The 72,089-nt window shown below is 39.0% G+C and overlaps 1 protein-coding gene across 1 annotated transcript; it reads right to left on the reverse strand.

Moving 5' to 3' along the window:
• Positions 1–34,119: 34,119 nt before the first annotated feature.
• Positions 34,120–37,063, reverse strand: LOC149251570 (pentatricopeptide repeat-containing protein At2g13600-like). The gene has a single exon (XM_089459508.1). The coding sequence runs from the start codon at positions 36,830–36,832 to the stop codon at positions 34,679–34,681; it is 2,154 nt and encodes a 717-aa protein (XP_089315634.1). The 5' UTR covers positions 36,833–37,063; the 3' UTR covers positions 34,120–34,678.
• Between the last annotated feature and the right edge of the window lie 35,026 nt (positions 37,064–72,089).

Below are 72,089 nucleotides of genomic sequence, written 5' to 3' on the forward strand. Positions count from 1 at the left end.
TCGCTTCCTAATATATGAGAACGAGCGAATGGCTAAGGAGATACAGATGGCCAAGCAAGGAGGAGAATTGGTTACAGCATTTGCGCGAGCATAATTGAAGAAGGCAATACTGGATGAAGTATTGTCCCTTGACACAGTCATGTGGGCGTTCTATTCCAAGTTTGGTACTTTGCATAAGGCAGTTGCCCATCTCAATGTGTGGCAGCAGCGATGTGCTAGAAGATCACATATCCTATTGAACGTGCATGTTGATGTTGATTACATACAAACATGGATGATGAGATACAAGGGATCCCCGCTTCACTTTCCTAATATGATGAAGCCCAGAGAGGTCGAGTTGAAGGCACGCATCTGGATTCAGATCCAGAACTATGAAGAGCTCTTGCGTCTCATCACTAGTCTACAGGGTTCCCATGCACGTGTATTCAATAGTATGGGTGTTTTTGTGCATGCACATGCGATCCCATCTATCGAGACACTCACCCAGGCGAAGACAAAGGCATAGGTATGACTAGAGCTTGACTCGTACTTTGATGATTTGATGCCCATAGCCACCATCCCAGACTTGTCGATCGGTGCAGACACCATGCACAAGTATGTTGTTGGTCCAGCCGCACTCAAGACAATGATGTGCACGCTATCAGACGAGTTGGACAGAGGAGCCTGATAAGTGTACCTAGATTCTATGGAGGAAAGAGTCAGGTTCCAAAAAGATGTCACCTTAGAGTACATGGACACCATCGTGGACTACTGATCTTGGCATCAGTTCACTATTGTCGACCACCATAAGGATGTTGAAGAGTTGGTCTTCCAACAATTGTCTAAGTCATAGTGATGTCTTGCATGGCTTACCCAAGCCATTTTGTCTCATATGGGTACATGTTCATTGTAATGTAACATCTTGTCAAGCGTAAGTTCAAGTGTCAACAGTTGGATGTAACAATCATAAAGTAGATGAAGATTCATGAGGGTAGATGAACTGTCACAAAGGGGAATGTCAAGGGCCACCCCACCCTTTCCTATAAATAGTCCCTCATAATTCATTATATAGGCTTTTGGTTAGCGAAGATTTTGATAGGAGTATCTTAGAGAAAGAATGGACAATATTGTAACGCACCTTGGCTTCCCCACTGCACAAAGCTAGTATATCTCTTTGGAGGAGTAGGAAGTTGTGGTTGTAACGTTCCACTTTCAGAACTAGTGGTTAGACATGGATGTATTGTATGATTAGAACTTACACTTCTTAATATAACAAGAGCCAGCACGTCTCATGCATATATTGTACTATATTTCAACGATCTTTAGTACTCTAAATGATATATGTATTTGTTTGCTTACATATGCATGTATAGCTTTCTGTATATGTACGTATGTTTCTTTCTTAAATGTGATGTTGGTTTAACCATCACTTTGGATTGCTAGCTAACTTGCCTTCCATGTTGTGATCCATATTTTCTCGTGTGTTCCCTTCTTAACTTCGTGCTATCACATGTTTCCAAGGGGTACACTCACCTCACCCTCCATGTGTTAGAACCTCTCATGCACCTTCTTTGGCTTGCTACAACTCTCACACCCTTGCTAGCAATAGGGACATCTTACTTGCCTCTATGCGAATCCTTGGTCAAGGCATTACCATACGACCCACTTCTGTGACTCCTACACCAAATGGTATGAGGTATAATTGGGACTTTTTATTGGGGAGATCCCTTAACATGTTGGTGGTTCTAGCACCGTCAACAGAAACATAAGCTTATAAACAAAGATTAAGAACATAATCATGCATGAGATCAAGACATAGAGATTTGACTATGGAGTTCGTTTAATTTGGACTACATCTCCAGGCTTGGATCAACAGTGGGGAGGCCTTCATTTATTAAGTGGCATGAAAAGAGAAGAAGTACAAATAGATTTTACATAAACACCCTTATACCTCCATTCTATAATATATTTGACAAATGGAGAGCCCAGCTCTAGAAATAGACAGCATCACTAAAATCCTGATGAAAAATTGTGCAGAAATGCCTGTTTGAACACCCAATTCTAATAATTGAGCCTCCTACACCTCTCAGAACTTTTAGATACTTGAGGCAAGGTTCTGGCCACCTACTAGGAGCAGGTGGTGCTGCTCTGCAATGGTATTCTAAGAAATACCGCAGTTTCTCTCTCCCTTTCTCCGACACCGATAGTCCTTTATATATGCTGGCAGTAAATCTCTCAATTCCCAGGTAGTTCTAAGCCAACGACAAGTTTAGCAAGCGGGTTTGTTTTCTTTAATATAGAAGGTCTCAGGTTCCACATAATATGTAGCAGAAAACCTCATAAATATGGCAAAACTATTAACCGCACATTTAACCTGGTTGAATTTTACTATCGATGTTTTTCCCATCAGCGTTTCCAATCGGCGAACAGACTAAAAGCCCATACATCAGGCACCCTATGATAACCGCAGACCCGATGAACTATTAACCACGATATATAATATATCGGGTCCGGGAGTCCATATCGCAAATCACAATCGGCAGAAACCAAAATTAGTACAACATGCAACTACTTCCCGTTTGCGAAACGTGATTGTGATATCACAAATCACAACATAATTCTGTGATTGCAATATATCACATCACAACCAAGACTTGCTTTCGGGGCCAATTCTTTCACCTTATCCTTTTGCGATGGGCGATTACAATTTGATCGCATCGCAACCATGGCTTGCTTGGGGCTGATTTTCTTTAAGTCACGGCCTCTTCCTTCTACGATCTGTGATATGTGGGACCAATGGTAGCCTGCCACTTGGTGCCTCCCCATTCACTAAGAGTGTCTGCCACGTCATCTCCTCATCCCACTTGTCCAAGACAAACATAAAATTTGATTTGCTCTAACTTCTTCATATGAACTTGGATTTGAGTGTCGTTCACACCATTAGAATCAGGATGACGAGCACTTTGATCTGATGCTAAGTTTATCAAAATTCTACCACTTTGAATTTTTTAGCCTTTTACCATGCCCCTTGTACTTTTTGAAGATCCAACTGGATCACCATAGGAGGAAATTTTTCTCCTCCTTGGAGATCTAGCTAGCCAACAACCCTATTTGATCAGGACATGACATGATGCCAAGATCCTCCACTTCTTTCTCTATTTAGATTTCTCTCTCCCATCAGACATTCCTTCTTTAAGAAGGTGGGTCATCAATCAGCAAGTACTTTAACCATTTTATAATTATGTGCTTTCACTTAATGTTTTGGGAATACTAATATGGATCAAGGGGCTAACTAGATGATTGATTAATCTTGATTGTATTATTGTTCCCTCACTTGACCTAGGAGGTTAGTATTTGACTCTAGTTCAAGGCTCTCCATTTTTTAGGCTCGTGGTCAATGGTCATGGGAATTGAAATACTTTCATTCTCATCTTCAAGTTGATGCCAAGAAACGTTCCCTGTGAGGTTGATGCAACTAAAATAAAGTTTAAAACATAAGAAATCCACACTAAAAGAAAAATATAAATGCAAAAGATGGTTGGGACATTGATTATCATGTGGGAAAGAACCTATCATGAGCTCTACCCCCTCATTATCCATCACCTATTTCCTTGAGAAATTGAGTGCTCCATTTATAAAAGGAGCTCTTATATTCTCCCAACCCTGATGAGCGATAAACTAACTCATCACTAAGTGGTATTAAATGTAATCTTAAAAAGAAAGTTTGGGATCTTGACCTATGCAACCAAATCAAAGAAAATAATAAAGAAGTAAAAAGGGCACCAGAGGGCTGGAAAAAGCAAGCTAGGGAAAGGGGTAACTCATGCCTCTATGATTTCTCCCTCCTTACATCTATAGACTTGGGATGTTGGACCTCCATCAAGTAGTCACTTGGGCATGGCACCTTGCCCTGAATTCATTCTCACTTTGCTACCACCATTTTCACACCCACATGGATTAATGAGCTAACCTAGGACCTGTCACTTCCCCGTGGAGGATAGAAACACCTAATAGGGTTAGCCATCTAACCATCCCTAGTATTAGGAGGTAAATTGTTTACAAGACTTGATCTAGATAGACATTTGAAGGTGAGCTTTGTGTGAAGTATTATTGTGCCACTGTCATTACGCATGGTCCACTATGACACATTTATGGGTATTGTACCCAATGATTTTTTATTTTCACTTGATCTTGAGAGGGTTTTGTTAGATGGCTTCATCATAGTAGTAGAGACCTCTTGAGATTATTTTCCTCATTTCTCAACAAAATTGCAAATTTTATTTGATCATTCTAAAGAAAGAACATGACCTTGTTGATGTAGCATTTCCTATCCAAAGTAGAGTGTTGGGCTACTTCATGACCCTACATGATGCTTGACACTCAAAGGAAACCCTAGATGTTGAAACACTAAGACCATGAAGCTTGGTATTGGAGATATTGTTGATATGCCCAATGTTCCCAAGGTGCCCCCAAGTTGGCCTTGACACTATTTGATAGGCATCATTGTTCCAAATCTTGGATAATGATGGTCATCCTTGTGATGATAGGGGAGGGATTTTGCATCACTTTCAAGCCCCAATGCTTGAATGAGATTGAATTGTAACAACCCTGGTGAAAGTTCCATGTAATAAAAGTTAATAAAGGAAAAAATAATAACCATGGTTGATGGCACACTTATTCCAAGTTGAATGTTGGTCAAAACATCCTAGTGGATGTTCATTTGGTTTATTATGGCTAAGGAAATTGGCAAAGGCAATGGATAAGGCTTTGGAAAGGAAAAATAACATTTTTGGCACATTTATTTATGAAAATAATGGAAATTAGGATAAAATGAAGGTGAAAGGTCACAATTTGAAAGTGATGAGGAAAATGAAGGAAAATAATGGAAAGTGAAGAAAATAGAGACCTAATTGATAAAAAGGCTTATAAGGATCAATTTGTAACCTTTTGTCAGTTTAGTTTTGGAGCTCTCTCTCTCTCTCACTCTTGGAAACCTAGAGTTTTCTTGGATCATTTTGGCATTGGATCAAGAAAGGCAAAGAATGCAAGAGGAAGGAAGGAGAAAGCAAGAAAGAGCAGGATCAAATAGCTACAATAGTATTCTTTGTAGGTATCGATTTGCATGTGTATTTTCCTTGCTAGATTTGTCATGCATGGTATTGCATGTGGTTATTTTGTTGTTATGGCATGGGTTTTGCCAGGTGTGACAGTGTTTGCAACCTAGCCTTTCCATTTTCGGATAGCCATGGTATGATGGGATTCTCATGTTTTGCTTGAGTTGGATTGTCAGATGGATTTGATGCTCAGTGAGGTGGATCTCTGAATGATTGAACACGTGGCCTAGTATCCCCTAAACCAGACTGTGGGTTGTGGTAAAGCCAAATTTTTTGTTGCCTTGGTGGGCCTAGGAATCCTTGTCGGTGAATGGCGGGATATACGATAAAGCCAATAGGCTTTTGCCTTTGATTAGGCCTAGGAATCCTTGCGGTGAATGGTGAGATATACAGTAAATCCTAGAGGGTGGTGTCTCAGTTTAAGGCCTAGTGAACCCTGGATCGGACTGTGGATTGCGGTAAAGCCTGAGATTGGGAGACGGGAAAATTCCTCGCAGTGTAGGTGGAGAAATCTGGTGGCATCCATGCTTTTTTTGGCCTAATGATCTAGTGGAGATCATGGTAAAGCCTATTCACATGTTTATTGTGTTGGCCTAGTGGTCCGGGATGGATTACAATAGAATCTAGTTTCTATTGATGAGGGTGAGGTGGTTTAGCCTCGAGATTCCCTTGTTGGTTCTTTTGGTTTGAGTCCCACATTCATGCTTGGAATATGGCACAGGCGTGAATGCCTGAAAAGATATTTGTCTTAACCATTCTATGGTCAAGTGGAACATGGTAGTCCCATCACGGGTTGGATTTTGCATCATCAATATGAGGTTATTTCTCCTTGCATTTCTATGAGTAATACACTGGTTTATATGTGGATCATATGTTTGTGATTTCCTTGGTATTTTTGCTGCTATTATGTTGGTTATGTATATGTTTTATGACAGTGGCTATGTATGGCTCATGGTTTTACTTGTAAATGAATGAACAATGTATTTGAGTCCTAATAGTTGATAATGCAGCGAATGATATAAGGGAACAATGCTTCATAGCGATTCTCAAATAAGCATGAGACCCATATGCTTAAATATGTTGTTTACACCTATAGATTACATATTTGTAATATGTTTGACAAAATCCCTGTCATGGCTAGTAGGGGTCCGGTTAAGGGCTTGTTCAAGTATTTTCATTTGCATCATTGTTTCCTTGTTATCATTATGTTCTGAAGGTGTCATTCAATTCTGGGCAGTGACCTGGGCTCTGGGCCTGAAAAATGGCTCAAATCTTGGGGACGTTGGCACAACACTGAGAAAAATAGTCCCTAGATGCTATCAGGGCCATATGGGAGCTTCCAGATATAAAGTGGTCTAAAACCTTAGTGGGACCTAAGGGATAGCTACCTTAGTGGTTGGGATGGTTCCTGGGAATCCTGTAGTTGATGTGGAAGGTTTGTATGTTGTGTTTCCATCGATTCCACTTCCATAAGGTCACATAGGAGTTGAATCTGATCATAGTAGCCCCTCGTCACATGTTTACCCCAGTTGGCTAGTTACTTGGGTAGATGTGGGAGGAGGGTGTTATAGAGTGGTATGAGAGCATGGTTCACCCCTCGTACTGGATGGGCGGTGTGTTGATCATGCATTCATGTCATTTTCATGTGTGTTAGTCATTCTTGTGATCTATGTGCTTGTTACATATGCATTGTGTCAATCATGTTCGTAGTGATGTCAACTTGTGAAAGAGAATGTTTTTGTTGTCAAGTGTGTCATCATGAGTGTATACTTTGCTACATATTGTTTATGATTCCGTATTGTGAGTGTACATTGGTATGTTTGTGTTGTCACGCATAAGTTCATGGTATGTGTAGTTGATATGGCCATGAATTGATGACTAGACTCTAGCTAGATAGATGGTTACATGGTTATGTGTTTATGTATTATATGTATATATGTTGTCATGATTATGTTATACATGTAGTACACTGATTGGTTGATCCTGCAGATGAGATATCCTCCCCAAAATATGCGAAGATATGTTGGTTTATTGTGATTTGGATTAGCTGACATTGTATGCCTTGCGGGAAAGATATCAAAATGGCTAGCAAGATGGTAGACTACAGAGATTCTCCCTATGAATCAGATGAGAAGCGTGGTGTTGGACACTCTTTTGATTTGGCAAACACATTGAGACACTGGAAGGAAGAAATGAGGATTTATAAGGCAAACAATGACAAAATCATGCAGGCACAAGAGAAACAAGAAGAGATTAATTATATACTGCTTCAAAGTTTGTCAGAATTATAGCAACAAGGGCCACTTCGGATCAGCCATGGACATGATGACATAACTAATGACGCATATGGAAGTAGGTCTCATGGTGGTCACATTTAAGATAGAGATGACAACGTTAGAGATGTCAGGTTGTTGGATACTTTGGATAGGAGAGGTGATGGATACAGTTACTATTCTAGTTTTGGTTCTGGCAGACATCATGATTGTCATCATTATCATCCTTACAGGAGGAGTGATAGGGGATACTTGCTAGATGAGTTTAAGAAAGCAAAGCCACCTACTTTTGATGGAGATGTGAAGAAACTAGAAGATGCAAAGGCTTGGATACTTGGGATGAACAAATTATTTGAGTTGCATGAGTACACAGAAAACATGAAGGCCATAATTTCTATATTCATCTTGAGAGGTAAAGCAAATATCTGGTGGGAAGACGTGAAGCGAGTCAGACACATCAAGACAAAGACTTGAGTTGGCATGAGTTCAAGAGGATTTTCAAGAAGAAGTATTTGTGAGAAAGGTACTACGACAGTAAGGCCAAATAATTCTATGAGCTAAACATGGGGTCAATGACAGATCAAGAGTACATGACTAAGTTCTTGGAGCTATTGAGGTATATACTATATCTTAAAGATGAGAAGGCTAAATTTTAGTGATTTTTCAGTGGATTTCCATTAGAATTTAGAAATTAGATTGAGTATGATGAGCCTCGGTCACTTGGGGAAGTTATTGGGAAATTGAAGCATTGTTATGAATAGTCAAAGCGTAAGAATGAATCTCAGCAAGGATGGAAAGGAAAAGAGAAAGGTAAAGGTAAATGGCAGGCGAAAAGAGCAAGGCTTCAGAATGCAGACGAGAGAGAGAATGTGGTCCCACAAAAGAGGTTCATGAAGTTATACAGGGACATGGGTCACAACAACAACATAGAGGTGAGGGTACTGGTCAGTTATAGTGTTGAACATGCAGTAAGGAACACCTTAAGATAGATTTTCCACAAAATCAAAGTGGTATGCCTCAAATATATAGTGCACATGAGGCCTAGACTATTGGGGATGTTGGTTAGATTGTTCCTCGTATTTATGTAGCATTGGATAAAAAATAGGCAGACCATCATGCATTTATCATTAAGATGGACGGTAAGATTTGTGATCAAGTTATTTCTATTTTGATTGACCCTGGATCTAATTACAGTGATGTTAGTCCTGACTTGGTGGATAAGTGTGGTTTGAGTAAGGAATTGCATGTAGAATCTTGGTTAGTGCAGTTGGCTACAGGTACAGAGAAGTGAGTTCATCATTGGGTAAGATCTTGTGCATTTTATTTGAATGGTATGCCTACCACAACACATTTGATGTATTACAGTTGGGTTCATATAGTATGTTGTTGGGCATGGATTGGATGTACCTTCATAGAACCAAGCTCGATTGTTATGACAAAGATATTTAGTGTGTGGATGACAATGGGGAACCAAGAGTCTTATAGGGAAAGAAGAAAGCTACATCAGTTAGGATGGTAACATCTATGCAAGCCAAGTGTAGTTGCAGAAAAGGGTGTGTGTTATTTGCAATGCATATTTCTAGCGGCAAAGGTAAGGAAGTAGAGGATGCATATGTTTTGAGCAGGTACCTAGTTTTACAGCAGTTTCAAGATGTATTTCCTGAGGAGATTTAAGAGTTTCCACCTCACAGCGAAGTAGATTGTTTTATTGAGTTAGTGTCAGGGGAAACTCCAACATCAAAGTCACCTTACAATATGAGCACACCTGAATTGGTAGAGTTGAAGTTGCAATTGAAGGAAATGTTGGATCGAGGATACATTAGGCCAATTGTATCACCATGGGGCACACCGATATTGTTTGTGAAGATCAAGAAGGATTGTACTCTCATATTATGCATTGATTATAGGCAGTTGAACAAAGTGACTATCAAGAACAGGTATCTTTTGGAAAGGATTGATGACTTGTCCGATCAGTTGAAGGGAGCAGTAGTGTTCTCGAAGATTGATTTGAGATCAAGATACCACCAGGTACGCATCAAAGAGGAAATTACAAGACAGATTTCTGGACCAGGTATGGACATTATGAGTTTATTGTAGTTCCATTCAGTTTGAATAATTCTCTAGCTACATTTATGTGTTTGATTAATAGTGTGTTGCATTTGTATTTGGATAAGTTTTTTATTGTGTTCATTGATGACATATTGGTCTATTCTAAAAATGAGGAAGAGAATGCCGAGCATTTTGTAGAAGTGTTGGCATTGTTGAGAGAGCATCAGTTGTATGCTAAGCTCAATGAGTGCAGTGTCTTTTAGACTGAGGTACACTGGGACATGTTGTTTCCAAGGAGGGCATAGCAGTGGATCTAGAAAAGATAAAGGCCATCATGGAGTGGGTATCTCCCATGAATGTGGATGAGGTGATATATTTCATGGGATTGGCAGGTTATTATAGGAGGTTCATCAAGAACTTCTCACAGATTTCTTATCCTATTACATCAAAGCAGAGGAAAGTTAAGAAGTTTGAATGGATGGAGAGTGTGAGGCCAGTTTTGAGTAGCTTAAGCAGTTGTTAACACATGCATCAGTGTTACAGATTGCAGAATCAAACAAAGAGTTTGTAATATGTACAAATTCTTGTAAGAGCGGACTTGGTGGAGTCCTTATGCAAGATGGATAGGTGGTATGTTATGAGTCACAAAAATTAAACAAGTAAGAGCAGAACTACCCGACACATGATCTTGAGTTAGCAGCAATCATACATGCATTGAAGATGTGGAGGCACTATCTTCTTGGCAGGAGGTTTGTGTTAATGAGTGATCACATTGGGTTGAGCTATTTGTTTAATCAACCCAATCTGAATGTCCGACAGACTAGATGGTTGGCCACGATCAGTGAGTTTGACTTCAAGATTAGGTATATCAAGGGAAAGGAAAACAAGGTGGCATATGCTCTTAGCATGTGGGTACAGGTAAATAACTCAATAGCTATGAGCTCCTATGGGACAGACTTACAAGATAGGATCTTGTAGGCAGGTCAGCAGGATGTCAGGTATATGGAGATTGTGCACAGGGTGCAGCAAATTATAGGTGCAAGTAATAGTATATTTACAAGTGCAGGTAGTAGTACAGGTACATGTATAGGTAGTGGTACAGGTGCAGGTGCACAAGATGTGGACTATTGTCTTACAATAGATGGATTGGTTATATTTAGAGACAGGATATATGTGCTAGACAATAGTGAGCTCAAGAAGATGATCTTGAGGTAGTTTCACATGAAACCATATTCAGGTCACCCAGGTTATCAGGACATATTGACAGCAGTGAAGAAATTTTATTATTGGTTGAATCTAAAGAAGTATGTAGCATAGTTTGTGGCTAGGTGTTTTTATTTTTAGCAAGTGAAGGTAGAGTGTAAGCATCTAGGTGGACTACTACAGCCGATTGTGATTCTAGAATGGAAATGGGAGGTCATTTCAATGGATTTTATCACAGGGTTTCCTAGGATAGTAAGACAACATGATTCCATCATGGTAGTGGCGGACAGGTTGAAAAAGGTAGCGCACTTCATTCCAATGAAGTCTACATTCTCAGCTATGTAGCATGGGTATGCATTAGAGATGTGATCAGATTGCATGGAGTTCCAAAGAATATTGTGTCAGACAAGGATTCAAGGCTCACTTCCAAGTTTTGGAAGGAGTTGTTTACAGGTTTGGGCATAGAGTTGGCCTTCAGTATAGCTTATCATCCGCAAACAGATGGACAGACTGGTAGGGTTAGTAGGATATTGGAGGACATGTTGAGAATCTACATGATGCATCAGCAATGAAAATGGGAAGAGTATCTTCCACTAATAGAGTTTGCTAACAACAATGGGTATCAGGAATATTTGAAAATGGGCCTGTTTGAGGCATTGTATGGTCAGAATTGCAATACTACCATCAGTTAAAGTGATCCGGTGAATAGGGTGTTGATTGGACTGAACATGTTGGCAGAAATGGAACAGGAAATGTAGGTAATAAAGAAGAATTTGAAAGTAGCACAGGATAGGCAGAAGAGATATGCATATCAAAATAGGATGTTCCAGGAGTTCCAGGTTGGGGAACATGTGTACTTGCACATCAAACCAAAGAAGAGCTCCTTACGGATTGGATCATGTGTCAAGATGACACCACGGTTTTGTGGACCCTTCAGTATTATTGAGAGGATTGGGCCACTAGTCTATCGACTTGCACTACCTCCAATAGTGAAATTCCGTGATGTTTTCCATTTGTCGTTGCTTAAGAAGTATGTTAAATATGTTGATCATGTGGTTGATTGGTCTATATTACAGGGGGAACCAGATGGAGAATTCCAGCTAGAGCCTCAGTGTATATTGTCAAAAAAGGTGTTAATGCTTCGGAATCGAACAATCAAACAAGTTAAAGTGACATAGAAGCACTTTGGTCCCAATGAAGCTACATGGGAGATGACAGATCATATGTGGGCTAGTATCCTTCATTGTTTGCCGGTTGAGGCAAAGAAGTTTTGGTATGGTATTTTGGTATATGTCTTTGGTATATGTTTTGGTACATGTTTGGTGATGTGTTAGTATATGTACATATGTATATGGATGTAAACATTGTGAGCTATGTTACAAAACTCCAATAAGCAGTATGGGTGTCATGTCATTATAGTTGTCATGTTGTTATGTTGTCATGTTAGTTTACCTTTTAGTAGAGTGATCATTGTAAATACTGCATCGAGCTATGTTATAAAGCTCCATGGGCAGTATGTTTTCTTTTCAATGGTTTTGCTGAGGTATATGTGTGGTTGAACACCAAGGGTGATGTCCCCCAAGGAAGAGGGTTCTGTAACATCCTTGGTGAAAATTCCATGTAATAAAAGTTAATAAAGGAAAAAATAATAGCCATGATTGATGGGACACTTATTCCAAGCTAAATGTTGGGAAAAACATCCTAGTGGGTGTTCATTTGGTTTATTATTGCTAAAAAATTTGGCAAAGGAAATGGCTAGGCTTTAGAAAGGCAAAATGGCATTTTTGGTACATTTATTTATGAAATAATGGAAATATGGAGAAAAGGAAGATGAAAGGTCGCATGTTGCATGTGAGGAGGAAAATGAAGGAAAATAATGGAAAATGAAGAAAATAGAGGCCTAATTGATCAAAAGGTTTCTGAGGATCAGTTTTTAACCTTTTGCCAATTCAGTTTTGGAGCTCTCTCATTATTCTCTCTCTCTCTCTCACACTCTTGGACACTTAGAGTTTTCTTGGAGCATTTTGGCATTGGATCAAGAAATGCAAAGAAGGCAAGAGGAAGGAAGGAGCGAGAAAGGAAGAGCAGGATCAAGTAGCTACATTAGTATTCTTTGCAGGTATCAATTTACATGTGTATTTTCCTCGCTATATTTGGCATGCATGGTATTACATGTGGTTAATTTGTAATTATGGCATGGGTTTTGCCAGGTGTGACAATGTTTTCAGCCTAGCCTTTCCATTTCTAGATAGCCATGGTGTGATGAGATTCTCATGTTTTGGTTGAGCTGGATTGCCAGATGGATTCAAAGCTAAGTGAGGTAGATCTCCAAATGATAGAACACATGGCCTAGTAACCCTTGAATCGAACTCTGGGTTGCAGTAAAACCAGATTTTTTGATGCCTCTGTGGGCCTAGGAATCCTTGTCGGTGAATTGCAGGATATACGCTAAAGACAAGAGGTGTTTACCCTTAATTAGGCCTAGGAATCTTTGTCGATGAATAGTAGGATATATGGTAAATCCTAGAGGGTGGTGTCTCGGTTTAGAGCCTAGTGATCCCTGGATCGAACTGTGGATTTCGGTAAAGCCTAAGAGACTAGGAGATATAAAAATTCCTCGCAGTGTAGGTGGAGAAATTCGATGGCATCCATGCTTGTTTTGGCCTAGTGATCTGGTGGAGATCATGGTAAATCATGTTATCACATGTTTATTATGTTGGCCTAGTGATCTGGCAGAGATCATGGTAAATCATGTTATCACATGTTTATTGTGTTGGCCTAGTGATCCGAGATGGATTATGGTAAATCCTAGTTTTTATTAATGAAGGTAAGGTGGTTTAGCCATGGGATGTCGTGGTTGGTTCTTTTGGTTTGAGTCCCACATTCATGCTTTGAATATGGCACAGGAGTGAATGGATGAAGAGATATTTGGCTCAGCCATTCTATGGTCAGGTGGAACGTAGTAGTCTCATCCCAGGTTGGATTTTGCATCATCAATATGAGGTTATTTCTCTTTGCATTTCTATGAGTAATAAACTGGTTTATATGTGGATCATATGGTTATGATTTCCTTGGTATTTTTGTTGCTATTATGTTGGTTATGTATATGTTTTATGAAAATGGCTATGTATGGATCTCATCATGTTTTTACTTGTAAATAAATGAACAATGTATCTATGACCTAATAGATGATAATGCAACAAATGATATAAGGGAACAATGCTTCATAGTGATTCTCAGATAAGTATGAGACCACTATCCTTAAATCTATTGTTTACCCCTGTAGATTACATATTTGCGATACGTTTGACGAAATGTGTCTGTCATGGCTAGTAGGGGTCTAGCTAAGGGTTTGTTCAAGTATTTGCATTTGCATCATTGTTTCCTTGTTATCTTTTTGTTCTGAAGGTGTCATTCAATTCTTGACAGTGACCTAGGATCTAGACCTGAAAAAAGTGGCTCAAATCCTGGCGACGCTGGCACAGGATTGAGAAAAATAGCCTCTGGACGCTAGCATGCCTTTTCATGAGAGCGTCTAAAACCTCAGTGGGACCCAAGGGATAGCAACCTAAGTAGTTGGGATGGTCCCTGGGAGTCCTGTAGTTGATGTGGAAGGTCTTTATGTTGTGTTTCCATAGATTCCACTTCCTTAAGTTCACATAGGAGGTTGAATCCAATCATAGTAGCCTCTCATCACATGTTTACCCCAGTTGGCCGGTTACTTGGGTAGATGTGGGAGGAGGGTGTTACAAGCACCATGTCACCCCTCTTATCCTTTAGAAGGTGGTGTAGCGAACCATGGAGATGATGTATTGGTATGGAGGAACTTTGGAGGCATGCCCATGATCTAGGAGCTACATCTTTGAGTATGGAGCCCACATGACAATTACTTGTGGCACTTATTACTCATTTGGAGGATGGTGTCATGCTTGAGGAGGTATTTTTCCCACACGTGTGGGAACCTATCGAATCTTTTGTTATGTTTTTGAACTATGAGGTTGCCTTATAAGCTATATCTTGTGGAACACTTAAATTAAACTTGTAATTAGTGCTTATTTAGTCGTATTATATAGAAATGAGTGGGATGAGTCTCATATAAATACATACTCCTCTCATTTCATTTAGTCGACATCGCACATTCTATATGTTTCTTCTATAAGAGAGTGTGAGCTAGTATTTTTGGCTAATATTGGAAATATGTGATCTTTTATTAGTGGTAATTTATTGTGGATGTGATTTTTTCATGGAGACATCATTTTGGCATTGAAAAAAGTGCCTTTTGAAGATAATTTTGTATGTTTATTGTTTTTCATTGATATTTTGCATGTTAAATGTTTAAAGTAAGGTTTCTATTGAACGATGACTAAATTATTCACTATTGATGAAATCTTGCTTCATTATTGTTGAAAATGTAGCGACCAAGGTCTTTAGGCTTGTGCCTTAACCAGTGAAGACCTTAATTTGTCCTTCTCCCAATTTGAGTGCGAGCTCATAGGATAGACTTCAATTGTGGGGAGTTAATTTCCAATTTATGGGAATAATCATCATGAGTTCATGCGTAGTATTGGAGCTTTAGTTAAGTGGAAGCCTTCATCAGTTTGACTATAGGATAGGTTGGCAGATCGAGCTCAGTTAGAACAAGTGGGGTGTTCATTCTTGATTGAAGGACGAGTTATAACTTCATGGATGATTGGAGAGACAACCAGTTCGACTAAATTAACTTGTCAATCACAACTCAAGTTCTAAATGTGTACTTGGCTAAATTAAAATGGATCAAATCTATAAAAGAGAGGACAAGGGCACAAGTAAATAACAATTGTTATGTGCATGAAGGATTATGACAAGATAGAGCTCATGAGTTAGTGTGAGAGAGCATTGATTGTGGAGCACGGGAGTTATGTCCTAAGGAATAGGAGCACAAGTGCATTAGGGTTTAGGGGTTGATTGGTTGTGCATTGAAAGCAGTTGGGTTCATAAGAAATAGAAGTTCAATTGCACTAAGAAATAGGGCCCAAAAGTGCGCTAGGAAATAGGAGATTAGCGCAGGGATAAGGAGGCCAAGGAGGAGCAGAATTGAGGCAAGATAGCAGGGTTTGCAGAGCAAGTCAAGGAGGCAATAGAAGGATTAATTATGTGCTGAAACCAAGATGAAGTTGTGATCAAGGAATTGTGTTAGCTGATTTTTGTGTGAGAATCATAACACTTTCTCAAGAGAGACATAGTGTTTTGTAATAGATTCAATTACTCCAAGGACAATCAATAAAATAACCACATCAAGCAAGTAGTTTTTCCCTGTTGAGTTTCTTGAGAAAAAGTGTGGAAATTTGTGCTTGTGGTTTTATCTTTATGTTTTTATTCCGCTGCATATGAATTGTTAAGAGACTTTGTAACTTAGTGAAAGTAAACTAGTTCCATTTTTTAGTTATTCACCTAAGTAGTTGTTGATTTTCATGGAAACTTAACAGTTGTTACATGTAAAATTATTCATTCAAAAGGCCTATAGGGAAATTCTTAATTTGTAACCTTATATTCAATTTATCCCCTCACAAAAATAATAGTTAGGGTTTTAAAAGTGGATGCCCTAGCCATCCCTCCTTAATCCATCAAGGTTCTTCCCTTGAATTTTGGCTCGAAAAGACTCCATTAAACCATAGTAGGATAAGGCAGTAATTGTCAGTGTGTTGATCATCCATATCTCATTTTTCTCTCTCCTAAATGGCTAAGGCAATGTTAGGGTTTCCAGGGTAGATTTATGCATTAAAGTGAAGTGGATGTTTATGACTCATAATTTAGGAATTGCATCTATAATTTGTTTCAAGGGCAAATATAGCATATTGCATGGTCTATGCCTGCTAAATAGCACTAACAACAATAGAATTAATTTCCATAGTCTAAAGCTTAGTTTCTATTGGGAGATCTTGGTCCTTTTTTGTTGAGTATATTTTAAAGATATTTTCTTGAGTTGTTATATGACATTGACGTAGGTTTTAACCCTGTACAGAAATTACCTACAAACGAATCCTAAAAATAGAAAATAAACAATGGCGAGAAAATAAAACATAAAACGGATATACACTGAGATTTTTCCCTAGATCCCAAAACCAGGACTACTAGATTGATTTTTCATTATATTCCTTTCAATGTTACAATACATATATATACATGTCGAAACATTCATAAACCCCAATCCATTAACCCTAGATTAGAACATAATCGTAGTTCCCTTAACTAGATCTACAAAATACCATGGGCAGAAAACCATCATGCCCAAAATCATGTGCAAAATCCATGCACAAAACCATAGGTAGGTCCACCCACCTAATGAAGGGTCCCATGCACATGTGACTAGTTGTGGAAAGAATATAACACACACCCAACATTCTCCCACTTATTGTTTAATTTTCCACACAAGGGGTTACAGAAGAGCTTAGTCATTGGTCCACCCTGCAACACCCATTGTTTCTCTACACCAAGAAAACTTCTCAGTGCACATAAAACAGATATACACAGATATTTTCCTCTGGATCCTAAAACTGGGACTACCAGATTGATTTTTCATTATATTTCTTTCAATGTTACAATATATATATATATATATATATAGATATATATAGATATATGCCGAAGCATTCATAAACCCAAATCCATTAACCCTAGATTAGAACATAATCGTAGTTCCCTTAACCGGATCTACATAATACCATAGGTAGAAAACCATCATCCCAAAACCATGTGCAAAACGCATGCACAAAACCATAGGTAGGTCTACCCACCTAATATAGGGTCCCATGTGTGTGCGACTAGTCGTGGAAAGAATATAACACACACCCAACAATTGAATGTGTCATCATTGCATATCTTACAACCCCTAAATTATAGTAACCTACTTCTTCGTTTAAGCAGAGTATTTGTACCCTAGTTTAAAAAGCCTAGGCCATTTTAGGCTTTTCCGATACTCTATCCAACAATATACATATTACTCATCACCTTGAGCCATGGTATTAGCATATTTTTTTAGGTTATTTACGGAAGCAAAGCTTTGTGGTCTAATACCACTAAAGTGCAGGAGAAAGGTTGTTGAGGTGACAGTGACAACCCTTTCTCTTGTTGACATAAGGTCAAGCCCCACCCAGTGAGGCTTTGCATCTGCCTGCTAGACTTTTGGAAACAAATATAATTGACATTTTGTTCTTTTGAGGTATCACAATAGGAAAGATATAGTTCGTCCTAAGTTGGGTTTTACAAAGATGAATTTCCACTAGCACATTTCTCATCAGTGTCAAAATGAGATGACCATCAAATCAGAGGTTGTAGATTTTACAAATCCAATATTTCAATTGGACATGGAATTCTGAGCTAATGGCTTTGTAACACCTATTTTCATCCCAGGGACTTAACATAGATTCTATTACATTAGAAATTCCATTAGTCTGGAAAAAGGTTGCATTAGCCTAGGGCATCGCAATTTGCGAGCTAAAAATTGTTATCATGCAAACTTGCATTACAATCTTTATTCCCATTTGTATCCTGTTTAATTTTCATGATATTTGGAGAAAATACCTAATCATTGGCAGTAATGAATTTTATTATAGAGCATGAATTACTCAATGACTACTCATAGAAATGATTCTATGGAACAATGTTGGGATCTGAAAACAATGGATGTTTCATATTAAAATTTATGTTGTCATCGTCATCAAATTCAAAGTAAAAATCAAACCTTAATTCCTCATCTTCAAACATGTGTTCACGTTGCAATTTAGTCAGATTTCCATTAGGATGACCATCATCTTTATCACAACTATCCTACAGATTTCTTCTAATGTAGCATTGTCCTCCAATAGCTCCCCTTTCGAAGCGGTGAGGTCCACCATAAGGCTGGAAACTTCCTTAGGTTATCCACATAATACCTTGCCCATATCATTGCCTAGATTTGGAGTGTCTTCATTATGTAGTTCTTCATGAGGTGGCTAGAAGTATTTCTTTTCTACAACATCCACCAATAAATTACATGCTTCGTATCTCTCATCTGACCTACTAAACATCAATTTGTGTAATGGTTTTGGTGAGCCGACAGAGTGTCATCAAGCCTTTTCCTTGTTTAAACACCAAGTTCTAGTAGGAAATCTCTACCACAATATTCCTCAAGCACCTACTCGCAAGCATAAGCTCTACATAAAATTTTGATGAAATCTGGAATTGAACATACACCTCTTGGAAAATCTTCCTAAAACAATTGTGTTGCAGTTCCCTTTAATGTGTAGAAAAATAATCTCATTGTAATATCTTCATAAACAATACTTGAGTCCACTATAAAATTCATGAAATCTTGAACATGTTGGGTAACCTTGTCGGGTTTTTCTATGAAAATCAGCTTTTTCCCAAGGGATTTCAATAGACGAATCCAATTTGGGTGTCTAGGGATTTTGGATCAGTTCAAACATAACTGTGTAGCATCCATATTTCATAAATATTCAATATTAGTAATCAAAATCTGAAAATGCCATGCATATATTGTAGCAATATCGAAGGTGGGAAGCCTCTTCCTTACCATAGCAAACGCTCATCTCAAAGGGCATAATTTCCCATCATGTTGAAATCCCTCTAGTAAAAGTGATAGACTAACCATCAAGCAAGAAGATGATGTTGCATCATGGACATCAAGAGTGCTCAAAGAGAGGAACATAACCGAACTTGTCTCATATGGATTTGAGAGAAGATTCACCCCATAAAATCACAGGGATGTGTAACAACATTATCCATATAGGATAAACTAAAATTTCCATATATGGATATGTTGTAGCGGCTGCAACACCCTCAAAAATTTTGGATTGCACTCAAATTTCGGATCCTTTCTTAGTCTTTCCTTTGATTGTTGCAAACACTTAAGCTCATTTCATGAGCCTTCCTAGAGTCCTTTGACCCCTTTTGCTTGTTGGGTCAACTGTCATCTTTTGGCATGTTTGACTTTTTTGCCATGCTTGCACACCTTTTCTAGCGGTTTCAAAGGTTGGTCTTTATGTATACGATTTTTCCTAGCTATGTAAACATCTATTGTACCCATACACAAAGTTTTGAGCATTGTCGCGCAAGTATCACCACGGTCGTCCTAAAGCCTATCTCAAACGTCGCACTTGTCGCTTCTTGCAATGAGACAATCACATAGAGGGTTATGCTTTCTCTTGTTGTTTTGGTGGCCTATGTTGTTTTGTCGTCGAAGTATGCTAAGTGTGTGATCACAAGTTCAAGTTCTTCACGATTTCATCTTCCTCCCGCACTTAGCCATTTTTCCAAGTATCTTCCCAATCGGGCAACTCAACTTCACTAGACCCCGACTGAATTGTGCACTATGTAGTCTCAGCCCTCAGTGATGTGACCTTGCTGCCTAGAACTACACATTGCACAGGCACTGTCCCCCGAGGTAGTTGCACTACGCAATTCCAGAGCTCAACAACTTCCCTTCACCCCCAGAATTGTGCAAAAATTCCTCCGATTCTGACTAGAACTGCGCACTTCACACTTTCAGTCCTCAAGCTTCTTCCCTTGCCTACTGGAACCCCGCAATGCACAAAGAAACTAGCCTCCCTTGGCCTCTAGAACTGTGCAAAAGTGTCCCCAGTGTCCTCCCTCAATTGGAGCCCACTGACCTCAAGAACTGCGCAGATTTGTCATCGAGGTCTCTATGTTTTTTTAGTCCCCCTTGCCTCCTGAAACAGTGCAATTTGTCCTCCCAAAGCCCCATCCCGCAGCCTCCACTACCTGCTTCACTGCAAAATTTTCTCCCTCAATGATCACTGTGTAAATTTCTCCCTCAGTGGTCACTGCACAAATTTCTCCCTCAGTCTAGCCTGACTTGTGCATTGTGCAGTCTTAATGATCAAGCTTGAACCCTGACTACCTGAACTGTGGAATCTTGACTCCCAGTGGCCACTGCACAATTTCTTTCCCTAGTGGGGACTATGCTGAAAAGTTCCTTAGTCAAGCCTGAGCTGCGCTTTGCACAGTCTCAATGATCAATCCCCTCTCCCTCTCACTTGGAATTGTGCAATGCGCAGTTACTGGGCCCTCTTTCCCATCTTGTCACTTGTCCCAAGCTCAGTGCATAGATAACAATGCATCATCTTAGACTAAGGAGTTTTTGGATTGATGTCGCTCGTCATGAGTGAATTGCAAGAACATGTACACTGTCAAATCATGGCGAGACAATACAGAAGGAAAAGAAGGAGGAAACATGCTTGAAGACTCACTTGCAGCTGGACAGAAAAAGGAACACATGTATTCAACCACCTCTCAAGACCAAAGATCAGTGAAGACCCCACATCATTAATCTATGCGGAGGAGATGAGAAAGCATATACAAAAACACATCCATCACTCAGCAGCAATAGCAGCTTGACATTGCCACATCATCAAACCAGTGAGTGTCAGCAGTGCTATGTCAACTCGTGTCATGAGTTGTCATATGCCACATCACTATTGTGGGCCATGTACATTGTAAATCAAATGTATTGTAAAGTGAAAGTCCAATGGAAACACATGAATATGAAGAGTCATGTAAGTTGAAAATTCGTAGGAATTTGAACAGACATGAAGGTAGTCAAAGAGTCACATGGGGTAAGCATCACCCCTTTGGTTATATATACCCCCTCATTGTATGAGCAAATGACTTTCAACCTTGGCTCCTCCCACAAAGCATTAGAGAGATCAGTTAGTTCTTTGAGGATCAAGGAGTGGCTCCAACATCCCACTACTGGGGCTAGTGATGCGCAATGTAAATATGTGTCTTGGAACTTTTGCTTAATAATAGAAGCCTTTTCAGGCCATCAAATTTTCATGCATTACTTATGAATGTTTGTAAGACTATTCGGTGAACATTTGTATTTCATGTTTGCTTTCACATGCACTAAGATAGTTAAACTATTTCGGTTATTTTAGTGCTCATCGTGTTGGGAATGTGTTGTAACGGTTATCACTGATGTCTCATCCTTATGGACTATTCCACAGGATAAAGACAGATATTTCCTTAACTATCAGTTATAATGACCGTCACATCTATTGTGGACTATTTTGATAGATAGTAGACAGATCTTCTCTTATTCGTTGGTTTTAATGACTGTCACATCTGCTATGGACTATTCTGTTGGATGTTGGACAAACATTTCTAGTTCATGTGTGTCTCTTCCTAGGTGGTACTATTACCTCTCACTTAGAGGCTCAATTGCAGTAAGAGAACCTAGACACAATTGTGTTGCACACTAACCAAGCACACTCACATTGTTGTTCGAAGATACCATTGCATCACTCTCATGTGCTGACAACTAGAGCCAAGGCAAATCTTTGAGGGTTTGACAACCGAGTCTTTATACCAGATGGGACTCTTACACCAAAAGGTGTGAGGTCTAATTGGGACTTCATATCGGGGAGATCCCCTTGGTTGACAGATTTCCAGCACTGTCAACAAGATGGCACTAGAAGGAGGGCCAGATGACGGGTTGTGCCCATTGATTCTGGTTTGAATCTCTTATTTAAAATGGCTCTTCCCGAAATCATAATCCCGAGATGTTTTTCCAAAGATCTTAATTATACCATCCCTGCGGAAGTTATTCATGGCATGTCTGAATGTAAGTTCAATGGTGAGGGTGAATCAACTTTTCGTGAACATCTGTTTCAAGTTATCCGTCTTTGTGTTTTTCACAACATATGTTCCAAAGATGTCATGGCTAGATTACTCACCCTCACATTCGAAGGTCGTGTTAGTCAATGGTGTCATACATTACCCATTGCTTCTATCCATTCATTTAGTCAGCTTTCCAAGATTCTTCATAAATCTTTCGATAAGTATAACCACCAAGATGTTTGTGAAAGAATCAGTTATTTAAGAATGAAGCCTGATGAATCAGTTGAGGATTTTTCTGATCGATTTCTTCATCTTTGTTGTGAAATTCCTGGAAAGCATTTTACTGGTATTTCTTGAAACAAGCGTTTGGACGTTTGGTTCATGTCTCCTTATACGGTGACTCTGAACCTCATGTTTTCCCTTCTTCCCCAACTCTTGCGAATCATGAGGCACCTCAAATTTCAAAGGAGGAGCTTACTACCCCTTTTGTTCCTTGTCCTCCTTTTTCAGTCTTGATGAGGGTGCCTCCTTGCGGTGATTGTAAACTTGGGAAATCTGTGAATCAAATCTCCAGTCCATCTTCTCATTCTTCTTCTGCTTCAATGGAGGAAATTCCATAATGGCTCATGAAGCCTACGATGAAGACTCACTCCTCCATTCTGCAAGAGGATGTCACCATTCATAACTCTAATCTCAAGGCTGATCCAGATTTATGTCATCCTCTATCATCTTCACATCCTGACTCTTTGTACCATGACTCGCTTGATCAATCTACTCCATCAACTGGTTCTTCACATTCTCTTTATTCTCAAGTTGTTGGCCCAAATTGCAATCAGGTACAAAGCAGTCACATTATGCAGGTAGAGAAGCAAAAAGGTGAGGACACTTTCAAAATTTCCTCTCTTTTTCAGAATGTTCCATGTCAAGATATTGCGTTTCCATTCTTAAATGATTCTCAATCTGCTAATCACAGTGGAAAATCCAATATAATCCATTCTTCCAATCAACCCCCAACCTTGGGCAGTGATCATTCCAATATTTCCGTATGTCATGACGAATGCCCAAACACATCATATCATCTTTCGGTTTCTCATGAAGATTTTAATTTAGACCTTGAATATGGTTCGGTCAAAGAAAATGTTCATATCGAAACTTCCTTTTCACCTCATTATCCCTTGTGTCCTACCATTTGCAACACATTTGCTTGCGATGGAGATACTCCATGCTCTTCAGTTTCTTCATATGATGAGTTATACCCTCGATTGACACAAGGTAGTGAGGTTGTCCATGATGAAATTGAAAACATTCAAAATCATAGAGTATCCTTCCCACTCCCCGTCATCTCTTCTCCTGCATGAAGACAACTCTTCAAATCAGCTTGCTCATGAGATATCCCCGATTCATTTGTCTTTGAATACGCTAATAGAAGAGTCTCTCCAATTGAGTAATCTGATTGTTGAAGTTGAAAAATCTGGTGAAACAGGTGAAGTAATCCGGTGAGCTGTTTTGAAATCAGCAGCAGCAGTTATCCTCAAACCATGCATGATCTGCTTCAAGCTTCAAAATGTGATTCTATCATTAGGGGAATTTTGAGGTCTAAAATGGGCCTCCTAAGGAAAATGTACAACCAAAATAAACTTCATAAGAACCAATAAGATTCAAGATGATGATGTCAACCATGGGGGATGATTCACCATTTTTGAAGTAAAAAAGTAAAAAAAATTAAAAATAATAAAATAATGAAATTACTTTTTCAACTTGTATTTTCAACTTATTTCCCTATGGTTTTACTCAAATTTAGAGTGAGAATACTCATTGGATGCAAAATTTAATTCCTCATCCAAAGAGTACCCACTTTGCATACTTTCGATGGACCCTACTACACGAATACTGAGAAATACATGAAAAATGTGATTGCAATCACATTTTTCATATATTTCTCATTTTTCGTGTAGTAGGGTCCATCGAAAGTATGCAAGATATCACATTTTTCATGTATTTCTCATTTTTCGTGTGGTAGGGTCCATCGAATGTATGCAATATGGGTACTCCTTTGATGAGGAATCAAATTTTGCATCCAATGAATGTTGCCACTTGAAATTGAGTAAATCCATAGGGAGATAAGTTGAAAATACAAGTTGAAAAAACAACTTTTTCTTTTTCCCCTCTAAACTTTGATGATGTAGTCTAATCTTATTTTGTTATTTCCACTATTATTTTATAATTTCCTTAGGAAGCCCATTTTAGACCTCAAAATTCCCCTAATGAATCCTGGAAAGTTTCGGGACCTGCCAGAGAGTCGAGGCACTTCAACTTTTGCTGATGGTTATGTCAAGATCTCACAACTCTGGTAAGCCCCCTGAACTAAGTCACATCTGGTTTCCCTCGCACAATCTGTCTCTTTGCATGGTTTCACTCTATGTAAATCCTCGTGTGAAAAATGTTTGGTATTCTGGGTGTGACCTTTCAAATTTTCAATATTTTGCTTCTGATCAAATTCAAGAATCTGTTATAGTTCATTCGTCTTCATGCAAATCTCTTACATCAAACTCCAATTAGGAATGTGCATCTCTCATAAATTCATGGAATTTTGAAGTTGATCATCTCAAGGACTATCTTTGCCCAGAAAAATCACGCTTATCGAATTTATCCCTTAATGGTCAGTTCCTCACCTTCTTGCGAATTTTGTATTGCAAATTTGTTCTCTCATCACACCAAAAGTATTCTTGAATGATAATGAATGCACAGGTTTTCACAGGAATCAAGTTCTTATTCATCCACCATGTCCTAGCTAGTCTCATGTATTCGTGGTTCTAACATCCTTTTTAAAATATTTTGATGACTACGATGCTTGTACAATTTATCACTAGTTGTGGAAAAATGGTCTGTCATATCTGGCTTGTGAGGAACTTGGTTCGATTGTTTAGAGAATTTGCAAGATTGTTCAAATTGTTTTTTCTTTGTTTATTGCAAACTGGGAATTTGATGCTTCAATCAGCTCACCTGACCATTTCTCTATCATTGATGATTGTCATTCGACTTATCATTTTACCATCAGCACATCCAATGACAGTTGTTTCACACCTTTTGATCTTCATTGTTCAACATCTCTCTATTCAGATTTGTGTCAAGCAGGTAAGGCACTTCAGCCTTCGCTGATGGTTATGGTAGGTCCCCACTATCTTGGCATGAATGTTGAGAATGGTTAGATCTATTTTCCCTTACAAGATTCCCATTGTGATCCCACTTCTTGAATCGAAAATTCATATTTTCCAAGATCACGAGGTTTTGAAGAGGGCCATCATGAATTATACGATCCAAATGTTGAATCACTAGAACAATCTTACCTAGCAAGCTCTATAGCAAACGAGAAGTTTCGATCTTTCCTCATGCTTGCCAAGGAGCTCGGTGTAGATGAAGACCTATCCGCAAGAAGCTTTCGAGGTTTCTTGAAAAATAGTATTCATCGGAAAGATAAGCATGTGGATTGGATGAAAGTAGTGGTTGTGACCCACCTTTCTGCCTACAGGCAAGACTTTCCCTTTCTTGTGCAAGTTTTTCAAGTTTTTGTATCTTCTGTTGCACATCACTTTATATTTGTTTTAATCATTCATATCTTTGTGGATGCAGGTTGGGAAAGGCTATGATGGCTTCACTGAAAAATTCATTACACGTAACCCCAACCTTCTATCTATTAGGTTAGGAGTAGGATTAACTGCATCATTAACTTTCCCTTTCTTACACTCATTCTGCACTCATTTTCCATAGTCTGTCCTCATTTCTTTATTTTGATTTTGCATCATGTTTGCTTTAGTCATTTTGTTTTCTTGTCTTCTAGTTTGTTTTCCTTGTTGTGTGTTCTTTCTTCTTGTCTTGTTTTCCTTTCTTGTTGAGTTTTCTTTTTTCTCTCTACATGCGAATAAGTGTTGTGCCTGGACCTATTTGTCTTCTTAGTATCTGTGTGGCCAAACTATAAAGAGCCTTGTGACACTTCAGCATTTGGCTAGCCATCTGTCTGTCTTCCTTGTGTTGGTTACACCTTTTGGCCGATGAAGTTTCGACGGAAAATATGATATGTTCGTAAGGAGAGTTTTGGTCCAACCATGAACCCATGTCTAGTCCAGAAACTGCATGTCTATACTCAGTTTTCTGCTTCGGTGTTTTCAAGCCTATCCAACTAGTAGAAATGGAGAAGGGGGAAAATATAAATGAGCAAACCTAAATCAGAGGTCTTTATATGCTTCTCTGAAGGAACAACCTCTCGTGCTCTCAATAAATCGGGATCCCTCTTCCACCCCAAAATAAATAAGTGTTGATTCACAGTTATCTTTAAATAAATAAATAAAGGCGAAAGAAGAGAAAGACTTCCTGCACAGAGAGGTGAAGCAAGAAACTCCACCGGGGTATTGTCTAGGCTCGTTGGCAATGGAGCAATGTTTTTGTTCATGCATGACTCCATTGGGGTACTGTCCAAGCCTATTGGCAACGGAGCAACACCATACATGAAAAACTATACTTTGAAAATCTTAAGCTCGTGCACTAAACTACCCTTCCCAATCTGAAACATTGTGATTATGTTGAATCTTATGTTGTGTTCAATTGAGAAGGTACAAAAGGGACCCTATCTGCCCATGGGGTAAGTGGGGAAGCCAAAGTAATCTGAACAATGAATCAATACTCCTTGAAGGACCAAGGCCCTACACAAACGAAACTAACCAAGACAGAGAAGTTGGAATTCAACTAGTGTGTCACCAAGTGTTGTAGCAGCTGCAACACCCTCCAAATTTTTTGCTTGCACTCAAATTTCGGAGCCTTCCTTGGTCTTTCATTTGATTGTTGCAAACAGTTAAGCTCATTGCATGAGCTTTCCTAGAGTCCTTTAACCCCTTTTGCTTGTTGGATCAATTGTCGTCTTTTGGCATGTTTAATTGTTTTTCCATGCTTGCAGACCTTTTCCTGGTGGTTTCAAAGGTTGGTCTTTGTGTATATGAGATGTCTTAGCTATGTAAATACCTATCGCACTCATACACAAAGTTTTGAGCACTGTCACACAAGTGTTGCCATGGTCATCCTAAAGTCTATCTCAAATGTCGCACTTGTCGCTTCTTGCTATGAGACAGTCACATAGAAGGTTATGTTTTGTCTTGTTGTTATGGTGGCCTATGTTGTTGTGTCATCGAAGTATGCTAAGTGTGTGATCACAAGTTCAAGTTCTTCACGAGTTCATCTTCGTCCCACACTTAACCATTTTTCTGAATATCTTCTCAACTGAGCAACTCAACTTCATCGGACCCTGATTGAACTGTGCACTTTGTAGTCTTAGCACTCAATGATGTGACCTTACTGCCTGGAGCTACACAATGTGCAGTCACTGTCCCCCAAGGCTATTGTACTACACAATTCTAGAGCTTTGTAGCTTCCCTTCACCCCTAGAATTGTGCAACAGTTCCTCCTCGTCTAACTAGAACTGCGCACTTCGCATTTTCAGTCTTCAAGCTTCTCCCCTTGCATGTTTGAACCTCGCAACGTGTAAAGAAACTAGCCTCCCTTGGCCTCCAGAACTACGCAGAAGTGCCCCCAGTGTCCTCCCTCAGCTGAAGCTCACTGACCTCAAGAACTGTGCAGATCTATCCTCCAGGTCTCTCTACTTCCTAGCCCCCCTTGCCTCCTAAAATTGCATAGTTTGTCCTCCCAGGGCCCCATCCCATAGCCTCCACTGCATGCTTCATTGCACAAATTTTTCCCTCAATGGTCACTACGTAAATTTCTCCCTCAGTGGTCACTGCTCAAATTTCTCCCTAAGTCTGGCCTAACCTGCGCACTGCACAGTCTCAATGATCAAGCTTGAACCCTAACTGCCTAAACTGCACAATCTTGACTCCCAGTGGCCATTGCGCAATTTCTTTCCCCAGTGGGGACTGTGCTGAAAAGTTCCTCACTCAAGCTTGCGCTGCGCTCTGTGCAATCTCAGTGATCAATCCCCTCTCCCTCTCACCTGGAATTGCGCAATGCGCAGTTACTGGGCCCTCTTTCCCATCTTGTCACTTGTCCTAGGCTCAGTGCATAGATAACAATGCATCATCTTAGACTAAGGAGTTTTTGGATTAATGTTGTCCCATCATGAGTGAATTGCAGGAACAGGTACACTGTCAGATCATGGCGAGATAATAAAGAAGAAGGAGGAGGAAACATGTTGGAAGACTCACTTGCAACTAGATGGACAAAGGAACCTACCAAGAACAAGAAAAAAGAACACATGTATGCAACCACCTCTCAAGACCAAAGAACATTGAAGACCCTGAATCATCAAGCTATGCAAAGGAGAAGAGAAAGCATATCCAAGAACACTTCCATCAATCAGCAACAATAATTGCTTGATATTTCCACATCATCAAATTATTTCGTGTCAACAGTGTCATGTCAAGTCATGTCATGAGTTGTCATATGCCACATCACTATTGTGGGCCATGTACATTGTAAATCAAATGTATTGTAAAGTGAAAGCCCAATGGACACACATGAATATGAAAAGTCATAGGAAGTTGAACAGTCATGAGGGTAGTGAAAGAGTCACAAGGGGTAAGCATCACCCTTTTGGTTATATATACCCCCTCATCGTATGAACAAATGACTTTTCACCTTGGCTCCTCCCACAAATCATTAGAGAGATCAGTGGGCTTTTTGAGGAGCAAGGAGTGACTCCAATGTCCCACTACTGGGGCTAGTGATGTACAATGTAAATATGTGTCTTGGAACTTTTTCTTAATTACATAATCCTTTTCAAGCCAACACATTTTTATGCATGACTTATGAATGTTTGTAAGACTATTATGTAAACATTTGTATTTCATGTTTGCTTTCACATGTACTAAGATAGTTGAACTATTTCAGTTGTTTTAGTGTTTATCTTGTTGGGAATGTGTTGTAATGGTTATCATTGTTGTCTCATCCTTGTAGACTATTTCGTGGGATACTAGACAAAGATGTCTTTAACTATCAGTTATAACGACTGTCGCATCTACTGTGGACTATTCTGCTGGATGGTAGACGGATCTTCTCTTGTTCATTGGTTTTAACAATTGTCATGTCCGCTGTGGACTATTCCACTGGATGTTGGACAAGCATTTCTGGTTCATGTGTGTCTCTTCCTGGGTGGTAGTATTACCTCTCACTTGGAGGCTCACTTTTCTCCCCCCTTTTTGCAGTAAGAGAACCTAGTCATAGTTGTGCTGCACACTAGCCTTGTTGTTCGAAGATACCATTGCATCACTCTCATGTGTTGACAGTTAGAACCAATGCAGATCTTTGAGGGTTTGGAAACCGAGCCTTTATACTCGATGAGACTCTTACACAAAACGGTGTGAGGCCTAATTGGGACTTCATATCGGAGAGATCCCCTTGGTTGACAGATTTCCAGTACCGTCAACAAGATCAAAATATAGGGTCCAATGGATAAGGAACAAACCTCTGGAACCCATGAAGTAGGTACCCAATATGAAGATTTGATCCTTCTCTTCCTTATTGTGAAATAAAAATAGATAATAACCCTTGCCATAGTAATAACTCGAGATGTGGCCTGACACAATATCTCTATGCTCTAAGATCCATAGCTGGTTGGACTTCTTAAGGGCTACACTAAATATTGGTAAACTTACTAAAAGTGCTTCCTCATGCAACATTATAGCTTCTTTCTTTATCTCTGGAGGCATATCTAGTTTGGGGATGGTTTCAGCTCTTTTCCTGAATCTATTCTTTGTTGGGCATTTTCCTTTAGTAGAAGATCTAAGTGGGTAAGCATACACTTCCTCCTTGTGATTAACATATAATTCCACGACGATTTTGAACCTCTAGCATGGGTATCTTCAAGCAGAGGTGGCAGTGATGGCCATAGAGACAACATATTTTTTATGATATATACTCATCCACTATCCTAGTAGCACCACCCCTACCACTTCCTTTTAGGATTAACCAGCTCACCATGCTTAGATAATCTTGTAGGGAAATAGATATCCTCAACATCTATGTGGAGAATCTCATGCCCCACTTTCACGTATTGTTGATATGGGTCCTAGAAACCCATAAGCCTTTGAAACAACGTTTTGGCCTTGAAAGAATTTTAAGAGATCGGAATCTCTCAGTGTTTCTAGTGTGCCCTAGTATTGCAATGTAGGCATATTGACCATGTTAGGCCCTTATACTACTAGTGTAACCCCTTATTATTATTAGTACAACCCCATTTTTATATTTTTGTACCCATGTAGTCTCCATATTGTTATTATTGTGCCCCATAGAAGCCCACTATTGTTATTATTATGCCCTTACATTATTATTGTTATATCGGCTCTGATTATATTATGACCCCTTAGACTCCTATATATAGAAAGGAGGTCTTGTTAGTTGTATCATCCAAGAATTGTTCATTTATGTAATGTTAAGGAGGTTGCCCCTTCGAAGAGGCTGAATTCTAAGGCGTTGATCTATCTTTTCTATCTTTTTGTGAGTTGGTTTCATAACATTTGGTATCAAAGCTTTGGATTCTACGGTTTCGCTGCTCCAAATAGGTCATCGTGTCATTTTCGCTATAAAAAAATTTCTGCGACGTTTAAGAAGCTAAAAAAAAGCCCATTTGAGACGAAATCGCACTGAACCTCGGGTCCGAATTTCAGAGTTGTTCACACTATATTGGCGAAGATATGATCTGAGAAAGTTGGTATTTTTGCAGACTCCTAAATTACATTCCAAATAGGTGAGTTGGGGAAAATCGTCATAACTTTCTCTCTGAGCATTAGATTGAAATTTCATAAGAAGGTAAAAAAAGAGGAAACACTGTAGTTTCTTGTGTATATTTTTCAGAGTCAAAGGTCGAAACAGTGGGTCGTGGCACGTTGTACAAATTCGCTCTACTGAACTAGTCTATAATCAGGTCACTGTAGGAGATTTGGCATAACTCTTCCCTGGGGAATCCAATTTGGATCAAACTAGTGGCATTGGAAAGAGGATGCAGAGGGCTATTGCAGGTTGCAATTTCAGAACTGGAAGAACCAAAATTACAAAGTTATAGTCATTTCAAGATCGAGCTCCTAAAATCAAGAAAATGCGATATGAGGAAGTTTGATGGTAAGGATCCGGAAAATTGGATACCTCAGATGGAGCAATATTTTGATCTACATGGTGTACCACTGTTACAAAATGTATGTATTGCATCTTCATATTTAGAACCGGATCAATTTTTATGGTATAAAGGGCTTTGTTCTCGTAAACAACTTGTTACGTGGTCAATTCTCATGGAGGAAATGATAGCATATTATGAGGATACAAAGAGCAACACCTTCTTTAGAGCAATACCACAACAATTGAAAAGAATAAAAAGGCTTTGTGACATAGTGAAAAGTAAAATTATGGCAACAAGGAAGTCTACCCCTCACAACTATAAAGATAGAAGTGTTGTTTCTCCTAGCTTTCCACAACCTACAAAGGTTACACCACAACAATTGGAAAAAAAAAAAAAGAGAAAAAAGGCTTTGTTACAATTGTGATAGCAAATGCACTAAAGGTCATAAGTGTGCTGAGAAGAAATTATTTTACATAGAGTATGAAGAGGAGGAAGAAAAGGATCAAGAAACATCAAAAGAAGAGGATATACGCCAGGATCCAACCCCAAAAAAAGAAGAAATAAATCAGACCATATCTTGTAAAACATTGGCAAGAATTACCACTCCTCAAACTCTCAAGATAAAATGACATATCAAGAAGAAAAAGGTTCAAGAAGTGAAAGATCACATCGAGAAAGAAGAAATGAATCCAACCATATCTTATAATGCATTGGCCGGAATTACTACTCCTCAAACTATCAAGATAGAAGGACATATCAAGAAGAAAAATGTTCAAGAAGTGAAAGATCACATCGAGCATCAAGAAATGAATCCGACCATATCTTGTAAAGCATTGGAAGAAATTACCACTCCTCAAACTATCAAGATAGAAGGAAATATCAAGAAAAAAAAGGTTCAAGCAGTGAAAGATCACATCAAGCATCAACAACAAGTTCTACAACTTTTAAAGGATAACGTCACTTTGGTGCAGAATCGAATGAAACAACAAGTAGATCAACATCGTAGTGAAAAAAGTTTTGATGTAGGTGATTGGGTATTTTTATGGTTACATCTCAAGCAAGCTATTTATGAGAAGGAAATGTTGGCAATACTACATGCACTTAAGAAATGGCGACCTTACCCAATGGGAAGACACATCAAGGTAAAAATGGATCATGATAGTCTTAAATGCGTTTTAGAACAAATATTATCTTTAGAAGAACATAAAAAATGGGTCACAAATATTTTGGGTTATGACTTTGACATCATCTACAAAAAAGGGAAGAAATTTTTTTTTGTAGATGCACTCTCAAGAAAGGATGAGGATGTGGAAGCATTGTTTTGTGTTATTTCTATTATCCAACCAGAGGGGATAAACGAAGCAAGGGATAAATGGAAAAAGGACAAAGAAGTGTGGTCACTCATTCAAAAGTTGCAGAATATCCCAATTCAAACAATATTGCCAGAACTTGAAGAGGAAGGAAAAATCATATTGGAACCTGGAGCAATCACATAAACAAGAACCCGACAGCTAGGAAATCGATCAATTTCAGAGTATCTCATCAAGTGGAAGAACTTACCCGCTGAAGATTCCACATGGGAGGACAAGAATTTTATACAAAAGCATCAAAAACTACTCGAGCGTTGAAGACAACACTTTTTGAAGGAGAGGGGCATGTTAGGCCCCTATACTACTAGTGTAACCCCTAATTGGTATTAGTACAACCCCCTTATTATATTGTTCTACCCATGTAGTCCCCATACTGTTATTATTGTGCCCCATAGAAGCCCATTATTGTTATTATTGTGCCCTTACATTATTGTTATGTCGGCTCTGATTATATTATGACCCCTTAGACTCCTATATATAGAAATGAGGTCTTGTCATTTGTATCATCCAAGAATTGTTCATTTATGTAATGTAAATGAAGTTGCCCCCTCAAAGAGGCTGAATTCTAAAGCATTGATCTATCTTTTCTATCTTTTTGTGAGTTGGTTTCATAACAGGCCACCTCATGTTTCCTTTAACTCCACTCTATCATGGTGATTGGCCTCACAAATAGTCAAGCAAAAAGTATGCATCAATTCCCAATAGGTGTTTATCAAACATTTATAGTTTTTCCTATTTTAGTGCTTGGCCGTGACTCCTCTCAGTGACAATAGTGGCCAGTTATGGCCTTACCATGGAACATTTATGGCTATGGCCTTCTAGCCATGACTATTGGGTGTTGAGCCTGCATCCATGCACTTGAAGTCTAGATGGGATTCAACACCCTCAAATTTCTTGGTGAAATGCAAAGTTGAACATATAGAATTGAAGAGTTTGAGCTGAATGTGTAACTAGGTCGAGGTAAAACTTGATTCTAATGGTTGAATCTCTCGTAATCTATATTAGAAACTTTGGACTAAATCAAGTGTTTTACTATTGATAAATTTCAACATGATAAAAATGAGCTCATTTGCTCATATATAGAATGTTTTTAACCCTTTCAATGACTATTTTATCATATACAAAGAAATTTCTATACATAAATTTATTGCTTTTAGACATGACAGCTTTTTTTCCACATGTTTAATAAAGCACCGTTTGCAAAAGTGTTTACAAACGGAATTATACAAGTTTTCTCTGCATCCCAATTACCCCTTTCAATGACTGTTTTATCATATACAAATAAATTTTTAGACATTCATTTATTGTTTTTAGACATGACAGTGTTTTTTCCATAATGAACGAAAAATCAGAAAGCTTCAGTATATGCCTGAAATTCAATTATGACAGAATTGGTGGCATGCACATATTCAATGCTTGGTTGTAATGTGGACAATGAATGTGTAAACTTCTCTTGAAAACATACTGAGTTTTTATCCTTTCTTATGTGTTGAGCTAGTCTGAGTGATGCTTAACCTTTCTTGTGTGTTGAACTATTCTGAATGATGCAAATCATTTGCAAGTCATTTGGCAAAAATTAGTATTTTAAAATTTGATCATTGATCACCAATAATCCCCACAAGAACATAACCCATCCTTAAAATGATGGAACCGCCCAGGATCTTGTAAAATTCTTTCTTGTCCCACAATCTTGGAAATTAACTTCATTGCTGAGTGGAAATCACCACACTCTCAAACATTCTTGATGATATGGACAGATGTCCCTTCAGCTGCGTTTATAAGTCCAAATTCCATATGCCATGGCCGACTTCTCACTATGGTGGCAAACAATATGTTCCTTCCGCTCATCCTCCAAATCATGCAGTACATAGATTATGTCTGGTATGTACCCGGTTTTTTTCATTTGCCCTGACAAGTTGTCCAACTTGCATAAATATTCTGTGTTTGTGCATGTGACCTGTCTCATACAAGGAAACCATGCACTGCGTTATTGACCTCAATCCAGCTGCGCCCAGGTGTCTTCTTAACAGTCCTGTCTTTCATCATTCTCCTCACTTTTTCTTTGTCATCCCACCTACCAGCAACAGCATAAAGGTTTGACAGTAGAACATAATGTGCTGGATTTTTCGGTTCCAACTCAAATAGGCATTCTGCTACACGTTCTCCTAGATCTATATTGCTATGAATTGTACAAGCTCCAAGCAAAGATGCCCATATAGAAGCATCTGGTTTTAATGGCATTTTATTGATAAAGTCTTGTGCTTCATCTAGGAAACCAGCCCGGCCAAGAAGATCAACCATACAACAATAGTGTTCCATGTAAGGCATGATGTGGTAATCTCTTACCATGCAATGAAAATATTGCCAACCATCATCAACTAGGCCCGCATGACAACATGCGGACAGTACGCCAACAAATGTTATATGGTTTGGTTTTGTGCTGGACTGTTGCATTTGTTGAAAGAGTTTGATTGCTTCCTTGCCATGCCCATTCATGGCATATCCTGCAATCATTGCTGTCCACGAGATGACATTTCGCTTGGCTATTTTTTCAAAAACTTTGAATGCTTCCCATACGCTCCCACACTTGGCATACATGTCTACAAGTGCATTTCCCACAAAGATATCAGACTGGAATCCGCTCCTAATTATGTCTTTATGAAATTGTTTGCCATACTCCAGAGCAGCCAAGTTTCCACATGCTGGGAGAATACTGGCATAGGTGACAGAGTCTGGTTTCACACCTGTAGGTTGCATTTGTCCAAAAAGATTTAAAGCTCTGTCAAAAAACCCATTTTGTGCATATCCTGAAATCATTGAATTCCATGAGATGGCATCTCGTTCAGGCATTTTCTCAAAGAGCTCAACAGCCTCTCCAACACACCCATTCTGTACATATGCTGCAATCATGGCATTCCATGAACTCACATCTCGTTTAGGAATCTTGTGAAAGAGCTTTAGGGCCTCATCGATCTGCCCATTCTTTGTATATCCTATAATCATGGCTGTCCAAGAAAATTGATCTTGTTTTGGCATTTTTTCAAAAAGTTCGAGAGCTTCATCAAAAAGGCCATTTTCTGCAAATCCTGCAACCATAGAATTCCAGGAAACCAAGTCTCGCTTAGGCATTTTCCGAAATAACTCCATAGCCTTATCAACAAGTCCAACCCGCATATATCCGGCAATCATTGCATTCCATGAAACCACATTTCGTTCAGGCATTCTCTCAAATAGCCTTGAAGCCTCATCAATCTGTCCGTTCTGAGCATACCCTGCAATCATAGCAGTCCATGAAACAACATTCCTATCGGACATTTTGTCAAACACACAACGTGCATCATCTAAGCTTCCGCATTCAGCATACACATCAATAAGGGCACTTCCTACGAAGACATTGAGCTCAAATCCATTTCTAATTATGTCTTCATGAACCTCCCTACAGCTTTGCAGATATCCCAAATCAGCAAATGCTGGAAGAACACTAGCAAATGTAAACTGATTCGGCTTAACGCCTGCTTGCTGCATTTGGTAAAACAACCTCAAGCCCTCGTTACTAGGCCCATGCTTAGCATATGCTGCAATCACGGCAGTCCACGACACCACATCTCGTTCAGGCATTTCGTTAAACACTTTGCGCGCATAGTCAACACTTCGGCACCTGGCATACATAATCACAAGTTGGGTTCCTAGCGAGATGTCCGAGCTCAATCCACTTTGAATGACATGGGCATGCACCCCTTTGCCCTCTGCAACAGTTTTCTTCATGCTCACCAAATCCTTCAATACACAAACATAACAAGCGGAGTCTGCCCAAAATTCTTGGTGATGCAACGGATTGCTGATGTTGTTGCCGCTGTTATGATCATTATCATCATGTGGTTCTCCTGCTTTGAAAATGCTACTGTCACCACAACTATTAAACATATTAGTGGCAACGGTGGAGAGGAACATACCTGCACTCCCCTGACGCTGAATTGTGGCATTGGACAAAGGAACCATCTTCCTCTTCAGATCATCGTTCCCTAATGCTAATGCCAGTGGCTCCGGTCGTACCTGCTTTGCTATGAAAGCATGATACACGTCGCAACTTGCTATTCTTTGAAGTTTTGCGGACATGAGAAAAGTTCAATTCTTCGATCACACTTACTGTACAGGTAAGCTCAGACCTCTTTGGCACCATGGTTACACAAGGTTGCGCTGATCCGTTATCGATGGCAGTATAACATCACCTGTATCTTCGAGAAAAATAGATATTTGTTTTTTTGATTGAATGCTCCATATTAAACGCTGTAAAATACTGGTAAAAGCCTTTAGAAGGTAAAGGCATTGGTCTTGGCTAAGTGCGGGTTGTGGTTAGCAATGTTGAATATGATTTTATATCCTTATAACGTCACATATAGTTTTATGAGTTGATTTTTTACCAACGTTATGGGTTTAGCATTTCGGCAAAAGATCAATATCCAATAGTAGTTAGCCTTGAGTTGAGTCTAGACTCGAAGGAAAGCTATACAAAATGCATCAATGATCCTAAGCCAATGATATATTATTTCTCACCTTAGTATGGTAGTTGGTGAAGTGAGTAGACTACCAAATATTTTGTTCCTCGCATAGAAGATGAGTATGAACAACAAGAAGGTGGTGGATTGTTGCGGCCATTAGCATTTGTGAGGGTTTGAATTTCAACGGTTGGGGGAAGAAATCCAAGGCAAGACAGTGCTCTATTACTTAAGTTGAACTTTTACATAGTGAATAAACCCATAAGAATGAGTAGTGTGAAGCTTTCGAAAATTAATAGTTCTCTAGTATACAAATACAAATTTCATCCTTGTCTTTGATGATCCTATGGATTATTTACACAAATGCCTCAATCAAACTATTGATTCTAAGGCACTTTCACTTATTTTAATATTTTGTATCAATTTGGGTTTAAAAAATGTTAGAAATTATAGTTTTGAGAACCATTTTTTCTTGAGAGGGCCTTGCCAAAAAAAAGGGGATATGCTAAAAGTGACCATGTTGCTAGAGTTGGCATGAATATTTGTGTGAAAAAACTTGTTGAGAAAACCATTATCTAGAGATAGAGTCTCAAACACCAATGATAATGTAGAGATTACAATTGAGGACAAAGAAGGGATCCCTCCCAAAGCTTATATAAATTCATATACAATTGGAAGATCTAAGTGCATTGGTTGATCATAACATCTAGAGGAAGTCAACCCTACATCTGTTGCTCCATCTTAGGCTTCCAAAAGTTTCTCCCTCTCAAAGTATTGTCAAATGTAACTTAACCTCAATGAAGGATGCCCCTTCTTTAGTGAGAAAATATTATGTAACATTAATTTTGTTATTTGTTTTGCTTCTATCTATTTCTCCCCATATTTCAAATACCCCTACTTTGTTTTAGAAGTGGATGTGTTGTTATTGGGGCTCTTTTTTCGATGAGTTGAAAATCATAGTCCCCCTATGTATAGTTAATTTTTTTTAATCCTTTATCAAAGTATGAAAAGGCATGAGTGTTTGGTATGGTTTGGTTTATAAAAAAACCAAGGTTGGTTTTGAATCCATACCAACCTAGTTACCCTCTACAAAATCATTTTTAGAGGTTCTAAATTGTGCAAGAATTCTTAGTGTCACTTTTGAACACTATGGTAAGAAACCCTTTTCAACTAGTAACAGCATTGGTACTTTCAAAACCATGAGACTAGAAACAAAGAGGAGGAGACCCGCCACCTATGTTTTAATCTCCTTGTAAAATCATGTTGAACTACAAGAAATTTAGTGAGAAACAACTTTTTTATTATGAACATATCATTTTATGATACTATTTCTATTGAGAGCATAGACATGTAACATCTTCTTATCCAAAGTAAAGGGTATTTCAAGTTAAATTAAAGTGGAAGGATAGTATGTTCACATTGTGGAAGAACTAGGTGCTAGATCACCATTTGGTGGCTCCATATTTAGATCTAGAGGCACCCAACCCCATATATTTTATGAAGACTCCACCCCATCCACCGAGGGCGTGGACTAGACATTAATACATACTAAAGGAATAAAAGAGTGACCACACGACTATAAGTTTCCATCCTTGACTATTTCATTGGGCATTGAAGTAGAGACATGGTTTGCACAAGTAACCTAGATCAACGAAAGAGACCAAACCCTTTGATTAAGCTAGATGATACAAAGTAGATAAAGTTACTTGAGATCCCAAATTATAGCTTTTAATCAATCTATTGATTAGATTGAAATCCCAAAAAAGAAAGAAGAAAAGTTCAATGTGATTCTATTGTTAAGAATTTCGTGGTATTGATTCTTATTCAAGTTTGGAAGATCCACAGTTAGAGAAGTTATTGTCGACACTTCAGAGCATAAATTTGGGTCCATCTTCTAGACATAATCAAGCCCAAAGTTGGGTCCATCTTCAGGACAATATCTTGAAGATGGAACTAGATTTGGGTTCTGAAATGTCGACGATAGCTTCTCTAACTGTGGATGTTTTGACCTTGAATGAAAAGTGCAATGTGCCAACATCCATGATCTTTTGTCAAGAGAGTTAATAATAGGTCAGCATATCAATTATATAAAGAAACAAAGGTGGTATGTGGTCTAGAAAGTAAAATACATACTTTTTAATTTAGAAACAAATGGAGAGTTTAATATTTAAAATAGAATCATAAATATAAGCTCAAATGATAGGATCAAAATGTTGAACATTGAACCTAAAATATCATGGAAAAAACTATAAATTATTTATAATTGTAATAAAAATTACTTATATTTATTTCAATGAAAATATCAATTACGTCACTACATAAACATTTTGAGAAGTGATGGTTTTTTAAATTTAAAGGGCCCTATAAAAATTGGTATGCCAAATTCCTCAACTAAAGATTATAAAATGACCAAAACTATGTTAACAAGAGAAGAGGTGAAGATGGCAACCAAACTAAAACAAGTTGATTTTTGTTATTTGTATTAAAATATAACTATGTTGTATTCTTAGTCACTATTAAACTTCATTTTATAAAACTCAAATTGTTCAAGTTTGTAGTTGTTATATTTAGATAAGTGAATTGAGATTAGGAAATGCTAACTATCCTGAAACTAATTATCATGTTAAAAACCCAATATAATGTCTAATTACCACAATAAAGAAAATAATGAAATTAATAATATTAGAGAAGGATAAAGGTTACATTATATTTCACTTACAAATATTTATTAATAATGACATATAGGTGTTTTACCTAAAAGTGTTCTTAATGTTTCAAGTGTCTTAAACTATTTTCCATGATGTCATGTGATAACCTAGTGATCATCATGTTGATTAGGTGTTTATTATACTTCTTTGAACACTATAAACCTAAGCAACAAGCCATACATCTATAGGCAATATAGTGACTAAATAATGAGAATTAAGAAGTCCTTATCAAGCGTGAGAGTAAATGTATATTAAAATTGTGAAAAATCAATTTAATAACAAAATTGGAAAAAATAATATAATAATCATTAATTTTAGTCCTCAAGGGTGTAGTTCACTTGGAAAAGCATCTTATGTAAAGTGTTATGTAAATTATTATGAGGTCCTAATCCAAGTGGATATTGGTGGCCATTGATGGGCCTCTAATTAGGTAAAACATAAGATTCATTTAACCTTTCCTAGGCACATAAAGGTTCTATTAGACCTTTTCTTTTGCACTCAATAGTGTTTTCTTTCCTGGATGCGGGTGTTTGTACGAATGGCAGCGAGGAGCCACATGTATGACATGTGCTGCCTCGAGCTCATCCGGGAAATTCATTGTCTCTCGCCGCCGAGGAGTTAAGAGGGGAGACGGGATGGCAGAGCATTCAATGATGCGTAAGGTGAAATGGGGAGGTTGCAGAAAGCAGTTAAGGAGTTCGGGATTCGAGAGAATGTCAAGAGGTTTAAGATGGATGAGGGATTGTTGCAGGTCCATGCTCAGAGCAAGGATTACGCAGCTCAGGTTCCCGGGGGCAATTTCATTATTCAAGCTACAACTCGTGTTGATCCGGCCAGCTTTCAAGAAGCCACGGGAAGACGCGAGCTCTTATATTCTGGTGTTTGTTGTTTCTGTTCTGGTGAGCCTCGTCTCAGAGCGGTGGGAAAAGGACTTATTTATGTTTGGGGGAAACACTCTCCGGGAAAACCTCCTCTCGCCGCTCCGCTTCAAGCCGCCGGCATCCCTGCAAACATGGTCAGACCCAGGCAAAGGTTACTCAGTAGAAGGGGATCTGCTCGTGGAGGTTCTTCTCGCCACCCTGGGGCGGATTCCCACCACCACTGCTGTTGTTGTTACTGCCACAGAAGAACAGGGGCCACTCCTATCCAGGCAAATCAACACATGGACATGGGTAATCCCAGTGCTGGACCGCACCCTCTTCCAGCTTTCTGGTCTACCATCTTCACGCTGGGCAGCTCGAGGGACAACTCTCGCATCAATGCACATATCTCGGTTCTTTTCACTGAGGATTTTCAGGAAGGTGAAGGCGGCTCGGGCAGCAAGGAGGAGCTCCCAGGCGAACAGCTGGAAAAAGTCGAGAAAGCTCCCGTGGAGGTACCTACACAGGCTCCCAAACGACCTCAGGAGCAGGAGGCGTCGACTTCAAAGAGGGACACAGGGGAAGAATGGGGCGGCCTCCCCGAAGGGTGGTACCCAATTATTGAGGAAGAGCCGGAGGATTAGCGTCCAAAGGCACATTCTATCACTCTCCACTTTTGTGCAGGTCTGGTATCGGTCTTTCGTTCCTGTCTGGGTCGAGTATAGGTTCTATGTCTCTGTTTGTGTCTCTCTAGTTTATACACATGTCTATGTATGCTCTGGTTATGTAAGTAGGTTTTGTAAGGACGCTGTCAGTCTTCTAATGCCCCTGCGAGGGTGGGATTTTTGCTACGATGCCCTTGCGCGGGCGATTTTTGTCTGGTTTGAGAACAATATTCTGTCTGGAAATGATGCCCCTGCGAGGGCCAATACTGAAAGGCGAAATGCTAACCCAACGAGCCACAGTAGGCCGTGGGCAACTTGACTCTTTGACTGTAATGCTTTCTTGTACATAATATAATAGAATAGAATAGATTTACCGAGAAAAAAAAAATTAGTGTTTTCTTAGCTTAAATAAGTTCTTAGGAAGGACAGAGAAATTTATTTGCTTTATGTGCCCAATGTGCTTATGATGTAGGATATTGAGAAGATTTGGCACAAATCACGAGGATATCCAATCATAGAGATTTATTGGACTTGTCCCCTATGTTGGAGAATGTATTAGGGCAAAAATTCAAACAATTCTCCTATCCTTAATAACTACTTATGAACTTATGTTGACTTTATTATTCTTTATTATATTTTTTTCATCAAACAATTATCAAGACCATAAACCATGAAGATCATAAAATACAATGGACATAAGATGTAGGCTCCAAGCTAGGGAAAAACCCCTCCAAGGGGAAAACCCAAAAAGAATTTCTTCTCTTCTTATAGAATTAGATCAAATGAGAAATCCAAGACCCAAACACCAAGACCAAGTCCACTCACAAGCCCCAAGTCAGCCCTCCTTCCAAGCTTTTCCAACAAGTCAAAGTATCCTCAAGTCAACGATGGTCAAACCCTTCCAAAATTAGTCAAACTTCATATTTCAGCCCTTGCAATAGAATTTCAACCTCCTGCAATAGACCTGCAATTTTCGAGCTTCCTGTAACTCTGAAATTTCGCATGTGTGGGAGTTTTTAGGGAATATTTACTTCTTCTTTGACCTTTCTTTCTCTCTCCTTGACTTTGACTTCTTTCCTTGCCTTTTTTGTTTGTTTTATCCCTTCTTTCACAAGAGATCAAACTTGCTTGATGTATGTTCCAAATGAGGTCGAGATGCTCTTATATATACACATCTTAGGAGGTCAAGTTGTCCCAAGCAAGGCCGACTTGGGCTTGTAATGGCATAAATTGACATTTTGTCTCAAAATAAAATTCTTTTTCCCCTTTCTTATCAATTTCCAAATGGGATTTGACGTCAAGGCTTATGACAAACATTATTTTGCCTTGATAAACCTATTACACAATATTTTTCATGTCTCCTGTTCACTTCTCGTGCCATATCTCGGAATGCCAAAACATTGACTACTATGTAGAATATCCATTATGATATACAAACCAAAATCTCCCTAAAGAATCAAAGGAAAACTACGCTAAAATCATTCTGGAGAAGGTTGCCTTAAAACCTAATTTCTGGAATCAACGCGTTTTGCTCCACTGCCTACCTATGCTGATGGTAGGTTCTTCAATTATATAGTCACGCTGCTAGCACGGGTTTTCATAGGAAAACTCATACTGCCCTCCTTCTGGCAGGTTTTCCCAAACTGGAGGAGAAGCTTTGTGATCTAGAGGCTTCCAAAACAACGAGCAGGATGTTGTTCTTTGTGGATGTGGTCGAATTCTCCCAATATTAACCTTTGATCTTATCCCTATGAGCTTCCTCCTTAAGATGTGGACCTTCCTCGATATTTGATGAGGTCCTAACTCCCTCTCCCTGCCTATAAATTCATCTCCCTCCATTCCCAAATGGTTGGTCATTGATTATTGCATCCTTATGCTGAGATTATGATTACATGCTTCCCATTTCTAGCTTGGAGAATGAGTGCTTGAAGAGTATTTGCTTGGACTTGGACTTCCACCCAAAGGAAGGGCTTAACATCAAGGCATAGGTTTTATGCTTCCATTTTCAGTTTCTTAATATATACAACTATTGGTTCACTTTCCATAAATCTTTGTGTTCATGCTTCATTTATCTTAATGCTCCTTGATCTGTTAAGTGGATTACATTTGAATTATGTTGGTTGCACTTTTATGCTTTGTTGTGTTCTTGGTCTCTTGTGCAGGTATTCAAACACCATGAGTAGCGAGGATTGAGCCTGAGGGAGCAAGCGATTAAGATCTTCAACAAAGGAATACATCATAGCATCAGAATGAGGTAGGTATCCTTCCTCATCTTTAATTTTGATTGTATTCTAGCAAAGTGTCTTGTAGATTGTCTCATTTGTTGCCAGACCCACTTATTGGGCTAGAGGGATAGTCTCTATCCGCAGATAGGATTTTCCTTCACAACAAAATGGCAACTCCATTAGGGAAGCTATAGCCTGTTCATCCTCCTTTCTCAACTGATCTCTTGATTAGTTTGACCGACCATCATGTTATAAGTTAGTTTGGGTTGATTTAGATTTGCACAATCACTGGTTATTGTCTTAGAGTGCTCAGTCTGGCCAAGTTTGTGAAATTCTTTTTATTTTTTGCTTGTTTCCTCAACTAGCGTGTTTTCTAATCTGACAATCGCATTGCCAGCGCATTTTTCTTAAACAGTTACTCTTATCCCCTGTTCAATGCCTGTTTGGCCTTGACAACCGAACTGATCCCTGAGATTGGAAAATATTATGGTTTCTTTGTCAAACACCAGTGCGTTTGAGCCCCTGAGATCTTATTCTGTCCTGTATGATTGCTTTTGGTTGATGTTTTGGTTGATTACCTTAATTTATTAGCAAATATTTGCTTCTTTGAAATTTCAAGTATATGAGTGCAATTTGATTGATTTTAGGGTTTGTAGGTCAATTGGTTGCCTCTTGTCGCTTGTAAGTGTCTTTGAGTCTCTGGTTTGCTAGTGATTGGGTCTATTCATTTGGTAAAATCACTTAGAACATTGACTTGCATTGATTTCGGTTTGTCTTGTGCAAAGTGGTTTTTCATGTGTATTAGGTCATCTAGCATTTGAAATCCCTCTTTGTTTCTTATCAAACATATATTACATTGTTTGATTTGCAAGCTGGAATGAATATTTTTTATTGTTTATTTTGAAAGAGAAAGTGAAAGACATTTAGTTGAAGTGCTTTGAATTGGTGTTATTTTGATTAGTGTCTTGTTGCACTTAGGAGCATCTTGGAATAAAATCTTCATTGTTGCTTTAGGTTGAAGCTTAATTGCATTTAGACATCTGAAAATCAAAGAGAATCATATTAGTAAAAGTGCATTTTAGTGAAATGAATATCATTTTTTGCTTTCAATAAATTGCTTTTTCATTAGTGAAAGTGAAGTTTAGTTTTTCTTTTTGCATTTTGCATTTGGAAAAGTTAGTGGAGGCACATTGTTTGATGCATTTATTGCTTGTAATCTCTTCCCTCATTAGCATAGAATTCATTGAAATGAAATGTTTTCTTTCTTCCTCATATAGTTGCATACTAGGATTCAGGTGACATCGTTGAGCCCGGAATTGAAACCTAATTCAAGAAAAACTTTAAAATTTACTGAATTAACCTAAAGAGCATTTGGAACTTAACACAAACAATTAGAGGTATAAGCGAGAGACGTGTTCTAGTGTCTATAAACCTAACAACTACTGTTAACTGCCTTCATTATATCCCGGGGGTGAAATCTCGTTCCAGTACGGACGTATATCGAATGTTCTCCAATAATTTCGGGTATATCAGAGGCACTTTAGTATGGCAAGTACATGGGAACGCTCTCACCAAACGATTATACATTATACAACGCTAACATGGACTTGTGCTCCCCTTACCATCGATTATATATTGGGAGACCCCATTAGGTTACTATATTTTAGCCACAGGTAATCGAGTCAACCTCCATGTAAACATGATACACCAAACACAATATTCAGGGAGATCAACCGTCGTACGTTAAGTCCTTTGTTTCGACTAAGGTGTATATAAAAGTTCACAGATACTTAGTAAACCCTCTTGCCTAGTACACCATTTTTTATTTATTTCTTGTTTTAAGTTCTAAATAGGCCTATATTTCCACCCTATTATACGTCATTGGCACAATTGGTTTCAGGTACTCCAAGTGCGTCTTCACTATATCACAATCCCATTTGGTCATCAGGTGCTAGGCTTACTTTAGGTCTGTTTGTTTCAAACGTGGCCTTGAAAATTCCTGTACCAATTATAATTTCATCGATTCCTATACAACCGATAGTCACGATTAGGGAAATTAATGTCCCTATAAGTTCCCAAGGTCATCCATTAAGTGGAAAATATATGCCACCACCTATTCCACTGCTTGGTGGGCAAAAACCACCTCCACCTTATGTACCTCTTATTTAAGGTGGACCTTACGTGAGTGCACCTCAAACTCACGCTACAGGAGCTAGTCAGAATGTTGGTAGTGTACCTAATCCTAAAGGATCATCAATTTCATCTGGATTAGGCTAGATCTGATATCAACATCCCTTTTCAGCTCAGATACCCTACCAACAACCATACCCTCAATATGGCTGCCAATAGCCTTTATTCAATAGGCAGGCCCCCAAATGCATCTTGGTTCAAATCCTTCATTTGGGTTAGCTGGTCAAACTGGAACTTATCAGTACCAAACTAGAACTCAGCAGATTTCACAAGGAACTTACCAACAACAACCTTATGTACAACAACAACCATTCGTTCAACAAGGACCTTACCAACAACTGTTGCAGTAGCAGGGATAACCCTTGCAACAGAAAAAACAACCTTTATACCAACAAGGTCAACCCTTGCAACCACAAGGTCAACCCCTACAACAACATGTCCGGCGGTTTTATCACCAAGGCCAAAAGTTGCAACAACAACCTTATAATCCATATACCACACAAACTTTTTATCCACCTTATGGTTCTCAACATCCTATGGAAGGTCATTATCAACCTTACCCTGGTTAAAACCCACCTTTATGGGAGAAAAATCCACTTTATGGTCAGGGTACCCCTCAGTGGGGGAAATATCAAGCTCCTTATGGTCAAAACTTGCCACTTTGGGGGCAAAACCCATACCAGCAAGGATGGAATCCACAAACTAGGCCTTATCCAATGCCGTCCACACCTTTCAACCTGCAATTTCTATTTCTTACCACGTTGGAACTGCCAGATGTGTCAAGGCTCACTAATGATCCAATACTTCATTTGCCTTATTGGCCTTCGGTTCCCACTAAGATTCCTAGCGATTGCCCAAAATTCGAAGGAAATTCTAAATAACACTCCCAGGCCCACGTTATGACTTACCACTTATGGTGTTCATCCAATTCCTGGGTTAATGACTCTATTCGTCTACATATTTTTCAGTGAACCTTGACTGGTGCTGTCGTGAAATGGTACATCAAGTTACCTCGAGGTGCCTATCAAGACATCTATTCTTTGGCCATGGCCTTCCTCACTCACTTCCTGTTACCGTTTTGTTATGGAACTTGTACCCATTTTCTTACATCTCTAAAATAGGATACTGCTACCCACATCTCTGATCACATCCATGAATGGAGATGTTGTCGTCACCTCATCAAGTTTGAAATACCTAATGAGTTGTTAACTGAATGGTTTACCAAATCATTTGTCAACAAAATTGTTGCAGACATAGCAATGGGAGGTTGTGTTATTGAAGATCAAGCCATTGCCTGTGCCCAATATTTATATTTGGTATATTCCCAATCTGGCACGTTATATGATCTCTTGCCTGATGCTCCGAGGCCATCTATGGATCCAACATCTTCTAAATCTCCAGACGTACCACCTATCGATGGTATTATTGGATCAGTGTCTCAAACTTCCAATAAAGCTTCTTCGAAGAAAAAATTCATTTTGAATACTGCATCCAATCCTCCATCGAAACCCTCTTCCAATCCTGGTAAAACCTTTGAGGTTAATGTCATTCAATATACTATGACAGACAAAGCCTCAAAAGGTAAAAAGAAGGGTGAAGGAAAAGCAAAATATGATACCCAAAAATAGGATCCTTTGAAGTCATCTATTGATGATGCCTCCAAACATAAGCCTAAATATCCTTGCCTCATTTGTGAAGAAGATCACTATGCCAAGGATTTTCTCTGTTGTGCGGAAGTTAGTCGCTTGTTAAAAGGCACTCAAGGGACCCCAGTTGTATTGAAAGAGCCTTTTCCATCGCAGCAGACTCAATTGGTAGAACAACCACAATCTTCTGCCTCTTCAGGTTCTCAGGTTTACATGAGTGGGACAGTGCGTATTTTTGTTGCCACCCATTCGAAAGATTATCAAACTCCTCAAAAGTAGATGGTGGAGAAAGAAGCTACTGATACACCTTCTACTTCTACTCCACCCAATTCCGGTCCTCTTCATATTGAGAGACCTAGTTATGACTCTGTTATCTGGCCACCTCCCAAGGGTGTTCTTCGGAAATCATCTTACAATCCGAATGTGCGGGCTGATAAAAATTACAATATTGTCGAAGACTTGGCCCAAGCATCTTTGGCAATGTCTGCCTTGGAAGTTCTCCAAACTTTTCCAACGCAGTGGAAAGAATTATTGTTGACTATAGGAGGGATTGACCCTACGGATTCCAATTTGATCACTTTTGATCTACAAAATCATGTTCCTTATCTTCCCCATCAAATCGAATTTTTAATTAAAGTTTTTATTAAAGGGAAGATGATTCATCGAACTGTGATTGATGAGGGTGCTTCCATGTGCATCATGTCTATTTCATGTTGGAAATCCATTAGCTCTCCGCCCCTCAACCAATCTCCAAACACCTTAGAGGCCTTTTATGGAAGAGGATCTCGTCCTTATTGTATTCTCACGAGTTTTGCCATCACATTGGAAGGGAAAATTATCGAATTGGAAGTAGAAGTCATGAATGCGAATTTGAATTATAACCTTCTGCTTGGACGAAGTTGGACTCATGCCATGTTTTGTGTGATTTCTTATTTCTTCCATGTACTCTATTTTTCTCATGAAGGAAAAATAGTTATTGTCGACCAATTGGCATTTTTCTCTTTCGATTCTTCGAATGGAGACATGCCATATGTGGGAAATATCGACATTCCTTATGAGAGCATGAGGGTAGGTTTTTTTAAAGATTCTACTATGATGGGAACTTTTTCCATCCTGTCTCCTCATGTCACTTCTGTCAACATGATCTCTACGGTTTACAATCATTGGATCGTTCCATCTCCTGATCAAGTTGATTTTTTCGGCAATGTTATGTTGCTCAACCCTATAGAACAAGCTTACCAAGCTATTATTTTGGCTTCAACAACTACTTCTAAAAGTCATACTACTCTTAGTATGCACCAAGATGTGTATTCATAGTCTCCTTGGCTTGGCTCTTGGGATTCTCTGGATCCTTTTCACGAGACGTTTCCTACTGACGAGAGTATCTCCGAGGTGATATCTCTTGAGGAAATGCCCTGGAATGATGCTCATTATCGTTCCTCGTTTCTTCTTAGTCTCGGTGAGATTTCATCGTGTCTAGATAACTTTGTTTCCCACACACTTACCCATCCACTTCAAACACCCATCTTGTTGCATGAAGTTTTGTTTAAAGGAAACATGGGAAATATCACTACTACCTTGCCTTGACATTTCAATCCAACCTAAAATTGTCAAAATCTTTCAACTAGAGGCATATTTTTCTCGCAACAAGCTTAATATTTTCATGCCTTCTTTCATGAGGTCTCCTCACTAAGTTTTTACCGTTCTCCCATTATCACAATGGAGTATTCATCCTATGACTTGTAACCCTCACTCGCCTAGGGGGCATGGGGGAATTGCTACTTATGTGCGTTATTCTACTATTTGGTCGAGTCGATGCTTACACGTCATGCCAACGGTGAAACTTCGGTTTTATTCTCTGTTGATAGATTACGCAAGTCCGGAAATGGGCTCCATATGAATTTTTTACACGTTTTCCATGTAAATACTTATGTACATTAGTGTGCGGTGTGATTTTGGTGTGTTAGTTTTCTTTTTCAAACCTTTTCCTCTGCTTACCTCATGCTCTACTTGGTTTTCAAATGTCATCCAACCATTACGTTGATTTTGCTGATGGTGCTTATTGTAGTACACAGAATCTATCTTCCACTGCATGGGAAATCTATGAGCCTAATGGCGAGTTAGTGAATTTGCAAGATATATGTTTATATCAGAAGACTAATAACATTGTCGAATATAGTGCATTCATTGAACTTTTGTCAGAAGCCAACACTCTTGGCAATAGGGGGTTAATTGTAAAACTTGATTCACAACTCATTGTACTACAACTTAATGGAAAATATTCAGTAAGAAACCCTCAAATTTTGAGAATGTATATGTGAGTTCGTTTATTGGAATGAGAATTTGATTTTATTACTTATCATCACATTCCAAGATGCATGAACACATTAACGGATGCATTGGCTAACTATGTGTTAGATAGACATTTGCGAAACTTGTAAATCATAGAACATCACACACTGAATATGGTAAACAAGAAATATGTATATATATATATATATATATATATATATATATATATATATATAGAAAGAGTGTTTTCAAAAGAGTTTTCTACATCAAAATAACAAAATTTGTGTTCCGAGACACATGGATTTACAAGCCTACGTAGTGCAGAGAATAAACTAGAGGTTGGTTATTCACCCACATGGTGCTCATGATAGCACGAGACAACCCTAATCACTTGGCCTAGTAGCCGACATAGTCTAGCAGATACTCATACTGTGTGCCTCTGATAGCACAATGGCACCTCATCGATTGAGGCATACTTTGGAATTCCCCTGGTTAAGATTTCTAGGTTCTACTCAACTTCGATGATGGGATCTACGCCTTCTACATATGGGGGAGCATCCTCAATTTGGTGTTCCACTCACCTAGCTATTGGAGAAACCCTTGGAGGTCTCTCTGGTCCCATATCTACACAACATTACAAATCAAATCTCAGTACACATAAAAAAAATGATATAAACTTAAAAAACTTCAAAAAATAGTTTTTTACCTGAATCAGTCCATTGTTCCCCTGGAGGAAGTGGAAGATCTAGATCTCCTCGGAAATCTGTCCCTGCATATGCCCAATTGTCAACCATGATTAGTTGTTGATGTAGCCATCTGAAGAATGTTGGAGGGAAAGACATTTGTTGACCACACCCATGTCGCGACATCAACTTTCCCCATTTGAGCAAACGTGGATCTCTAGGTGTTGGTGGATCCACTTCCAGCCACTGGTAACAAAATAATGTCACACATTCTAGGATGAACGACACCATAATAGATATAAAACCAAATTGTTTCATATTTCCCCTCTTGCACTTGGTTAATTTGCGTGCCATGCATGCCAATAAACCTTCACACTAGTTGAATACTGTGGAATTTAGGCATTCAATCTCATACTAGAAGTGGGACTTTGATGCCTCATGCAATGCTTGCGCCCTTGTTATTTGGGCCATAATGTGTAGGATGGTTTGCAATGGAAGATTCTCGATGGTTGCTATGTTGATCTTCCTGCTATTACCCTTTTTGGCTCCCACACAATGTCTCGCAATGAGCATGTTCGTGCTCTCTCCTCTAGATCATGACCCAGATAGTTGTACCTGTTGTCCCTTTTCGAACAACCCAATAAAGAAGTAGATTTCGATGACCTCTATTTCAAGCTCTTAGTCCCAAAACATAAATAGTTGGCACTCTACATCCCACCAACTGATCAAACGCTACAATAGATCGAATCATGAAGAATTTGAGCAATCCACGTACTCGAAGGGCTTCGATACAATCATCATCCTACATTGCCTAGTGGTCCTCAGCTTCATGACCCCTCTCTTTCCACTCGATCACCATTTTGGACTAGTTTTTCTACAAAACATCAATAAACCAACATTTTATGAGCATCCATGGAGAGAAAAATCAAGATTGACTATTTTTCATGGAGGATTTCATTTCAAATTTTTTACCTCGGCACCAGCGCATCTGTTTCAGAATTTTTTCGCACTGCTAGTGTGAGTGCCTAATTGGCCTCAGGGTGAGCAAAGCGACCCCGATGGGTGAAACTAGCGTTGGTCACCCAAAATATACATTTTTTAAAAATCCTCCTCACAGCCTACCCTATGGATGAAAGTGCTTAAAATGACTACCAAAATGAAGAGGAAGGATAGATATATTACCTCTAACAAGCTGCTTGACAAATGGTGTCCCAGATTGCTCGTGTTGCTTGCCTGAAATTCAAGGTAAAATGAGGTAAAAATGCTTCCACAAGTTAAAATTGGTAAAATGGTAAAAATGATTTACTGTTTGCCTTATTTATAGTTTTTAAATAATATTTTTACCAAATTAGGGCATATTTCACTCATTTTTTTATATTTTTTCCTCGAAATTGGTAATGTGCATTTCCTTGTGCAACGACAGGTCATATCTTCTAGATGACAGTGATTTACTTTGACTGATCCAACGAGTTGTATTTTATCACTTTTTTAGACTCGTAAAAAATAAATGAAAAAGCGACCCCCTGGAGTCATCTTTAAGCTCTTTTTTGACTCTCAAGAAATGAAAAGATTACCGAGTACTTGTCATTTCGAACTCGTAAAAGTAAATGAAATGACATTTACTCAGTATAATTTTAACCCTTTTTGAGACTGAGACAGATTATTGTACGAAAAATGAACACCTTATTCAAACATGGCTAGGAGGTTCTCTTGAATATTGTTTTCTACCTGTTCGGGTTCAAGAGATGATTTACGAAAAGGGACCTTTGGAGTTTTCTTTTCCACTTCTTTTTCAAACTCTAAACATGAAAAAGATGCCAAGTTTCACCTTCGTCAGACTCGTAAAACTTAAACAACGCGGGACTTGTCACCATGATGAGACCGAGTTAATACTTCCTAGGGCTTGTAAAAATTACTAGGATGGATTCATCTGAAGGGTGAACTTATATGGCAAGCATATGTTAACCCCTTCAAGTTTGTGATAAAAATATATGGGGTACTCACCAAAAATGGTGGGGGAAAAGGTGAAAGTGTCCATCTATTGTATCTTGTAAAGGCAACATGTTGCTCTTGAAAATGACACTCGTATGTTATTCATGTTGGGTTTGGGATATCCTTGCACAGTCACTTGCCTTCTTGGGTTTGAGAAATCCATTTTGCCTCTCGTCTGATTGTATCATTCCGTCATCATGACCTCTAATCGTATGCTGATTCAAATGCTAACAAACTCTGGAGTCGTGTCACCGATATGTTCAAGAGAATTCCTATCTGCAGTTATTTAACGCCCGTACACTCTCAGACTTTCTACTACAGACCTGAATCATATGTATTTACTCTACTATATCCTTTTTTTTGTGTTGATGATGTGGGATTCATTATGGCCTTCCTTTGATGGATCACTTCCCGTTGACTTTAGCTCATTATCCAGGAAGATGATCTAGAAAATCCCTTCCAGTACCTTAGAGCTTGCATGCCTTAATAGCAAGTTCTTCGCATTCGACGACAGGTTTACATCATTGAACTTTCATCGAATGACTTCATGGGTGTTTGACTTCAGTTCCCCTATTCACATTCGTGGATTGTGTTGCTAGTACCTTGAGAGCCATAGTCATTATTGGTGGTTTCTCTCGTACCTATTAACAGTTTACATCATTGACCATAATCAGGTGGTTTTCTATCATGTTCAACTTCGACACATCTATTCACATGTTAGAATTCATACATTGATCGGGTTGAGACAGAGTGCAAGACCCTGGATTTTGTCTGATAGAATCCAGTTTGCGTGGAGTTATGAGTCATTCATGATTGTATACATGTTTCTGCTAGACGAATGGCTACAACCATACAGTGGGTCTGTATTCATGATCCTTTTTGTTCATATGGCTGCGACCATACCGAGGATCCTTACACATGATCCCTCTTAGTCGGATGGTTGCGCCCATACCGTGGATTCATGTATCATTACATGCATATTCATGTATTGTTAGGCATGATCATCAGAGATGTTAGATATGTATATGTATATGCTTGATTTGCAGGTCTCCTAACAGTGTTGTTCTCGTCCTTGCACTGACTTGTAAAGCACCTCAACCATCACTCCCTGTTCTGCCTTCATGCTTTAGGGGGCATCTGTTACACAATATTTTTTCATGTCTCCTGTTCACTTCCCATGGCATATCCTGGAGTTCCAAAGCATTGACTATTGTGTAGAATATCCATCATGATATACAAACCAAAACCTCCCTGAAGAATCAAAGGAAAACTGCCCTAAAATCATTCTGGAGAAAGTTGTCTTAAAACCTAGTTTCTGGCATCAGTGCGTTTTTCTCCACTGCACCCGTGTTGATGGCAGGTTGCTCAGTTATACACTCGCGCTACCAGTGTGAGTTTTCATAGGAAAACTTAGGCTAGACTCCTTTTGGCAGGTTTTCCCAAACTGGAGGAGAAGCTTCATGATCTAGAGGCTTCCAGAACGACGAGATGGATGTTGTTCATTGTGGATGTGGTCGAATTCTCCCAATATTACACTTTGATATTATCCCTATGAGATTTCTCCTTGAGATGTTGAATTTCCTCTATCTTTGGCGAGGTCCTAACTCCCTCTCCCTGCCTATAAATTCATCTTCGTCCATTCCAAAATGGTTGGTCATTGATTGCTACATCCCTATGTTGAGATTATGTTTACATGCTTCCCATTTCTAGCTTGGAGAAGGAATGCTTGAAGAGTCTTTGCTTGGACTTGGAAATCCACCCAAAGGAAGGCATCAACATCAAGGCATGGGTTGTATGACTCCCTTTTCATTTTCTTAATATATACAACTATTGGTTCACTTTCTATAAATGTTTGTGTTGATGTTTCATTTATCTTAATCCTCCTTGATTTGTTAAGTAGATTACACTTGAATTATGTTGGTTGCACTTTTATGCTTTGTTGTGTTCTTGGTCTCTTGTGTAGGTATTCAAACACCATGAGCAGCGAGGATTGAGCCTGAGGGAGAAAGCGATCAAGATCTTCAACAAAGGAATACATCATAGCATCAGAGCTAGGTAGGTCTCCTTCCTCTTCTTTAATTTTGATTTTAGTCTAGGAAAGTGTCTTCTAGATTCTATCGTTTGTTTCTAGACCCACTCATTGGGCTAAAGGGATCGTCTTTGTCCGCGGAGAGGATTTCCTTCACAAGAAAACCCTAGAAGCATGAAGAACAATCTTGACCTAGAAGACAATTCAACTTGAGTATGAAACCCATGCTTAAAATAATAATTATTTTCTTATTTTTACAAAAATATACAATTTCATAAGTACAAAGGTAATTATAAAGGTCGAAGCTAGTTACATTATCCAGAACTCCCCCTTAACTAGGGATGTATTCATAATTAAATAACTGGTACAAGGATCCTCTCAAACTAAATTATTCTCATAAGAAGAGTTGGATTGATAAGCCATTCTCAAGCATCTACATTATGACCAACATTGTCAACATAGTAAGGCCTTGACTAACAATCTCTATTTCTCCACTAGATTAGAGCACAATGTTGGAAGGTTTAATGTGAGACACCAGACTACCTCTCAAGGCACATACCCCATCCAGATGTTCACTATGTATGTCCTTCAAGGACCATAATTATCTTGGATTCCTAGTCCTCAAAGAATGTCGGTCCTCTTTAACAACCCTTGTCTTGGATACCCTATCCAATCCTCAAAGAGTGTCATCCATGGGACTACTTCCTATCTTGGATTCCCAATCCTCAAGGAGTACTAGTCCCAAATTCTTATCCAATCCTCCATTTTCCCTCATAGTGCCTTCACTAGACTTACAGAGATTATTCTTGGTCTATTGCACGACACATGGAGAATATGATGTCTAACATCAATCCCTCTCAACCAAATTGAGGTTACTTTCTCCCTCTTAAGAATAGAAGGACTTCCTTACTTCCTTTCAACTAGGAAGACATAACCACAAGCTGTTTATCTTGTCTTAAACTTCATCAATACATCAACTACTAGTTCTTCCACAGAGATCATCAACTAGTGGTTGCATGGCTCCTCCTTCCTTTGCACCTCATCATATTGAGATTTTACCTTCCTGAATGTCTATGGAGCCACACTCTTTCTTCAATATGTGATAGAGTTCAGGCCATAAAACTTTAATATCACTTTCCTCCAATTGTCATAAATGTCAAAAAAATAATTAAATTGAACCAATCAATGTAAATCTAGTCATAACTTCCTCTATTTATCAGGAAAGTGATCTTCCTTACCATTGAAACATGATCATCAGGTTATCTTTTGTATTTCTACCTTCCTCTACAAATATGGTGTAGAGATCTTAGCCATGTAATCTTATAATGATTACCAAAGCCATCCACTCAATCCATGTATTCTTTGAATTGAGTTCAAACCAGATAGTTGTAGATACATTGTCTCCACTGTCATGCAACATGTCCTTCCAGGTAGCAAAGTCATATCCCAACCAGATAATCAATATAAAATCATTAATATCAAGCTTACCAATCATGATGGCCCTTTGTCTTCAAGATCAACATTCCTTTGTATGGTCTTTATACTATATCAAAATCTTTCTTCATGCCATCAACCAATAATTAATGTGTTCATGGAATGAATCAATCAACAAGCTATTATAGCTTCCTCCTTGAAGTTGTCATTTCCAACCTTCCTTCTCTTTTCAAGAGACCATATAGGATGTTGATCATGAATTCTAATCATGCCACTATGTATCATGCAGAAGAGTCCAGTCCTCAAAACATATCATACTCATGCTTTCATGCATCGAGTAACCATTTAGGAGAGTTATGTCTTTGCTCCATTCTAATCAAGACATATCATGCTCATATTATTGAGCATATTTTTGCAACCAACTCTTCTTACAACATTCCTATAGACATGAATTCTACTTTCTAGTGAAGAGCTACTAAAAACATGCATACCTCTTCTTTTCATACAACCATCTAGTCATCCTTCTTTTTGAATGAGCTTACTTCTATCCTTATCGAAGATAAGTCTTTCTTTCAAGGAAGAGAAAGGCTTCAACTATGCCTTTCATACTCCAGCTTGAACATCTTCATGCCTTCATCCTTCAAGACCATTCCAAACTAAGTGGAATATATATGATCAATGTCATAATGCTTTTTCAAAATATTGAAGAACCTTCTCTTAATGATGATTCTTGTTAGAGGATCTTGGTGATCCTTTCTACAAAATGACTACCTCTAACATTATGTTAATAAATACCTAGATGAATTGTGATGTTGTAAGAAGGTCCAAATATTTTTTCATTCTTACTTGCTAAATGACTTCTTCCAAAGCAAATTGATTATGTTGACTCTAATTCTTCTACTATCATGTGCTTCCTTCTATGTTGTCACAAAAACAAAGACTCTTCTAGGGAATGCAATGGTGCATATTACTCTAACCACTACTTTCTAATAAAATAAAGACAAATTGAAAATAAACCTGATAGGGGTGGAGTTCCTTCAATAGTATAGATCCTTAGGATCTTCACTTTTTGACTTCTTTTCAGGTTCTTCATTTTCTTCAGCTATGTGAGCTCCACTCCTTTCCTTCCTCTTATTGTTTTTCTTGTTGTTAAGACAATCCCTCTTAAAATTTCCATATTTTTTGCACCCATAACATTGTATCTTGGACATGTCTTGTTTTCCTTTAGACTTTCCAAAGTTCCCTTTCTTCTTCTTAGATTTTGCAACAAAATCTTGAGACTTTTCATTTGGTTCAGTGTCATCTTTTTCCTTCAATCTTGTTTCTTCCAAGATACATTGAGCCCATAGTTCATCAAAGGGAGTAATATCTTTTCTTGAGTAGAAACTAGTCACAAAACTACTCCATTCAGGTGGCAAAGCATTTAGTACAAAAGTATTCATCTTTGAATTAGAGATGACTTCCCCAAGCCCTTGCAACTGATCCCTGAATTTTGAGATCTTCATAATATATGATGCCATATATTCATTCTTTGACATCCTTGTTTTATATAGTTGATTCCTCATGGATATTTTATGACAGGAGGTGCTAATAGAGTACAATTTCACTAACTTATCATAGATTACTTAGATGTACTCAAATCTGCAACAAAGGGAATAAGGCAATCCTTGATAGATTCAATAAGAATCATTTGTGGCCTCACTTCTCCTTTCTTGTATTTTTCTAATTCTCGAGTCTTCCCTTTTTATGGTTCAGTGATATTTCCAAGAACATGGTCCATGACTTCATTTTCTATGAGCACTAAATCAATCATTTTCTTCCATGCTAGAAAGTTTCTGATATCATGTTGGAGAATCTAGTAGGGCAAAAATTAAAATAATTCTCCTATCCTTTATAATTTCTTGTGAACTTATATTGCCTTTATTATTCTTTATTAGATTCTTTTCGTCAAATAATTATCAAAAACATAAACCATGAAGATCATAAAAGACAATGGACACAAGATCTAGGCTTAAAGATAAGGAAAAAAACCCTCAAAGGGAAAATCCCATAAATAATTTCTTCTCTTCTTATAGAATCAGATCAAACGAAAAATCCAAGACCTAAACACCAAGAACAAGTCCACTCATAAGCCCCAAGTCAGCCCTTCTTCCAAGCTTTTCCAACAAGTCAAAGTCTTCTCAAGTCAACGATGGTCAAACCCTTCCAAAACTAGTCAAACTTGATATTTTTGCCATTGCAATAGAATTTTGGCCTCCTACAACAAACCTATGATTTTCAGTCCTCCTGCAACTTTGAAATTTCACACATGTGGGAGTTTTTAGGAAAAATTTACTTCTTATTTGATTGTGCTTTCTCTCTACTTGACTTTGACTTCTTTTCTTGTCTCTTTTGTTGATTTTCTTCCTTCTTTTAGAAGATATTAAACTTTCTTGATGTATGTTCCAAATAATGTCGAGCTGCTCTTATATGTACGCATATTAGGAGGTTGAATTTCCCCAAACAAGGCCTACTTGGTCTTGTAGTGACAAAAATTGACATTTTGACTCAAATTAAAATTATTTTTCCAGTTTATTATCAAATTCCAAATGGGACTTGACTTCAATATTTATGACCAATATTCTTTTGACTTGATAACCCTAGAAGCATGAAGAACATTCTTGTTTTTCCATGATCCTGGGGCAGAATCTTAAATCATTGATGCTACCAAACCAAGAATCACAACGAAGCTACTTCTCACAATGGAATATAAACAACACTAAATATATTAGTACACAAAATATACACAATTTTTTTGTAATATTCTATTTTCTGGATATGGTCAAAATGGATGAAATCTACCCATGGTATTTATTGTGGTATTCACCCATGGTATCCACCCACAGTGTTTTTCCTTCATTTTTGGACGGAAAAAATAAAAAATAGTCTCTAGAGAGTCCATCAAGCCTATAAAAGGGGATAGGAACCTGACAATGGGATTATCTAGAGTTTGTCTATCTTATTGTGTTTTGTTGAGGACTTGGCGTGGCAAGTTCCACTTGATCTCAGGACGAAAACCCCGTGAAGAATTTTGTTGGTGGATCCATCAAGGGTTCACATTTGTGCTTCAGTGTTTTTGTTTACTTGTGCATTGAGCAGTTATGTATATCGAGGCAGGGGCTCCATTAGTTTGCTTGTAATTGGGCATGTCTCGTTTTCTAAGTATTAATTGAAATAAGGGCTACATTTTTACATAACCCTTTGTGTTCAGTGTTTTGTTGAATGTATTTTTATTAGAACACCCTAATGTGCCAGATCTATTGAAAATTTTGCAGTTTAGGATTTTATAGTGGTATTGAAGTTGGCTTTCTTGCCACCTTGAGTGTTTATTGCAGAATAATTTAGAAGCTCGTTTTCGAAGATCTGCCATAATCACCCTAGCTAGTAATCTATTAATGGCTTATTCACATCCACCCTAGTTGATATTTGCAGAGAGATTTCGACATCCATTAATAAGATTATTCAAGGCTTAACGTTGGACGTCTTTTTGCAGGCTTATGGGCAAATCTATTTATCAAGAGTTGAGATCTATTACCCTTTCACAGATCAAGTCTATTTTCAAGAGATTGAAGTTTTGTGGAGGTCAATTTCTCACAGATCTGAGGTTAACTAATTTGAAAGAAGAAGATAGAGAACTGGTTAGGTCAACCTCAAATATGAGCATTGAGAGCCTTTAATGTGCAAGGTCGGATTCCGCCATTAAAAAAAAGGGCGGTTAAGGCCATACCATTGTGTGTAGGTCAGGTCATTCTTTGTACAATCGCTTGACCTCAAGGCTGATAGGCTATTGAGGAGAGAGGGGTGAACATTAATTGCAATTCGGATCCTTAGAGGCTCAGTTACGCGACTTGTCGAGAGACGTAGGTGTGTGAAGTAATTTGCAGAGTGGGTTCTCCAAGGACCATCCACTCAGCCACCACAGATCCGCCAACTGTCCACTGTGCAAAGCATACTGGAAGATCCCCCGCTCACAACGCCATGGGAGAGAAAGAATGATAGCATCAGAGGCATCGTTCCTCTCCAGATTGAATCATAGAGCCAACAGGCATCGTTATTACGCCTATCGGGGGTCACTGAAGTAGTAGGGTCAGCATCTGGGAGCGTGGCAGCAGGTGCCTGGTGGTGGAGGTCGTCATGGTTGGAGATATCAGAGGCAAGGTCGAAAGGCCACTAATTTCCAAGGCTGCGAATCCAAGCAACAGTGTTGGAGGTCGTCATGGTTGGAGATAGCAGAGGCAGGGCCGAAAGGACATTAAATTCCCAAGCCTGCGACACCAAGCAACTGACCGTGTATCGTTGCTGTAACCCGAGTGTGGATATCAACCACCTACAACCTGTCAAAGAGTCAAGGCCGCATGAATTCCTCAACTGGCGTTGGTGACTGCATCACCTGTACATGGAACGCACACTGAAAGGCCGCAGGTCCATCACGCCGAGTGGAGAGAGATAGCTGAAGAATTATTTTAACAGAAATAGTGGAGTACTACTGTGAACACCAGAAAACTATTTGACAGGGTGATCGTGGGCCTTCACCATCTAGGATAGGTCGTCCTGTAGTCATGGCACATTCACCCATTTTTCTATGGCAGACAGATCTGGAGTTCAAGTCGTGGTGATTTCTTTATGTGGCAAATTGAACTACTAACATAAGTCAATACATGAACGCTCAACTGCTACATTCAAGGAGAATAGGGTCGTTGGAAAATAAGTGAAGCACAAGAGCCGATCACCGACACAACACAGTACAGGGGGAGTGGATCTTTACCTCTTGAAGTGCCAACAAGCACCGAAGCACCACCAGGAGGGGAGTGCTCGAGGCAGACCCCTATCGCACAGATTCGATGATTAGCGAGGCTGCATTTCAGGGAAGAATTGAAACAGTACCCTAAGAAAGGCTGAATTGCCCATGAAAATAGGAGGATGAATGTGAGAGTCTGCACTCTGATTCTAGATATTGACATCCTCATTGGTTCATTTTATTAGCAGTAGAAGACTTTGTGCATCGAGTTATTGCATCGATGTCTACATTGTTCCTTGAAGGATCGAGAAATACTATTTAAATACTATTTGAAGGATAGAATTAAGATGAACTCCACTAATTATAATATCGTGTTTCCTTTATATAAAGGCAGTGAATGTACCATGTGGCTTATTCTATGTTGCTTGGAGAAAAATTGAAGAGCAAATACATCTAGAAAGAAGCATTACTTTTAGAGGGAGACATTTGTTCAAAGTCTTGCACTTTGAAGGTATCAAAAGCGCTTGGTGTTGCATTGTGAAATCTAATCTTCTCTGGGTGTCATCGATCTTTTAGACATGATTCAAAATCACATATAGGGCTGCCTAATGGCATACTTGTTAATTTTGCTTCTTGTTTTCTTTTAGCACATTAATCTCCAAATAGAGCGAAAATGCCATAATGATCATAGATAACTAGAACGAATTTATTTGGTATAGTCAGAAATTGATGAATATTTAGACCTGATAATTATCACAATTCCAAGGATTAAGCAAGGGAACAAAGAAGAAGAAGAAGAAAGAGAAAATCAACATTCTACAAGTTATTGCAGGATTGGTCTTGCAGAAAGTGTCTTTCTAGTTATTATTGCAGAGGGATTTCTTCCATTGGGGGTAAATCAATTTTATTGAAGAAACAGTGGAGAAAGAAGGGAGGTTAAGTATTAGGATTCATTAATGCCAAGTCATAATGTCATCATTTTACTTCTAGAAGCACCTCATGAATGGACATGGTAATACATCAGCCGATCCTCTAGGCTACATTACTTATGCAGATATAGCAACAACTTACAGATTAGAAGCAAGAACAGAACAACAAGCCTTTCTCTTGGAAGGTCCATTCTATCCTTCAACAGTCAAAGGTCATCTAGAAGGAAGATGTAAGAAACAATCATCTCTTTGAACTTGGATCCAAATTACAATATACAGAGTCCGAAGATGTACTCTTATGGTTGGACACATTAGATATGGTGTTATCCTTGATAGAGTAATCAGATTGGAAAAGGTTTGATTGAGTCTTGAATCCATCAATGATTGATTTGATACAACCCATGTTCTTGGAGCATTCATGTCAAAATGTTAGACTTGCAGTTGCCTCTTGTCTCATAAGGATCATAGTTTTAACATCGCCACTACAACCCTACAATAATGATATCACGAGGGAGATATTGCAGTTGATAGTAATAACCCTTCAAGGGTTAAACAACATCATGATTCCTACCTTTCAAAAGCATCACAAAATTCTAGAATTGATAGCAGAGTTTAGCTTTGGCACATTCATGCTGAATGTAGAGTGTGACGAGTTGACCTTTCAGTTGCTCCAAAACTTTTACATTAGTATTAAATCATCGCATTCAAACCATGTCAAGACATGCATGCAAAATATCGTGTCCATGTTTTTAAAAGGAGATGCCGACATATGCAAGATACTAAGATCCAAATTGTTGACCATTTGGAGGAAGGAACCGATGGTATCACCAGTTGCCTATGACCTAGTTGAGAAGTTGGTCACGCGAAACATAAAATTTCTTAGAAGGGTGTTGATTAAGAAGGAGTTGAGAAGGATTGATGGAGGAAGTAAGAATAAAACCTACAACAAGAATGAACTAAGGAGGAGAGGACTATGCTTTATCTGCAAGGGACCTTGGGCCCTTAACCATTCATGTCCAGGTGATAGGAAGGACACAACAAAGGCAAAACAAGAGGAGATTCCTTTGCATCATGGGGAGTCTTCTGTAGTTGGGTCTATTGGTCTTCAAGATGGTGAGCAACAACATGATATTATTCAAGGAGACTTGCAGGATGACAAGCATTTGGAAGTGCATGAGGAAATTCTACCTAATGGTATTGATGAGGTAGATTCCTATACAACTGAGTCCATAGGTCTCCAAGGGGATGTCCATAAAGAATATGAATAGTCAAGTATAGATAACAATCCATCAATGCATCTATGTTTGACAATTAGAGAGAATGAACAACATATTGTCTTCACATATGGAGGAGGTCAGGGAAATTTGAGTGAGGAGACATCAATAGTGAACTAGCATGATGAGCATGATCACGAGGAGCAACGCGACAGACATAATTTGCAAAATGAACCATCCCAAGAGAGCCGATCAAAGGCTCAAGTTGAAGCTATGACCATTGGGCATTCGATGCAGACAGGTACAAAGACATTCAGCAGGGCACTAGAATTGCCAATAGAGGACTTTCGGGAAAACACCATGCATTTCAAGACAGATCTTATGATGTTGAAGCAAAGAGTCTGTGAAGTATGAGACACTATCTTACAGGAGAATAGGAAAATTGAGGATCTCATAAGAGTATGTGCTGAGTCAACGACCAAGTTATCTAGTGTTGAGGAAAAATTCAAGTCCCTCACAAGGCAGCAAGAGGAGTACAATTGGGAGATCGAGAGCAACCCCCTATATGAGGACATAGATATGGCTTGCAACACTAACAAGCTGCCTTTATACATTGAGGATAACAGAGTAGAGCTATAAAAATGGATCATGTGGGGTGACCTAGTGAAGCAACATAAGTTGAGCATCAGGGAACATCAACATAGTAGAATTAGTCCATGTGCAGGAATTCATGCATTATATCCTTCCCACAAGATGGATTGGCAAGAGGTTATGGGTTGGAACTTTATTGATGGGATACTCTTAGCCAAGGGCATATTGCAGCTTGGTCCCTTAAGAACGGGCAATGATGGAGGGCTAAGCTGGTATCATAAACCATAGGTCCCAGGACTTAGGTGGCATTGGGATCCAGGAAAATCCATTGGGGGGCCTGATTGACCAGAGGATTGTTTGGGATCCAAGTGAATTTATTGAGGGAAGGATTGGCTAGAGGATTGTTTCATGATCCAGGTATCAAAGGATCCATCCAAGATCATTTAGCATGGCAGTATGGAATAACACACTGGATTGTATGGGATCCTAGTATCAATGTACATATGCTTATGTTGTGGATAGCATTGGATTGCTTGAGGGCAAGCAATCTTTGGGTGGGAGGATTTGTAATATTACGTTTTTTGGATATAGTCAAAATGGATAGAATCTACCCATGATATTTATCGTGGTATTCACCCATTGTATCTGCCCATGGTATTTGCCTTTGTTTTTCAAGGGAAAACAATAAAACAAAGTCTCTAGAGAGTCTAATAAGCCTATAAAAGGGGATAGGAGCCTGATAGTCAGATCATCCAGAGTTTTCCTATCTTATTGTGTTCTGTTGAGGACTTGGTGTGGCCAGTTCCACTTGATCCCGAGATGAAAACCCCACAGAGACTTTTGTTGGTAGATCCATCCAGGGTTCACATTTGTGCTTCAATGTTTTTGTTTTCTTATGCATTAAGCAACTGTGTATTCGAGGCAAGGGCTCCATTATTGTTCTTGTATTTGGGAATGTCTCATTTTCTAAGTATTAATTGAAATAAGGGTTTCATATTTCTAGATCCCTTTGTGTTCAGTGTTTTGTTGAATGTATTTTTATTAGAACACCCTAATGTGCCAGATCTATTGAAAATTTTGCAGTTTGGGATCTTACATTTTTACACAATTTTGTACAATAACCCAACTTCATATATTAATCCAACTGAATAATACAATAGTTTAGGGATCCCATACTAGGGATAGGATCCCTCATACATCCATTGATACAAGATACAAAACTGGGGCTTTGTGTCAGTCCATCAGCAACCAATCTACCTCAACAAGATATTTTGACCATCTAGATGATGTAGCATGCACTCACAGCTCCTCTTGATCGTACCATGTCCTTTCCTGGTCCTTCGACCCCCAATCTGTAGCACTACCTCTATCAATGATCCAAGTCCATCTGGCCACTGAACCTATCCAATTTTTGCACAAGTTGTGCCTTAGTCCATTAAGGGTACAACACATCGAGACACTTGTTGAACAAATCCATTTGTGAACAACTCTCAACTACTCACTGTTGCTTTTGAGCTACTCAGGGACTTCAACCCACTATAGTCTTCTTGCACTTCTCTAATGAAGACTAACATAGGGTGCAGAGGGTTGCCACCTATCACTGCAAGATGTTCATATCCCACAATGAACAAGGGCTAGGAGGATTGCCCATCTTCTATTGTAGATGTCCTCCTCCACACACAAGTCTTGGGACTGCTATTGGTTGATCAGACCCTTGAGCTTAACAATTTCCACTCTAGCAACCACCTAAGTTCATGAATATGGTGGACATCGGGCTCCAAATTGGGCACTATCATGATGTCCTTTAATAGACCATAAATGCCCAATTCACTGTCCACACTTGATCCTCTCTCACGCCACCCTCCAACATACTATGAATGACCAATCCTTTTTGTAGCATCTACTCCTGGCTAGGGCATCCAACCACCTAGGAAACCCTTCTTCTTGGCTACTGACAAACTTCCAAACTTTTCTCTCCTAAGACACTATCCACTAGAATCAATTCAACCTTAACACATCAATACATTACATATCTAGCCATGTGTAGCTTCTACATCACCCTGGTGTAGTTTGCTACATGTTCATCCCTCACTTGCACTGCTCACACTTGTGTTGCTTGTACTCGTGTTCTTGCACGCGCATGTTCCTCCACTCGCGCATTCCTGCACTCATGTTCTTGCACTTGCATGTTCTTGCACTCGCACATTCCTACACTCATGTGTTCCTGTACTCGCACATTCCTGCAATCACACGTTCCTGCACTCATTCATTCCTACACTCGCACGTTCCTGCACTTGCGTGTTCTTGCACTTGCACATTCCTGCACTTGCGTGTTCTTGCACTCGCACGTTCTTGCACTCACACATTCTCGCACCCATGTGTTCCTTTCTTGATGTGTAGACTATGAAAGATGCTTCTTGGATGTGTTAAATGACTCTCCTCCACCTTATATTTATACACAATACAAGGGCTCCATCAAATCACATGTGTGGGCTTGAAAACTTGTCACAAGGTCTCTAAACGCCTAGTCGACCTTGACCAAACCCACACATTAACTTCAAAAATTAATATCTCCACATAGACAACTCATATTTCAATGATTTTCGTTATGTTGGATTTTTCTCAACATCCTTTATCATCTCCATCCATCACATGTCTAAAAAACCTCATGGATTCACATCCACAAGCTTGGGTGCAAAGCCTACATGCTTGGGTTCCACGCCCACAAGCCACACTTGTGTGCCAATTCCTCCACAACCCTCAAGCCTAGGGTTTGGAGTACCTACAAAGGTACAAATCTCAACACTCCCTCTTAGTGAGGGAGGTACTTCCAACACTAGGAAGTCTCCATCAATATTAACAATACTAGTCCATCTTGTTAAGAAATTTACCCGAGAACACAAATTAATTACGGAGAATTACTAAGAGAAACAAATATAAAAATAACCAGCAACAACCATAAACACATAAACACAAATGTTTATCTAGGAAAACCCCAAATCCGGGGAAAAACCCAACCTAATAAGATCTCATTAGCATTGGCCAAAACCATGGCCAATCCGACCAAGTGAGCTTTCACCGCTCACCTCCAGGTCTTGCATTACAATGAAGTCTTTCCAGCTTTTTATAAGCTCCATTACATATAATACCACGGGCAGAATACTATGGGTGCACAATAACATGTGCCCCAAAACCATCATTGTTTAACTTGGTCAACTTTGACTCTATCTTGAGTCAAGTTTACCTAACAATTCCCCCCTTAAACTTGAATTAGGGTTCCTTGACTAACTCCAGACAAACTTGCTAAGTGAGACAATCCCGCTCACTCTAGCTCTTACCCCCCTCAGAGTTTTTACCTGGGGTATTGTTAATCCGACATCCCCCCTATCATCTAGGTCTAACCCAAACTTTACCGGTGATCACCGAGGGTACACATGCCTTACCAGGTCTTACAGTAGTATGCCCATTTACATGCAATAATTTTGACTTCATTAATTTTTTTTTGCTGCTGTGATTCTGATCCATCCTCTCTCAATTTTATTTGCTCAAAAACTTCTATCAAACCACTCCAACTGCTCCAACTGCGAGCCCTCATAGATTAAATATCGCAAATTCACTTCGATCCCTGGCCGGCACTATCTTCCGCACATTCTCCTTGAGGTTCTTCTGTGTAAGATTTTTCCACCATTATTTTCAGACCCAGATCTATAAAAGAAAGGCTGCATTGATCTCATTTGGCACTATAAACCCCTAGCATCAAAGAATCCCTTTGAAGCCAATATCTAGCTCCGATACCAGTTGTTAAGAAATTTACCCAAGAACACAAATTAATTACAGAGAATTACTGAGAGAAACAAATATAAAAATAACCAGCAACAACCATAAACACATAAACACAAATGTTTATCCAGGAAAACCCCAAATCCGGGGAAAAACCCAACCTAATAAGATCTCATTAGCATTGGCCAAAACCCTGGCCAATTCGACCAAGTGAGCTTTCACAGCTCACCTCCAGGTCTTGCATTACAATGAAGTCCTTCCAGCTTTTTATAAGCTCCATTACATATAATACCACGGGCATAATACTATGGGTGCACAATACCATGTGCCCCAAAACCATCACTGTTTAACCTGGTCAACTTTGACTCTATCCTGAGTCAAGTTTACCTAACAATTGGCATCCATAACTGCAACATACTATGTAGAATGAACCCTACAATCTCGATAGTTCCCCTGCCACATCATATATGAACTTGAAGATCCCAAACCTCCATAGGGTTACTCCCTCTGAAGCTAGACTCTCTTTAAGCCTACACAATCTTCACGAGCTTAGTCTTGCAAGAACTCATCCTCCTGAATAAAATACAACTTGTGAAAATCCCTCGAACCTCAGATATGCAACATCACCATCCAATGACAAAGCTAGCCTACCAATATCCAGTCCATCACATGAATCAATCTCGATCATCTTGATCTCATCCATGCCAATGTAATTCTTGAGCTGTCCCAACCATCCATGAAAAGTCATAGGAATTCCATGATTAGCAGCATGTACTACAACAAACTTTTGTTCACCAGGCTCTCCACCATTCCACCAGAACTCCTAACCAATCTCTCTACCAAGCCAGTCAATACCACATCTTCATGTCTTTATCTAAATCCTCTGCTCCGTGATCTAGGCACCCAAAACTCCCTCTGAGTTTCTTCATTGTGCACACTTTGATTCACCGTCCCTTCAAAGTAGCTCAGACACACTCTGATACCATGTTATTTTTCCACAATCCTGGTGTCTGGGATAGAATCTTAAATCACTGACGTTACCAAACCAAGAATCACAACAAAACTACTTTGCACCATGGAATATAAACAACAGTAAATCTACTAGTGCACAAAATATACACAACTTTTTACACAATTTTGTACAATAACACAATTTCATTATATTAATCCAACTGAATAACACAACAATCTAGGGCTCTTGTACTAGGGATAATGGCCCTCATACATCCACTAATACAAGAGACAAAACTGGGTCTTGGTGTAAGTCCATCGACAACCAATCTACCCTCAACAAGATACTCTGACCATCTAGCTGACGTAGCATACACTCACAGCTCCTCTCGGTCGTACCTTGTACCTGCTCGGTCCTTCAGCTCTTGATCTAAAGTACTATCTCTATCAATGATCCTAGTCCATCTAATTTTCTCACTAGTTGTGCCTTAGTCCATCAAGGGTACAACACATTGAGACTCATGTCGAGTTATGCACAACTCTATTTGTGAGCAACTCTCAATCTCCCACTGTTTCTCCTTAGATACTTAGGGACTTCAACCCGCTATAGTATTACTTCATTGCTCCTAGGGCATGGAGGGTTTCCACCTATCAATACAATATGTCCATCTCCCACAATGAACACGAGCTAGGAGGATTGCCCATCTTCTGTTGTAGATTCCATTCTCCACACACATGTCTAGGGCTGCAAAAACTGCTCCTGGTTTATCAAACCCTTGAGCTCAATAATTGCCACTATAGCAACCACCTAAGTCCATGAAGATGGTGCACACCGAGATCTAACTTGGGCACTATCTCGCTATCCTCCAAGAAACCATAAATTCCAAATCCACTTTCCACACTTGGTCCACTCTCACGCTTCCCTCCATATAACATGAGTGACCAATCCTTGATGTAGCATTTTCTCTTGGTTAGGTCATCCAACCACATAGGAAACCCTTCCTCTTGGCTGCTAACATACTTCCAAACTTCCCTTTCCTAGGAAACCATCCACTAGCATTAATTCAGCCTTAACACATCAATACAATACATACCTATCCCTACGCAGCTTTTGCATCACCTTGGTGTAGTTTGCTACATGCTCAGCTCTCACTTGCACTGCTTCCACTCACGATTCTTACACTCACGTTCTTGTAGTCACACATTCTTGCACTCGCATTCCTACACTTGCACGTTCCTTCACATGCACGTTCCTACACTTGTGCATTCCTGCACTCGCGCATTCTTGCACTTGCACACTCCTGCACTCGCGCATTCTTGCACTCACACACTCCTGCACTCACGCATTCCTACATCACTCGCGAATTCTTGCACTCATGCATTCCTACACTTACAAGTTCCTACACTCACGTTCCTGCACTCACGCATTCCTTCACTCGCACTTTCTTGTAGTCATGTTCCTACACTCTCGCGTTCCTGCACTTGCATGTTCCTTTCTTGATGTGTAGACTATGAAAGATGCTTCTTGGATGTGTTAATGACTCTCCTCCACCTTATATTTATACACAATACAAGAGCTCTATCAAATCACATGTGTGGGCTTGAAAACTTGTCACGAGGCCTCTAAATTCCTAACTAACCTTGACCAAACCCACACATTAACTTCAAAAATTAATATCTCCACATAGACAAGTCAGATTTCGATGATTTTCATTGTGTTGCATTGTCTCAACATCCTCTACCATCTCCATCCATCACATGTCCAATAAGCCTCATGGATTCACACCCACAATCTCGAGTGCAAGTCCCACATGCTTGGGTTCCATGCCCACAAGCCACAACTGTGTGTCAATTCCTCCACAACCCTCAAGCCTTGGGTTTGGAGTACCTCCTAAGCTACAAATCTCAACAATTCTTGACCTAGAAGACAAATCAACTTGAGCATGAAACCCATGCTTAAAATAATAATTGTTTTTCTTCATTTTACAAAAATATGCAATGTCGTAAGTAAAAAGGTAATTATGAAGACTGAAACTAGTTACATTCTCCAACGCCCTATTGTAGGAAGATCACACTCAGCTGGCTTGAAGCACTAATTACTCCTCCTCATAAATTCGAGGTCACTCAGGGAGCATGATCCTACTTTTTAGGAGTTATGAAGGGAAATAAATCCTCCTTTCAAGGAGGTTTCTCCTCACTCATATTGTATCAATAAAGTTCTAGAGTAGCCAATTAGGAATAAACTAGTAGTAGTTGAGTCAGAGGAAGCAGTAGGAGCTTAAGAGCTTAGGATTTTTTAAACTTTACAACTTTTCGTGTACAACTAATTTCATGATTAACGAAAGACATATTTGGTTCTTAGACTATGGTGCCTTCAGGTATATCAACTTACTTGGGTTAGGGCCCACCCTAGGCACTCATGACCCCTTCTATATTATTATATTTTATGCACGTTTTTGTTTCTACACATTTTATTTCTAAGTATTGTTTTTATGAGGGTGTAATTGTTTTCTTTTTGTATAGTTTCTACTTACACAATAGTTGAGAACTATATGGTATATTTAGCAGTGGTTATCTCTCTTATTTAGCATCTCTTTTAATGCATTAAGTTCACTTTGGTTGTGTTGTAACATTATCTGGTTTTGATAAGTTAGTATATTTGTCAAAAATAAATTCAAAAAGTTAGGATATGGATGAAAAAGAAAGAAAAATAAAAAAATGTTAGGACAATTGTACATCTTATATATATCCATATAAAATAAAATGTTAGGAGTTAGTTTCCCTAAAGAATGAAGGAAAAAGAAAACAAAAAATGTTAGGCAAACAAAAACAAAATAGGAGCTTCGGTTTCAAATAGAATAAATGCAAAGGCTGCTCGTTTAAGTGCGCCACATTAGAAATGTTAAATTTTTATGAATTAATGATTAATTTCCCTTAAAAGGTATTAATCTTTGTTGTAAACCTTTGACATTAAACCTTATGTATATGGTGCATATATATTGTTTAGGCCAAGGTTGCTAGTTGAAAAAATGTCTTGTTGACTTCAAATAAAGGGTGCACATCATCGAACAGTCGATCTACTCCCCGCTCATATCAACGGTAGGGAGAGAATTCACATCCCCCTCGACCATTTCCCGTTAACACATTGTGGGGGGGGGGGGTTTGCAAAGTGGTTTTAATGGTAGATGCCCCAATCCTACGTGTCACCATCTTATAGCTCTTCACCCCCTCCCCCCGCTCAAAACCACAAACCATTTGCTACCCCCTCTAGATCTGCCATGGTTTTCTTTTGCCAATGGTCCTCCATCCCGCCCCTTGACTGTTATCCCTTGACCAATCCAATGCTGCCACCTCACATGCTCGTTTCCAAGTCATCCTATCTGTTGCCACCTCACATGCTCATTGCCATGCTGTCATACCCATTTCTATTCGTTTGTTGTAGCTCTGCTCCTAAACATTAAAGCTGCTACGATCATAAAATAAACCATTAGCCCAACCCTGCATATTATAAATAAACCTAAACCCATCTCTTTGTCACTTTCGTCTGACTTTTTACTGTTATTTGCAGGTGAAACAGTTTCCTGTGCAAAACTTCTTGCTATTTAATCAATCCATTTAGCCGATTACCTCATTCTTTTGTCTGTCAGCATGGCCCCAAAAAGGCAATATAAAAAGCAGAGTAAAGAATAAAGTACTTCTACTACCACCTTGCTCGATCTTGACCGTGTTCCCCTCATTGAATCACTTTTCAAGATTGTAGATGCCAAGTGTGAGTTTGACTTCCACAAACTGCACCTATGGCTCAAACAAAAATACCTTGACCAACAAGGCTCAATCAGATTCTGGGAATCACTGTTGCCTTTCTTCAACTTCCCAAAAACTCATGATTTCCCTGACCTGATTACCTGGTG

This window comes from Pinus tabuliformis, chromosome 7 (genome assembly GCF_031772625.1).
Source record: "Pinus tabuliformis cultivar Carrire ecotype Pingquan chromosome 7, CPIR1, whole genome shotgun sequence".
NCBI lineage: Eukaryota > Viridiplantae > Streptophyta > Pinopsida > Pinales > Pinaceae > Pinus > Pinus tabuliformis.

Excerpts from the sequence above, each read along its gene's own strand:
- LOC149251570 (XM_089459508.1), bottom strand. The coding sequence starts at position 36,832 with ATGTCCGCAAAACTTCAAAGAATAGCAAGTTGCGACGTGTATCATGCT.